Consider the following 72,089-nt stretch of genomic DNA (forward strand, 5'->3'; position numbering starts at 1 on the left):
TGTGGAAGAAATGTTATCTTTAGCTTGAATAAAATGCTGCATTCTTAAGAAAGATGTTCCTTTGAGGAAAATGGAAATTTATACACAACCCCGAAGTAGTTAGTTTAATTAATTCAACTTAATTCTGCCTGCTGGGAAAGAAATCTCATGACTAAGCTTTTGTGTTTTTATTTTGTGTGTGAGTGAATATAAGAGCCTTCAGGCATCATGACTCAAGCACCGTGATGCCTTAAAAGATGTAAGTTTCACACAGTGTGAAATGCCTTCCTGGAGTGTGTGTAATGTGTAAATAAATCAGTGAAGGTCAACATCTCCTCCAGCCTTTAACGACATTCAAAGCCAGTCTTGGTCTTTTGACTACTGGAGCTCCATGACTTGACCTCCACCCCCATGTTTCCCACAAGCATTATCTGCAGAGGTGTAGGCAGGCGGTATCTGAATAAGATGCATCTTCCAAAGAGTACATAACACTCTTTTCTCTCATTTCCATTTCAGAATCCAAGGGATTCTTTACTGCTGTTCAGGATTTCAATAAAAAAAACAAAGATTAAAAGAAAAACTTGTTCGTTGCCTTATACCTTTTGCCACAGGCTACGAAGTTATTAGATGTGGAACGCTTTTGATATTTATATTGTGCAACAGCAGGAAATAGGCCGATGCCAATTCCCAGTAAAGGGCTACCGGCAGCGTACAGGTTAAAATGTGAAAGGTACCATATCTACTGTTGTGGATGCACAGGCATGTCTGGAGCTTTCGGGGTAGCTTACGTTGTGACATAACTTCGAAATATTTGCTTCTAGCTCTGTCACACTTGTAAGCACACACTCACTCCGTCTCTTCACTCTTTTCTTTACAGTAGCTGCGTTTCCATTTCCATTAATAAAAACTGGTAATGGAAACACCTGAATTAAAAAAAAAAACTCAAATATCGCAAAAAAGCTTTCACGAGGAGGAATTTCAGATGATATTGAAATGTGTTGTAAAAGAGCTATGGAAACACTTTTTCTGCAAGAACTGGACGTGCATGGTCACCTGACATTAGGTACCTGGTCACATGATCTCTGCTTTCCGCGAAAACATGGTGCGGTACTTGTAGATAGAAGAGTAGACCGGGACATTTCTTAGCATTATACTTAAAAATCGCTTTAGATGTGAAACAATAAAGGAATACGGAGTGTTATAAGTGTCCGTCTTCAGCAGCGAAGTCTCGTGGGATGAGATTTTACGGGAGTTACGAGGCTCCTGCCCAAAATAACGTTCGATGGAAACATGTTCAAAGCTAGTATCCGAGCATTGCAATGTTTTTCCCCTTAATAGTCTCTCTACATGTTATTATTTTATTATCATACATCAATTTTATATCAATTGTTATATATATATTTTTAATCAAAATCGCTTTGCAATTAAGGGAGCAGTGTTGGGGTTCGGTGCCTTGCACAAGGGCACCTCAGTGGTGCTCGAGAAGTGCCCTGGCACCTCTCCTGCTACAAGAACAACTTCCATTTTTGTTTTTTTTTTGGTCCGCACCGGGATTTGAACCAGCGACCCTCTGATTCCCAACCCATGTCCCATCCTTCTTTGTTCTGTATTCCCTAACGCATTTACCCTCATACTTCCACCCTCACTCAGGTGTAACACTGCCCTCTCTTTATCTCTCTCCCTCTACTATCTCACCCCTACTTAGGGATGGCTAGAGATGGTCACAGCTAAGCAAAAATAATACATGTATTATTCATTTTTACTTTTAGCAAGAAAATATCATCGGAATTGTGAAACACTACATATTATGTTAATCTATGACCACATATGCAGACCTGGGGAAAAAAACAAACACAGACTCACGACAATCCAGGTTATGGTTCTTCCTCTTTGCTTTTCTGTAACGAAGCGAGTGTAACAATGATAAGTATGCTGCTAGTGTATATGAATACCTGGGTGAAGGTACTGATCTTATTTTGGGATTTTTTGTTTATATCTGGACCTTGCATGAGAATACCACAATCTGAATGTTGCCATTTTAATCTTCTTCCGATTTTTAATTTTTTGGTATTTCTTCAATTAACATTCTTTTTTTTTTTTTTTTTTTTTTAACAAACTGTGTAATTGTGTCTTTAGAATGAAATAATGATATGTGAGGGCAAAATACAAAGTTATCAGTTAAAAGGTTTTTTTTTTAAAAGAGCATGTCATTTGCAAGAAGTCAGGTCACTTAATCTCTTTAGGCACGGCAAATGTATTTGTATTGCGCATTTCATACACAAGGCAAATCAATGTGCTTTATGTGATCAAAAAGTGCAACAGAAAACCTTCAACAGCTTAAAATCTATAAAAACATTCAAGTTGGCAAAAAACAACAAAAAATCACCAGTAAAATCATTTAAAATCATCAATAAACACGTTACATCAACAACATCATGACCAATAATCTCTCTCTCAATCATACGCAGTAGAGAAAAAAGTGTCTTTAACTTTGATTTAAAAATGTTCATATGTGATGCTGACTTCAGCTCTGCTGGCAGTTTGTTCCACTTGTTTGCAGCATAACAACTAAAAGCAGCATCAGTATGTTTACTGTGAACGCTGGGCTCCACTATCTGACCTGTGTCCATAGATCTGAGAGACCTGCTGGGTTCATACCTGACTAACATCTCACTGATGTTACATCTCTTAACAACCCATGGATCTTAAATATATCTGCTAATTCATCATCCATAATAAACTGTTTTTCTTCTACAACACAAAGCCTAAAATCATAGTAATAATGTCCTGTGATGTATTGCATGTTTGAGATTGCCTTAATAAATTACTAATGTATATTCATAGATTTTCTATTTTCACGCACGTATTAAAAAGAGACTTCAAGATTTGTGCCGAGATGCTACTAGGCCTTTGTAAAATCAAAAACATTAATTAAGCGTTTAATAATTCACCTTGCTTTGGCATACATCATACATGGCTAAGTTGAGCAATGCCGAGGTGGAAAACATCAAATTTCAGCTAACGTGTCTTGATACACTTCAGGCATTTGCAATTAAAAAAGCTGTTTACCACAGCTCCTGGTCTTTGGAACAAAAACATGGCAATGAGCTTTTTAATCAGACTCAAACTGTGTAAAAAATGAAGCTATGCAAAATATCTTTTCTAATTTAGTTTTGTTTGATTTTGCTGCTGACTTGTTTTGGTTATCCTGGTTGGTGTTCAGGTTCAGCATGAACTTGTTTTATTTTTCATCTGTTTTTATTGTTTTAACATTGGTATTTTACACACGTCATTTAAAAAACTTGTTTGTGCAGTTTTTTTTTTTTACTTTATTTTTGTTTGGTGTTGATTTCAGAACCCATTTTTCAGTTCTTTTTTGTGGTAACTATAGTGAAAATGTGTTTTTTTCTCAAGTCAGTTCTTTATTTGAGAGTGACAGCTCACGCACATCAATCAACATTATAAAAATGTAAATGTGCCCGAGTTGGCCGTCCTTGTGTGTGTGTTCAAGACAGATTCACAAACATAAAGTGATTGCTCCAATTTAGTGTATGTATTTTTATTCAAAGATGCCTATATTTGGCATTGTAGCCTCACTCTCAGACAGCATCTCACTTCCCTTTTTCTCCCTTTTAACGCCTGCATACCTTTCTCTCCTAACCTGACACACACTTCCTCTATTGTCTTCCCAGAGTCTGGTTCACGCAGCATGAATTTAAATGCTTTATCAGCAATGACATGAATAAAAAGAGTTTACTTTGATTATTTTTGGTATACTTTTTTTTTTTTTTTTTTAGGCCTGTTGAAAATAGAATTTGTATTCAGCATCTTTACATCAAATTCACCCATCCGCTTACAATGCAAAGCTTTTCATGTACTGATCACAGGGGAACAGCTTTCTTATCTTTGGATATATATTTGGAAATTACTCCTCCCTCCCCACAAAAACTGTAAACTGCAATATAACAAAAATGAAAATACTTAATACTTCCGCGTCAGCGGGATTAAGTTCCATTAAATTTTGGAGATGATCCAGATTAATAAACTGATTCTGGATCAGTTTCAAAAAATAAAAAAATCCATGTCTCATCATTGACTGATCTTTATGAAATTTGAAAATGATCCAGATAACTGTGAAAATCTGACAAGAAGGATATCTATATCTTTATATTTTACTATATATTATATCTTGAGTCTTTTTGATTTGGCCATTTGTAATAACAAACAAAACAAAAACATAAAAGCAAAATATAAATAAGAAAATCAAAAGTATGCAAAGTATTATTTCAGATAGCATTGAACATGAGTGGTAAAACCACTTTATAAAATCTAAGACAAAACAAAAATGTAGGAATTATTCTTAATACGGGATTGTATGTGAGCATTGTCTGTAACTATGTCTGCTGGGTAAATGTACGTTAGCATCTGGTGTAATTTTTTACCAAATTCGACACGTCTTTAGCAAAATTAGAGTAACAAAAAAGCATTTCACAAAGGGAATTTTTTATTCTTTTTATTTATGAGTTTGACTATTTAGAGGCTGCATAAAAACACCCAGATTACATGCATGCACTGTTCCCAAAGCATTGAGAGCTATAGTGTGAGCAAAGTGTTATTCACAAATGAGGCTTAGGCTATACGTGATGACAAGTCAGCTGATGAATGAGGTAATTATATCCTTCAGTCGCTGTTCACTTGAGGACAGTTTCCATCCTAATTGGTGAGAGAGAACGTGACATCTTACTCCCACCCCGCCCCCCCACCCCCTGTTGGTTACTACTTCCCCACTTCACTAATCTTGTTTTATCCTCATGTCAACAGGCTCAGAACTCAGACTGTAGAATGGATTTCAGTACAGATAACTTGCATGGCAAGGCCAGAATAATTTACCTGGAACAGATGTCTCCTACGCTAGAGTGACAGCAGATTTTTCCCGAGTTCCCCGAAGGCAGAAGGTGTCACATAACATACGGTCATCAATGCGATAGTTTCTAGGTATAGATCAGAATCCACATGGTTTCAGTGTGTGATGGGCAAAGAAGCACAACCATCAAATGTGTGAAAAGTCCTTTGGCGAAAACCTTAAAGCGGTGGTTGGGTGTGGGAAAACCATACAACACAAGCAGTCAATATTAGTCTCTAATTAGTGTGTGTGTGTGTACATTATCTTATTTTGTGTAGGCAAGCATGTGTGAGTGATGGGTCAATTTCATCTCTCAGTAGGGAATTCTTCAGCATTGAGGCAGCATGCATTGATTATCTAGCACGTGTAGCGTAAGACAAACGAAGAGAACAAAGCAAACATCATCACTTGTGTGTGTTATCGGTTTAAATTGCGAAAAACCAAATTCTCCCTTTTTGTCATTCAACTAGAATGTCTTTGGTTTGTTAGTTGGCCAAATTTTGAGTGAGCAGAAGAAAAAAGGGCTTGTATTTTCCACTATTTCTTTAGTGAAATATGTTCATCATTAGTTGGAATAACAATATGTTCTTCTGCAGGTTTAAGTCAGTGATTACCTTCAGTCGTTATCGCTAAAAGCTAAAAACCAAGTCCGAAACCTTGGTGTTCTGATTTACTATAATCAGAAATTCAGCAGTCAGAATAAATCAATTACAAAAACAGAATTCTACCACCTAAAGAACATCTCCAGAGTGGAAGGTTTGATGACTCAAGGAGAATCTGCTCTATGCTTTTATCCCCAGCAGACTGGACTATTGTAGAGATGGAAAGAGTACCACTACTTGGATTGAAGTTTACTAAAGTACAAGTAAAATTACTGGTCTGAAGTTGTATTCAAGTAAACGTAAAAGAAGCTAGTTTGAAATATCAAAGACACTCTTTGAACAGGGTTGGGGTTTTTTTCTCCTGTCGTCTAAAATCAAATATTAAACTGACTGGTTTTATTTAAAGGCAGACCTTTAATCAACGTAAAACACATCAAATTAACGGCATCTATCAGCAATGTATGAAGACGTAATCATAACTAAATACCGCAGTGGCAGGTTTGCCTTTATGACAGTCAATATCAAATAGCGATTAAGTCTGTTTGACATTAGCATCAGAGTGCAACGCTAATGCAGACATGTAAGAACCCCGCTGGGTTTCACTTTCAGCTGTGACTTTCTGCTGGTGTCTGAATATGCACCAGGAATAGTGTACATATTCCTTTTTTTCCATGCATACACTTTGACTAACCAACCAATGGGATTTATTCACGCTAAGTACCACCACTAGTACGTAGCTTTTTTTTTGTTTCATTTTTTAAACCGGAATAGATGGCACACTCCAGTGCAGTAGGTGGCGATATGCACCGATTCAAGTTGGTTGCAAGACACAATTAACCAAAAATAACAGCAACTAACGAATGCAAATAAAAATGTAGCGAAGAGCAATACTTCTAACAAATATACTGGACTAAATGTACAAACACACAACAAATCTACTCAATTACAGTAACACAAGTTACTGTAATTTGCGATATTCCACCTCTGGGCTATTGTAATGGTCTTGTCATAGGAATCCCCTAAATGAGGATCAAACAGCTCCAGTTGGGGGGTATTTCATCAAACAGAGCTCAGGGTTGAGTCCAGGTTTAACCTGATAGTCTGGCTCCGTTAAGCCGGGTTCTAACTGGAATGGCCGTTTCATCAATGAGCAAACACCTTGGTTACCATAGTAACACAGTCCGTGGGTCAAACCTGCTCCCAACCAGGTTCAAGCAGCAGCTTGGCTTAAGCTGCCGACGGACTCTCATGAAACCACGTCATCATTATGAAGAAAGTCATTTAGTGATGGTTTAAAACACTCAAAGATCTATAAAAGGAAAAAGGAGTCAAAAATACTTCTGTTATACTTTAAAATACCGCTTTACTGTGGTATTTTAAAAGGAAATTAAACAGAATATCATGGTAAATGCTTGATTAAGATTTTAAATCGATACAAATGACGAGAGAATCATAGTCTTCTCACGTGTTTTATGTGCACTGTATTTTTAATGACTTTAATTCAATTTTCATCAGTAATAATAACATGCCTATAGGGATACGTGCGTATACATTGCCACCGTTTGCTGCACAGCATATGTCCAGAATAGACTTTAAAGTTCTGCTGCTGGTGTACATGTAAATGAGTTTGGGTATGGGTCAATACCCCCCCAGATCTTATCCAAATATTTTCAATTGTTGAGAAAATGGATAACATTTCTAAACAACTCTTCCATCCAACTCTTTTTTTTGTGTGTGTGTGTTTTGCAAAAGCTACTGGTTGATTTGCTTTTTTCCGTCGCCCTTTCCGGCATGCAAAAGGACAAAAAAAAACAAATGATGTGGTTTTGCTCTGAATGTCAAAGTGAATTTCTGACATTGCAACCATTTCGGAAATGAACTGAATAAATAAATAAATAAATTTAAAAAAAAATATTTTTTTTTTCTTTCTAATGATGGCATACTAAGCAGTGTAACTGCAAGGTGATTTATTTTTAAAAAAAACAACAACAATCTTTTGGCAATCATTCTCTCTGCTTCTATCTGCTAACACCCTGCAGAGAAGTGAAGCACAGTTATCATATAAACCACTAAACTAAAATACAGTATTTAAAACCAAAAAAAGGGTGTAAAAAGCTTTAATTTGTTTGTTAGTTTTTTAGTTCTCAAACCAACATTTGAATCACACCTCAAAAAAAAAAAATAAAGGTATATACTGTAAATAGTTTGGGGCACTTTTCTTTTATATTTAACAGTCACCGTTCTACTTAAAAATCCTAAACCAATGCTTTACTCCACTGATTTTAATGTTGCGATCAACATAATGCACAGTATGATATAGTAGGCTTCTGTTTATTCTAGCTAATCCATCACCCAACACAGCTGCTAGAATAAAAACATACAAAAAGGCACAAAGCTTCTAGAAATAATCATTCAAACCAGGTCTATACTGTAAATACCGCTAACAGGGATACACGTTGTTATACTTCATTACATCTGGGTCTTTGTAATTGGTCTCAGAGAAGTTACCATAACACATTAATGTATTCTTTGTTTTCCATCTTGCACCAAAAGACATTTGGCTGGTGGAATTAACTGCATTAATCCCAACAAAAGGACGTCACCCTTTATAATGTCATGTGGACAGGAAAAAAAAAATGCAGTTTCTCATCTGTATCCTTGTTTGTCTTGTACAGGCCTGCGGAGGTCTCCTTGTGCCTATCCCAGTTCACATCGGGTGGGATAAATCTAATTAGCAGTCCATCACACAGTGTTAACACGGTCAGCCACGGAGCCACACATAATAGCTCCTACAGTCGATTCAGAGACTTTAATTAGCCTAACAAACATCATTTTGGACTGTAAGATGAAACCAGAGCGTGCACACACACACACACACACACACACACAGAACATTCCTTGCGGCAAACTGCAAGTAAGACTAGATCACACAGCCTTGTAGCTTGAAGCGTCAATCAGTGACCATTAAATGGAACTAACCAGCTTAATATATTGACTTTTTTTTTAAATTCATTCAGTCAAATAACGTTATTTCTGAGTCTCATTTTGTAGCTAAATTGACACAATTGGCATTTTAACTCACTCAGGACTTGTTAGTTATTTCTTCGGAAATTATACAATTTATCGCTTAAACAAATTTCCTATTGTATTTCAGTCATTCTGTGATAAAGTGTTCACTGCAAAAATGGCTGCACTACTTCAGGCTGTCAGTTCTCATCAACCTCAGGGAGAAAACCATGGCTGTGTTTGAATTGTCCTATACACTACAAACTCAATGATTATTTACTGTCCTAAATACTATAAGTATGATTAGGATGGTTCCCGCTGAAGTATACTTCCAAGTTTCCCAAGATGGATTTCGAACCGACAACGACAAAAAGCGGAAGCACACTGAGACTAAATATCTCCGTATATTTGCAACTTTTGTAAGTTCTGAAAGCATTTTAAGCGAGAAAGTGACCAAGTAGAATATCAACATGTGGTCATTTGATCCATAAAACTCTCATTTATACACATTTCATTCAGACATTTTGGAGGTTTCAGATTGTCCGCCATTGTACTACTGACTAAAACAAACAAGAGTCATATTTTTACAAAAGTGTGAAAAAACTAATGGACGACAATAAGAGACGCTTTTGTTTTGAAAAGGTGATGTTTTACTTTTAACTTGAAGCTGTTCCCAGGATGATATTACATTCTGTTCGAAATGCATCATGGGGGACTGAGTATGACCAGTACTGTCCCAATACAGTATACATCTGGGTAATTCTTGCATACTCAATCTTATACTATCTGTGAACGAACTACATATTCATTTTGACATTTAGTTTTAAGTTCCTGTAATTGTTAACATGACCTTCCAAACTTCTGGCTCTGAACTTCCTAGGGCACTGAAGAGTTCTGAAAGTCTTTGTTGTTTTTTGACTGTGACATAGTGTAAAAGTTATTCATTAGTAAGAACTGTATAAAACTTGTGTTTGGGGTTAAAAAATACATTTAGAGCTGCTATCCGTAGTTTCTGAGAGGACGTCTTGGTGTCCCGCCCTCAACAGCTCCACTTCCTTTCCCTGCCTCTGCAATCTATCAGAAGCCACGCCTCTACTTTTCTGCATGCGCATCGTGGAACATAACAATGTCGCATCGGGTCGCATTGATATAGCTCTATGGGTCAGGTAAGAGCCAAAATCCTATTTATGTTTGCTGTTGTGACGCACGGCTTTGTTTCCGTGCACAGTTCCGCGTTCACTTTGATTGACAGTCTCAAAAACAGGAAGTCAAAGCCTATTGGCTGGGCTCAGTCGGCAATTGTTTCCATTTGTATAGGGGTCTATAGGACGAAGGAGGGACTTATATATATACATTAATGTATATGAATGACCACCAGCAGTAGACCATAGTAAAAGACTATTTAGGTATAAAAGAATCATACATAAACAAGGATCAGCTTTAAAGTTTTCTTTTTTCTCTATTTTGATATCTGTTGCAATATGTGCCACAACCAAAACGCCATGTGTCCTGTGATGCCGTGTAGAAGTCTTTTCCCTGCAGGCTGTTACCCAGATGGCCACTGTGTTAGTTAGTTTCGCAATTATATCTCCTCAATCAACCTGATGTCTGTATCAGGATGTTTTCACCTTTTCATCAGGTAAAACTTAATGTTGAGAAAGAATTAACTTTGTGCATAATCTGTATTCAAACCTAAAAGCTTTAAATGAAGTCTTGTAGGTAAAGATAAAGGTAAATAATAGAAGGCATGTCAGACCGAACCTTCGTCTTCATGGCTTGTATTTTTTCATTTATTTATTTTTTTCCCAAATCATAGTTCATTTGCACATTTGTGCACCAGATTTCACCACAAAGGTTAAGCTTGCCATTGCCTCAAAATCCCATTAACCATAAACTTGATAACTAGATGTTGAAGGCCCCTAATGGTGACGCGTGGTTGGAATTTTTCTCATTTTGAATACAGTAATAGAAGATTGTAGATAACATGGACCATAACAGATGGCCTATTCAATGCTCTCACTTAAACATGCATAATAAACGAATGCAAATATTCTCTGAAAACGGCGCATCGGAAAAACTGTAAACACACAACTACGCCTGGTATCGTCGGTGTCATCTATTCTCATCACCTACTAATACAGTTCATATCTCCTGAAGCCAAAAATGGATTTCATGTGCATATTTAATTAAATATTGAGATTACTGCTGGTGTCATGAAAGAAAAGCTGTCATATTTGTAATGGGATATGCCAAATAGAAAAGGTCACACCCGTCTATAGAGAACAAATGAGGCCAGTTATTGTATTTCCTGCAAGCATCCTACAGGCATTTAAAGGACCAGGTGCTTGTCTGAATCTTGATGATCCTCTTAGTGAAATCACTATCACACATTCAGCTCAATTAAGCAGTAACCACAGTGAGCACGGAAGGGCTACACTTAGTGGTAAGGAGTGAAAAAAATAGGCAATGTGTGTCATGGGGATGCTGAGTGTGATTGGCTGTAATGATGACTTTGGGATTGTAGAGTTTAAAGAACGCAACGGATCCTGTCATAAAACTATTCATTCAGCTATGAAAAACAGCGATTCTGACTGAAAGTATCCCTTAGTGACTGACAACCCAGGGAAGTGTTAAACTGACATGTACTGTTACACCTCAAGGTCACTTCTTGCAGTGAGAGGAGGGGATTACAGGGTCTAATGGATGGTGCTTGAGTTTAATGAAGATCCCTGATGAGGAAACAGATTGGCCCCCATCAACAGATCAGCTGCTGTCTTTTCCATTTCCATGGGTGCTGAGACGCTTCACTGGGGGGAATGTCACACAGCTGATTGCTGATCTCTGTGGACCAACTCTGTCTTTGTAGACACTGTACAGTATGTATGCGCAAAATCTAAATAGCGCAATAAAAACTGGTAATGGAAACACCTGAATTAAAAAAAAAACACTAAAAAATTGCTGAAAAGATTTTGCGCATTCATGAGGAGGAATTTTAGATATTTTGATATTGAAATTTATTTCAAAAGTGCTATGGAAACACTTTTTCAATTCAAATGAAGTTGATATATAGGGTTAGGGTTATATTATATAGCACAAATTACAAGAAAGTCATCTCAAAGCGCTTAACAAAAAAATAGAATCCATCGTAAGAAAGAAAAAAACCCAACAAGATCCACATGAACAAGTATCTGAACAGGATAGAAGGATAGACCATCCCAGTGTCCCAGACTAGTTGAGCTATGAACTAATGATCAGTCCATCCGAGTGTCCCAGACTAGTTGAGCTGCGAACCATTCATCAGTCCATCCAAGTGACACCTGAAACAGAAAAGAAAGCAAGGAGAAGACACAGACTGCAGGAAAAACTTGATACACTATGATACACTCGTTCCTAGTGGTTGGGTGTACGTCACAGAACGTGATGTACCTGGTCACATGACTACTTCTTTCTGAGAAAACAATGGCGTGGTACGAGTAATCAGATAGGGAGGCCGAGACATTTCTAAGCATTATTCTTTAAAATTATTACTGCCACATGAGTTGTGAAACAACAAAGAAAAAGATGAAGTGTTATAAGGAGGTTTGGATAGTCCATCTTCCAGCAGCGAAGTCTCGTGGGATGAGATTTCACGAGGGTTACGAGGCTCCTGCCCAAAACAACCTTCAGTGGAAACACGTTCAAAGCGCAATTATACTTTGTCGACATTGAGAAATATTGCTTTTATTTTTGCGAAAATCTGTAATGGAAACACAGCTTATGTCCAGACCGATCTATTTAAGATCCCGTGGCACCACAGACTGTTTCTTTGAGTTCTCATTTTATCCTGTAAAAGATTGACTTGGACATGAAAACAGCACAATATACTGTTTTCTAGCAGCCGAACACGCACATATGGTATGGGCTTTATACAGAGCAATCAAAAAGCTGTTAAAGGTCTGATGAAACTTTTTGTGTAGACTGGAGAGGAGCTGAGAGCATGAATTGGACTGTGATAAAGACCATGATACTTCATCAGTTTCCTATCTGTGGTTGCTGTCAGAGTCCTGCTAAGGAATGACCCTGATAGGAGGAGGACAAATTAGGGTCGCGGGGAACCATATGTTGGCTATGTAACACACTCACCCATTGACAATTGTGCTTTATCCCCCTCGTATTAACAACTCTATGAAGGTTAATGGGGGAGAAAGCGTTTAGTCATAAAGCTCCAGCACTAACTTCTTTCTTTTTCTCCTACACAGGTGTTGGAGCCCAGAGGCAGAACACCAAGAACAATTAATATCACGGCCAGCGGTCACTGGTGAGCAGCTTGTCATCCTGGCCTATTTCTTGACAAATATCAGTTAGTGCCAAACAGTGGCTTCTTTTCATGCAAGGGCACAGCTTAAGAGGTGTAATATGGGTTTGACATTAGCTGCAGATGGCTTTGCATTAGCATTAATGAATCAGATCCTTACACTTTAATAGAGGGAGGACAGAGAGGTTAGGAATGCTGCCTTGTTGGCAAAATATTTGCATATTGGTTTTTCTTGCTTTAAAGGACAGATTAAATTAACCAATGAGACAATACATACTTGTCTGTAGTCCAGAGATGGGCGACTTTGATCACAGCAGGGGAACAAAAATGTGATTGTTTGATCTGAGGACCACGTTATCAATATTCATGCCAGTATTTAGAATAATGACCAATCTGAGCATTACCACAGGAAGGAACAAAGGGTTTTTAATCAGTATTTCCCTTAGCAAAAAGTAGTTTATTCAAGTATACTTATTTTATACTAAAACTGAGGCAGTATACTTGAAGTGTACTTTTTATATACTATATTGGAAATACTTAAAAGTATAGTGAAGTATACTTAGCTTATACTGAAAAGTATAAAGAATAGTCTCAGACTAAATACATCAATACTTAGACTTACATTTATACTTTAACACTAAAGCTTATACTTATTTTGTACTAAAACTGAGCCAGTATACTTGAAAGTGTACTTTTGTAAACTTAAAATGACCTTATAAAGTATACTTTTATAAACTTCAAATGTTCCAATTTAGTCCGAAGAAGTGATAAATTTGTATACTTTCTAGTGCGCTACATGGTCCATTGTATACTTGCTATACTATTCTATGCTTGTGCATTCATATAACTTTTGTGTTATATTTTTCTGCATTTAGGTGTATTATTAAATTGAGTGTTTGTTGTTGTTGCACGGCCTTGCGGGTCTTTTACATTTACAGTGCACATTTGTATGAGCATGTGACAAATAAAAAATAAAATGAATCTCAGTGTTTGCTCTGTTTTTTTGTGTAGTTTTGTTGTTGTTTTTCTGAGGTTCCTTACCTAGAGCTGCTGCATGTCTTTGCTCTCCATCTTTGTGCCTATTTTATCTATTTATTGTGACAACACAAAGCACTGTGCCATATTTATTTATTTATCTGACCAAGAAGTCAGTTTATATTTTTATATTGTGGGTTATGGTAAAGTTTATAGTGTGCTGAGTGGTACTGAGAGCGTATCATACCTTATACAGTTATCAATCCATGGAAGCATGGCTTCCTGGGATGCATTAGGATACACAGCTGTGTACACTTGCTGCATAAGCCCAGTTAGGATGCAAATCATTTTGCTAAAGACATTCCTATCCATAGTGTTTGACTTAAAAAATTGTCTGTGACATGGAGGCATGAATCTTTTTCTTTCCAAAGCTTTTGTTAGTGGAAAGAAAGAAAGAGAATAAACATCCATTGAAGGACTCTGACATTTTTCATCATAAACTTGTAACTAGTAAGTTTTTAGACGATTTAAATAGGCCGCATGAACAAATAGAGTGTGACAGCGTTCTGTAAATGCTTACAGATGAAATTTATGCTTAAAATAATAGGAAAACAGCATTAGTTAAAGTACTGAGGCATTACATAAGCATTTAATAGAGACTGGATTGATGCTTTGTTTACAACAATTTGCTCTGTAAAATGAGGATTTCTGCAGAAATAACTAATAGCAGCTGATACACGCACACACACACACACACACACACACACACACACACAGAGCCACAGGATAACACCAGCAGAGCCCGACAGCTAGCCGTCTTGGGACGTTACTATAGTGTGGAACGAAAATAATTCAATTATATGATTCAGTAATTTGAGAGATGTGAACGGGTCAGTCCTGCATTCATTATTCATGAATCACCAAAGCTTTGCTCTGCTGCATTGCCAGAGATACTAATGCTAACGCTGAGTTTATGGAGCAACACTGCCACCAGCTGAGAGGCGACATGTGCTGCTGATGCTGTGAGTTCAATAGAGGTCATGTTTGAAAAGAAAAAAAACATTATAAATACACAGATTGTGCTCATTTTCCAATTATTCTAAAACAAAGCTTTAAAGAATAAATAATAAGGCGTTTTCATTTTTTCTTGAAATTAATACCATATTTTTTGTTTTATTTTTTCCCCTTTTTTAAGATTTTGCTTTAAGTAATATGAATTTATTAATTTAGTTATTATTTATCATTGACAACAGTTCATCTATGAAGCCAGTACGTTTCATGCATATAGCTAACCATAACAATAGAAATGTAATGGTATTCCTGACAGTATTCTTTTATAAGTGTCCTGTTAATAAAATGTAAAAAAAATAAACCTTTTTTTTTTTACTGGAGGCTACTATTTGTGTGATTTTATCCAATCATGTTAGAATTTGTGCTCGCTTCTAAAATTGCAGCATACACCCGAGCAAAAATACATACTTGCATCAAAACCCAGCCTAGTTTAGGCTCCAATTTTCTTAAATGTTTTTGTCACAGTTCAAACATTCTACGATTTGGAATAGAAATACAAATTTAAAAAAAATTGGCAAAAAAACAGAATACATCATTCGTTCACCTCAGCAGCATTTATTTCTTTTATCTTGTGTTTTTTTTTTTTTTTTAAATAACTTAGCATTCCTATATCTCCACAAGAGGTCAGTAAAATACTTTACCTTTACAAAACTTCTTGCTACAGCATGGTTGATTTTATGCTAGGCTGCAGCATGTCTTGACTAGTGAAGAAACCAGTAAGTTTGGACCTTTTTCAATTAAAAAATTAATAAATATATTTACCTTCTAGTATTTCCCTGGTACTCTGGATAAGCAGATTCTGAGAGTCAGTATAACCTATATAAGGATTATAGTCTTGGAAAGAATGTGTGCGTGCGTCTGACATCTGTCAGTGTGCGTAACCTAGTCATTGCTTTTCCAGGTTTTAATCCACCTTGTGTCTTGCAGCTTCTCGTTTTCTTGGTCTACCTCAACACCTACAGTATGTTTTCTTCCTGACTCACAAATCACGAGCAAATGAAACTTGCTGTGTTGTTTACCTTTTAATGAAATGAGTTCATGTTTTAACAGCACTAGAATGAAGACCTGTGATTGGATTCGGTCGCTAACAAAGCAACTTTTGCTTTCTTAATTTCAGTCTTTAGCAGGTGCAAGGTGACTTGTTTTCATCCGCTTTCTAAAATATCTTGGAACATCTTCTTTTACAGTGAGAAATCCACTGTTGACTTGGTTGACACAACATAGGATCGTAGCCCTATTTTGAAAACAAACCAGACGACTTGCAAAAAATACTTGGTAACAGAATATTATAGGTCATCGAAGAGTATTTGTATTTTAATCAGTGGAGTGAAATTATGAAATGAAACATATTTAAACAAAAATAACAAATTACTTTAAAAGCGCATACAAAAACATGAATTAATTAAGTGCAAGGAGGAAGACAGGTTGTATTATGAATATTGAACATCATACAATGTAAATCTTTGAAATATTTATATAGCTGTAATATATACAGTACCTCCATAACTATAACTACTATTAGTTAATAATTAATTATAAGTTAAATCACATATTGTAATGAAGGTGAATGACATATATATGTGTATATATATATATATATATAACTTTTATACTTTTGTATATTGTTTTATCAGATCCATTAAACTGTCATAATATACATGTGATAACATACTATATTGACTCTGGATCAGTGGTAGAGTGGGGTTGTCCAATAGCCGAAGGGTTGGGGGTTTGAATCCCGCTCCATCCAAGTTATTGTCGTTGTGTCCTAGGGCAAGGCACTTTTACCCTTTGCTTTGCCGAGTATTAATGGGTATGAATTGTGCATACCCCTATAGTCAGAGGGGATGTAGGCGTGGAATGACAGCTACGCTTCTGTCAGTATGCCACAGAGAATCTGTGGCTACAATGTAGCTTACCACCACCAGTATGACTGATGTGAGTGAGTGACTGGTTTGAATGAATAATAGTTTATGTACGTGCTTTGTCTCCTCGAAAAAAAGTGAAATACAAATCCAGGCCCTTGGATCAGCAGAGCTATTTCTGGATGCCGTAGTCCCCCTTAAATCTGCCCTTGCTTAAACTGCCAGCATATATACTGTGTGTGTATATATACAGTATATACATATATATTGGAGGACATGGTGGAATCTATTTTCTGGGACCAGTGGCTCCATTATTAGTAAGGACAGTCCGAGCATCACATGATCTTACCTACGTGACAACTCCCAGTTCCACAAAAGAAGTTATATCCAAACACAAACACCTGTATAGATAATGTTAATATCCAGTTAGCGTTTGTTCATAACTAACCTGTTTGAATAATTAAAAAAAAAAAAAAAAAATTATATATATATATATATATATATATAATGATGATAAGAAAATAGATAAAATAATGAAATGTTGTGGTACTTTATTGTGATAGGAGGTAATTCTTAAGCAGGTTGCTGGTCATCTAAAAACAAACATGCTTTTATTGTATGATTAATGGAATCTATTTGAATTCCCTCCTCACCTAAACAATATAGCATCCAATTAGATTAGATTAGATTATAAATATAAAATAGGTGTAGAGTGTTTAGGAAGCCTGTAAACTATATCTATATATAAAAACACAAACACATACTGTAGATCATGTGATTCCCCTAAGGAACGTGATATAAATGTTAAAGCTTGAAGCCGTTCTCATATATTGAACTATGTCGAAAATGTCAACCATGTAAAAAATATAATAATATCAGAAGGCGAGAAAAGACGGGAACATGGAAGCATCTCTACACACAGAATGCCCTTTACATGGACTGGGTAGAGATGCTGGAATGTGATGTGAAGGATGCTGAGGTCCACCTGATAATGCTGTGTGGTACCCGGGGGAGGGACTCCTGTCTGCGCTCTACGGCTGCCATAATAACACGGCTCAGGAGGAGGAAAAGGAAGGAGCATCTTCCTATGAGGTCTGCCACAGCAAAATGATCACCAGGGGAACCTGTGCGCATTATTAATGCGTTGCGTTCGACTCGATCGGTGTTTTTTATCCTGCTGCTGCTGCTGCTGCTGTGCGTGATGATGACATTGGAGGAACGTGTTCTCCACGATCCGACGGTATGCGACGTGTGAGGCGAGGTCACATCAGTGATGCGGTAAGATAAAGATGGGCTTTAGAAACAAAACACACACGGAAAGCGAGCGGGTCCATTACTCCATCCATCCATTTACGCACTAACACAAAATCTGTCCTATTATCCAGGCTGGGTTCCAAAGCGTTCCTCATTATCCTCGGTGTGTATCTGGCTGTGTGTGTGTGTGTGTGTGTGTGTTTAGCATTTGTATCACCGTCTGTGCCGCAAACATAGAAAACACCGCTGATACAAACAGCAGCTCCTGAGAGACACGCATGCTGGGGCCCCAGGGACCAACCATTAGAACCCATCCACGCCATAGCTGATCATTGATGGGGGGCTTCACTAAATATGGGTCAGTGGAGCAAAACAGCAGCGCTCTGCGACCACCATGTGATGACTGCTTCCTTTAACCTCCCACTGCTTTCATTTATTGTTATTCCATGTTGGAGATCTGATGGAGGACTGTGCACCACCATCATCATCATCATCACCATCCTCATCATCATCACCATCATCATCATCATCATCACCATCATAATCAGTGGTTTAACAATAACAGCATCGCATCAAGGCTGCTGCACACAGACAGGCCTGTCTGTACACTCTGTAGCTCCATATGAATGACGTGGAAACTCATGTAATTCTGATGAAATACATGTCATTTTAATTTATAGACCTGCTGAGAAAACAGGCGGATTGGTTGGTCCATAAATCCAACACAGCAGCAGACAGACCTGTAGTGGATTTGACATCCAGGCTGTGTGACTGCTATTGCAAATGACCACATGTAAATATGGTATAGGCAACATCAGGGTTAGGTTACTTCAGTGTTGTATGGTTGTTGGGGATGCTGGTCTAACTTTCTCAGAAACTACTATATTTGCAGGGCAGACATGGGCAACTTGTATTACAGCAGGGGCCACACAAATGTGTTTGTCTGATCTGAGGGCCACATTATCAACATTCATGTCAGCACTTAAAATAATAACCAATCTGAGCAATACTGCAGAGAAGAAACAAGGGTTGTGTGTGTGGTTTTTTTTGTTGTTGTTTTGTTCATTTTTTTGTTGACATGACTAGTATTGTATATTTTTCTATTTATTTGTATTTTAGTGGCCTGGTGTTTTTGAAATAATTGTGTATTTTTGTTGTACTTTTGTGTATTTTTCTGTATTTACCTCCACCAAGCGTGAAACGGAAGGTGATGTTTAACCCTGCGTTTATTTGTTTGTCTGTTAGCAAGATAACTTGAAAGGTTATAAACTGATTTGGATGAAATTCTCAGGAAAAGTTGATAATGGGACAAGGAACAGGTGATTAAATTGTGTTGATGTTCTGGATTATCAAAAATGAGAAAATACCAAAAAATAGGTAAATAGGAGTTGTGCCTGAGTCTGCACCTTTAAGCGCGGTGACTTATGGGTAATGTAGTAGTGGTAGGGATGTGCTTTGTGTGTATGTCCTGCCCGGTACTCATGCTGTACTTGGCGGAGGTCTGCGCTCTCCGAGTGCTCTAGTTCAGTATGTTATTTGAGTTATTTTGTGTATTGTTGTCCTTTTGTGTATTCTGTAAATTTAGAATGTTATTTGAGTTATTTTGTGTGTTTTTGTTGTCTTTTTGTGTTATTTTGTTGTCATTTTGTACATTGCTGTTGTTTTCATATGTTTCTGTTATTTTTGTTGTCCCTGTGTGTATATTTCCATCACCTTATATGATTTGAGTGTTTTTGTGCGTTGACTTTAAGGGCTACACAAAATTAAACCAAAGTCCACATGTGACTCCTGGGCTACCACTTGCTCATGTCTTCTCTAAGGTTTAGAAAGAATCGTCTTAAGAGGACAAACCACCCAGTGTGGTCCTTGTTGTTGCCAGAATCAGTAATATAAATATTACCAAAGCATTGAAGTATCAGTATTGAAGCTTACTGTATATCTAGTCACAAATGCAATGTACCTAACAATGTATGTTTTATGTTTGGAAATGCACAGTGTCAGAAACTTTCAAATCATCTCAAACTTCTTTCATGAACCTTAAGTAACTTTTTCCAATAGTCATCATCACAGTGACAAGGGCTTACTCAGTCCAATAGAAACAGGTATCTCATTCTTATCAGCGTGGAACATCATCCTAACAAAATGGTTGTTGTGTGCAGTGTTGGATAGTTATGTTAAAAAGCCTTTGTTTTAGACTAATCCTTCACTTCTCTGTCTGAACACATGAGCCTCCACCCCGCTGGATATTAGATAGGATAGCCCACATTTTCTTCAACAGGGGAATGAAGCTAACTATTCTTAGTTACATAACGCAGAAATAATCTCGAGAATGATCTTTCAATATCCTGCGGTGAGAATGACTGATGGACACACTAATCTTTTTAAAAGTAGGTTGGCACAATGGCCATAGGTGTTTTACATGAATAGTTAGTACATTGCAAGGTTGTGAGGTGTTTTTTTATGTTCTTATAGCTGCTCTGTGCAAGGATAGTCTAAAGCATATGTGTCAAAGTCATAGCCTAGGGGCCAAATATGGCCCTTTGGTCCTTTTTCTATAAGACCAAGTCATGTTTGAGCTCTGTGTTTTGCAAAGTAAATGTTTACTAAGGCAACCTGAAAAGTGAAAGTGCTGATGAAGTTGCCTGGGGCCCAAATCCGGCCCTTTGGAGCATCCAATTCAGCCTGCAGGAAAACTTAAAAATTACAGAGGAAACATTAATCATTGTGTAAATGAAACTTATCACTCCTGGTGCTTAGCTTGCAGTCATTTTTAGTGTTAAACTGTTGAAAAAAAACTCAAAATTCTTACAAAATACTTCAATTTTAATCAAACTATTACATAATATTTCCCTTATTAAAAGTGAAGATCCTATTTTGACATTCCTGTCTGTCACTTTTTGCTTGGATATGGTCGGTTTCTTACATACGCATTTTGTATTTTATGTATACGTAGAACTACACACGAGGGCACAATAATGTTGAAATGACTTGTTTTCCCGCATAAAATCTGTGGTCCACTTGAAATCAACCTGCTCCACATTTTGCCCCTGAGCTAAAACAAGTTTGACAGCCCGGTCTAAAGTCTTGCACTGGTTTTTCGCTATATAAATCAAGTCCAAGTCCATTTCCTGATGAATTTGGAAATATTGTCAATATAAAGGAACTAGGATAGAGAAGATGACTAAATTATTATTATTATTATTATTATTATTATTATTATTATTTATTTATTTTTACTTGTCTGCACATGCTGTCAAAGGTCAACACTACAAGAAGTGCCATCATTTTTAGACAGCAATGCATTTTTTGTTATTGCAATTAAATAAATTGCATTATTTTATTGCATAATTGTGACCATCACCAGCCCTCCCTAAGGAAGGGTAAGAAACACTTTATTAAAGGGAGAATATAAAAGAGAGGCAGTGTTACACCTGGGGGAGGGGGTGGGGGGAGGTGGAGGGGGAAGAGAGCAGGGAGGAGCGATTCAAGGTAGAGAAATGGGAGGGTGGGGAAGAGTTAATTACAGTAAAGTGAGAGTGAGATGTGACGTTGTAGGCGTGAGGCTTAACTATAATGGTGGTGGCTGTGGACAGAGAGAAGGAGTGAGTGGTAATACCTGAAACAGGTGTTTGGGGTCAACGTATCTAAAGTTAAGCCCACTACAAGTTTTACCCCACAGTCCAAGGCGTGCTAGTGCATCGTAGACCGATGTATGTGCAAGAAACTGCCACTGCAAACCCAAGCGCTGCCCCGGTCTCGAGGACGCAGACAGAATAGCAGAAAGAATGGGGGGCAGGGAGCCCAGGCAACCCTTGGATACAGTGAGTTAGGTTAAGTATCTGGTAATCCAAAACTTCCTAAGCATTTTGTACGATACGGGGCCAGGTATCTTGTGTTCTCTGTAGTGCAGCTGGTAAACCACAGTGTGCTGTGGTCCCGGTTATAAAGGCTGTGTCATACAGCTCCAGGTGGTCACACACAGCTTCTACTCCATGGTTGAATGGGTGAACAGACCAGTGCCCATGTTGACGGCCTGACGTCATCATCAACAAAGACTCTGATTGCGTTCGGCATGTGACTCTGAAGTGCTGTACGTTTGAAAACTGGTTTATGTTTTCAAATATACAAAGGTTTGAACTTTGAGAGTGTTTAAACAAGAGAAAAATGTTCATTCCTGTCTGAGAAAAGTGTATGAAGCGTGTGGTGAGGGGTTTTACAGCCTTAAGACATGTATAATAATTGTAAAAAAAAAAGCTGACTACTTCACGGATTTCGCCCATTGCGACGTAACCCCCGTGATAAATGAGGGACTACTGTATTTCGTTTTTTTTGTTTTTAGGGCAACTATGTAGGCGATAGTCATTAATGCCCTTTACCATCTTACGTTAGTGCACAGGCGTTATGGTGGTAGTTTTGAGGCATGTGGGGACTGCAGCTGTAAGGACAGGTTGAAAATGTTCGTCAACAAACCTGCAAGCTAGTCTGTACATGACTTCATTGTGAGACCTGGCAGCCCATCTGGTCCTGTTGCCGTGGTGATGTTATAATCTGTGTTTCAGTGTTGATCTCATCTGATGTTGTTGCTGGATGAGAGTGGACACCTGATTGGTTGGTGATTTCCATCAGTTCTATCAGTTTGTGAAGCGTTCACGGTTATCGCTGCTTATCCTGATCAGGGCTGTTGGTTGAAGAACTTTATCCATGCACCGCACACATCGGCATCATGGCAAGGTTCATGGATTAGTCACCTGTACGTCAAAGACCCAACGCACCAGAGATAGACAATTACATTCAGAAAGGCTGAGGCTTGGATTCTAAGGCGCGACCCTGTACCTCTCGTAATATACACTAGGGTGGTCCGAATTTCTTAGATTCTCTACATTAGAATACTGCATTTGGTTCCATATCTGGCCAAATTATTTGGGGCCAAATTTAATACAAATTAATTATTAATTAGATATTGCACAAGACATTTAAAAATTGCTCCATAGCAAGCAACATTTTAAAAAGGCATATTGGAATAATTTGTTTTTGTTTTGCTCTGCAAAAACGAACTGAAAGATGCATAAATATGTGACTTAGTCCAGCAAACACTGTGGCTTTGTTGACATCTGCTGGAGGAATTCTTCAGTATTTTTGTGGCAGATCCAGAGTTTGGTGGAATCTCTGAACCTTCATTTTCCATAATGTTAGATGTGTATAATGGAAACTTTGAGCAGCTGTGCAACCTCTAAAACATCTGGGTTTTTTTTCCAAATTTCTTCCTAAATCATCTTCTTGATACCAAAACCCAATGCAGGGTTCTAAATAAGGTTATCTGAACCTTTATTTATTTATTTATTTATTTTTTTACCATGCTTTGATGGACCACCCTAATATACATCTCAATATACTGTAGGTTTGTCTACAAGATGCTAAGACCCTTAAGTCTCCCCTTACAGTTGAGACCTTTTGTTCTGGACCCCAGAAAATCCAACCTCTTCCACTTGACTGAGCCGCAGTAGATTAATCGTGCTGCTATAATTGCAATGATTATTATCTGTTGTCCCTTGTTTCACCTTCACTTTGTCCCAGAAGTGTCATCTTCACTAATCTCAAACTGGATGCTTACAATTACTGCACTTATCGTCTGATATGGGAGTTCCAAAATAACAGTTCCCAGTGATCATATTCGAGCATGCGTTTAGAAGATAGGAAATACAAGATGGCAGCCATCACCGACGCATTAGGTGTTTAATGTGGTTTTAAAAAAGTGCTGACCATGCAAATTAATTACAACTCAAATAACTTCTTCAGCCTGATGGCTTTTATTTGACGATAGCTCTGCTTATAGCCGATGCTCTTAGTGCCTGTTTGGGAATGAATTAGTGATTGAAACGTTCAGCCCAGGCCGTTGACGACACTCTCATAAAACTTTAATGTCTTGCATGTTGCTTCTGTTAGTCAATGAGCAGAGTGGCCCAGAGAGGAGGTGCTTGTGCCTGTAATAATCGTGTCTGTTTAGCATGTCTTATTTCTCACAGAGCGTGCAGCACTAGAAAGAGTAAAATGGCTTTCCCTGTTTCGGAAATAAAAAGATGAATTTACAAATGTCTCCCAGAAGACTTCTTGACGATTGAATAGAATTGAGTTTATACATTTTTTATATCCATACGCTTTGTAGCACAGGCTTTTTAACGTTTCTAATGGTATAATAACTTCCCAGCAGTTCATCCAGCATGTTAATTCTTCACTGTAGCACAATACCTGTTTTATTTACTAGAGTATTTGTGACGCATGGCTAAACTTTTCCAATCCCTCTGAGCAACAACTTTGATGTTTTAAGAAACAGTCAGGATTTGTTTTTAGCTTGAAATATATCATTTACTCGGATACAAAGAAAAAAAGCCCAGATTTGAAATGTCAGCTATTTGCACCAGGCTTCATCTTTGATTGACAGATTCAGTGACAACATTGTTGTTTGTGTTTCATCTCAAAGGGCAGTGGAGCAACTTCTTATTTTTTGACCTACTTTTATAACATTTTCTCACTGCGTCTGGAATAAATAGTCCACGATATGCTTTGTTCTATTTTACCATCAGTTTTGTGTAGAGAACCCAGATCACACGCATGCGTCTCGCCGATGTCGGCCTCAGATCGTGCGTCGGTATTCTACTCCTAATGCGTCATTTTGTGTGTGTGTTTTTCCCCCCAAATCGGTGATAAAACTTATAAAACTGTAGAACTGTAAAATGTCACTTCCATGAAGCTGTTTTTGTGCTGGGGCTCTTTTGGCTATGCTGCTGAAAATGCATTTATGATCATGAACTGTGTCTCTCTTTATTTTATCCACACATAATAAGCTATTTAGTGGTAGTATATTGTTTTTGTTGGTGTTGTTGTTGTGATTTTGCCATATTTCTGAGATTTAAGTAAATATCCGACTATGGATATGGAGATATTTATACTCATTGAATGATACGAGCTAAATAAAGGTTAATATAAGCTGTAGAGAGGCAGCGCTGAGCATCTTTAATCCATCGCCCTATGAGCAAACACTCTCCGTAATACATCTCGCCGATGCAACTTTATTCATCGTGCCGACGTCGGCGAGATGTACGTGTGCTATCAGGGAAATGGGATCCAAACTGTGATTTTGTAGTTGCAGATTAAATTTGTTATTGTCTTTGTAAAGCAGTTGAAAATCAGTCAAATGTTTGTATGGAACACTAAACAAGCATCGTGCAAATAGATTTCTAGTCTTGCCTTCAATCCAATTTTCAGTTTTTCTTCAGTTTTATTATTTTTTAAAAAAACCTGTAAGCTTTAAATTGGGAAAATTATGAACGGACCCGTAGTGCCTCCTAATGGTTAAAACAATTGTGGTCTAGCTTACCTTTGGAAGAGATAACATACATCCAAAAGTCAAAGCAATATAGGGTGTTTTTGAAAATATTTGGATTCCCTTTATAGACTTAATGAAGAACTTGGATGTTTCTGACAACTCATTTTTGAATCTCTTGCAGTTACAGTATGTACAATATGTAGATATGTCTACCTCCTAAATTCTAATGTTCTTGAAAGGTCCTGTGCATCTTTTGTTTTTTGAGTTATTTTTGAGCTATTTTTAAATTTTTGTTATTGCTTACTGTTTTTATATATTTTTTCTATATTTGTATAAAACAAGTGATACTGAAATGCTTTGTAAGTATGAGTATAATTGAAAATTGTATCACTTTGAAAAAACTCATCATAAAATGATTTATGGAGAAAAAAACCCCCTGTAAAAGTTAAATTACATCTCATCACACTTTCCTCATTCGAGTTCGAAATAAACTATTAAACACCAAATGTTCACATTTAGGTACTTCCTAATACGTCCCTAATGCCTGTTTTGTTTTTTTTTATTGCCAGGATCTCCTGAGCCTCCATCTTTAACCCCAAGGACTTGACATCTGGAATCTGTGGCTGACCTCAGTCATCTCTGTCCGCTGCTGTTATTGATGCCTGAAACCACCCAATAATCCAACCAGAAAAGGAGCCAGGATTACACTTTGTCATGGACTGACGGGTCACTGATAGCAGATCACAGCGGCTTTGCTCGGAATTGTAAGTCTTCTGTTAATCCGTGTGACCACAGACTAGGTCCATTCCCTCCCAGGGAATGAAATTCAGTCTAATAATGGAAAGTAATCCAATACAGGCCGCGTCTCGTTTCTCAATGAGAGTAATTGGATTTAACCCTCCTATTGTCATCGGGTCAATTTGACCCGGTTTTTAAGTTTATATCATGTCATAACTTTAGTTTTCTTTTTCATGATTTCATTAAAACTTATTAAAATTTCAACCCCCCCTGGTATCTTCCATCGTCAGTGTGGCCCAGCTATTTTTCTTTTTGATCAATGAATAAACCTTGTGCACTTTTCAAAATGATTATTTGAACCCTAACAATGTAATATCATCTTTCTTTGTTAAATTCTACATACTTTTACATATGTTGACCACCTGCATTCTACAGAACTCTGCAGTGAGATCCTACATGAGCAAAACTATAGCGAACAGAAATAGAATAAAAAGGGAGTATGAAGAACTAAGCCCTTGTTAACCGCTACCATTGTTGAAAAATGTCAAACTTTAACAAGATACATTTAATTCTTATTTACTGCATTCATTTCCTAAACAAGGAAAGCACCCTCCTTTATTCTACTTGTGTGTCTTAGCTTTTATCTGATGACAGAATCTTCATCTCCTATACTTTTCTCATTCTAACCTCTTTCTTTGACTTCCTGCTTTTCCTCTCACTTTCTCGTTCTATTTTTGTCTCTTTCCAATTTTTTTTTCAACTTATTTTTATTGTTTCTCTTTGATATTGTCATTGTGCATCTTATCTTTCTGTGTCCCCCATCTTTTATCACTTTGTGTAAATTATAAGCCATTTATTTTGTGCCAAGTACAAAATTGAAAATCTTCATTGCAAAATGACTCTGCATGGACACGTGCATTTCAGTATTCTTGCCTGGTCCACTGATGTAGTATAAATCAAAGTGTATTCATTTAATATAGAGTTTCCCATCGTTCCTACGACTGTATAAAATATCCTTAATAAACATCAGGCATTGTTCTGCTTTATTCAAAATTAAAATAGTGGCATTGTTGTAGTATATAAGTATATAATGCTAACGTATGAATGCACATTTTAGCATTAGCTGTAGCCATGACCACAGCTGTTTAAATATGCACTATTAATATGCACCGACTGCTAAACCATCAGAGTTGGTTGTGGAGATGAAAACACCACAAGTCTGACACGAGAGTGTGTCTCCCCCTGTTGGACGAAGACAAACAAACAACCCTTATCACTGATAAACAAAAGTTTATTATTATAATAATAGTGTAATCTTTAATTCCTCTGATGATGGAGAGTTCTCCATTGAGATCATCTCCTTCCTATTGTATTAAACCAAGTGGACCACTGTTAAATAATGCACATCTGTGCCAAAACTTTAACACTCCAAGTAAAATGTGAGACATAATCCCATCTGATAAACCTGCCTTACGTTATGCATGGCTGAGCTTGTTTTTTTTCCCAGCGCTAGTGATGCAGCCTAATTTAATTTGCATGGAGCGCTGGTGTTAAGCAGGTGGTGAAGGTGGAATTAATCACTTCCGTGTTTCATAAGGAGAAAATTAAGCGAGGGGTCTGAAGTGAATGATGCAAGGCTTGCTTAGACAAGATGGGAGCAGGTTGTTTTTAAAATGGGCCAAATCCTCCATGTTAGGAGGGTCAGATGATGCCACATGCTGTTCAGAATGTATAATTAGTGTCTGGAATGATGCATGGGCTATAACAGGGGTGTCAAACATATCTGTCAAAAAGTGGAGCAGTTTGATCTCAAGTGGGCCGCAAATAATAGGCTGGAAAACAAGCAATTTCCACATTATTGAGTGATAAAAGCGTGGGGAAAATGTGCACCCTGGCAAATATTGTGGATTATAATGGAATTTATGTATTTGGAAGGGCTGAGATATTTACAACTGAATAACTTGGTTTTTTCTGTAATTTTGACTTTTTTCCTGTGGGCCGAATTTGATGCTCTAAATGTGGCCCGAGGGCCACACGCGGCCCTTGCTCTAATTTTGAGCGGCCTCAGAAGTAAATGCACAAAATGAGTTAAAAACACATACTGTACACTCTAGACAACATACATGAAATAACTCCAAAAACACACAATGGCAACAACAACAACAAAAATTCCTCATGAGAAAACAAATACACAAAAAATGTCACCAAAATCACAAAATGACAACAAAAATACACAAATGCGCTCATAACATACAAAACAACAAAAAACAAACTAAATAACTTCAAAATGACTTCAAAAATACACATGTAACAAAAATAAAATAAAACGAACACAAAAAATGAAACATAATATTTTACACCAAAAACACATTAAATGAGTAAAGCAAATGTATTGTTCCTCCTTGTATTAATACTCAGATTGGTAATTATTCTAAATGCTGACATGAATATTGATCATGTGGATATAAGTGGCCCACCCCTGCTCTAAAGGGCTGGATTTAGCCCCCCCGGGCCTTGATTTTGACACATTATTTAATATTATATAATATGTAATCAAGCATGATGATAATATTATTTATGAAGATAAATCATATTTTATCAGCTGCAGCTGTGTTTTAAAGGTTTTAAAGGTGTCAATTAAACATCTACTGATGCTCTTTGCTCACATACCCATATAATGTGCTGGTGCAGCACAGTCACTTAAGACTTTATATCTGCATTTACGGTACATTTTCTCATTTCAGTGATGCAGAAACGCATTTAATGATTAAATACGTTTTTTTTCCGTTTTTTTTCCAAATGACAGCATCTGACATATTTGTTCCAGTAGATTTCTTTCCACCTATTTCCTGGATATGTGTTTTAGATGCAGTTGAGTGCCAGGAGATGGCAGATATATACGGTATGCTGTGGCCTGTGCAGTGACCCGTTCACGCAGCGTGCCTCACAGCATAGAGCTGTAGTGGGACTGAGGCTATGTGTGAGTGAATGTGATGAACACTATGGAGGGAACAGGTGCCACTGTCCTGTCAGCTTGTTAACACTGGAGGGAGACTTGGCTCGACCAACGGAGAGCGGCACATATGCAACACATCGCCTCTGGCTGTGTGTGCAGGCATGCAGAGGGTGGGCCATATGGACAAAAATTCATATCTCGATACTTTTTCTCAAAATGAGAATATATACGATATAAATCTCAATATTTTTAACTCCATAAAGTCTGACCAGAATTACAATTCTTTATTTAATTTGTGCAAAATGCTACACAGGCACATTTATTAACAAGCAGCTGACAAATATGTGCCACTTTTGGCTTTTTTTCCTATAAGGCAGTTTTTCTCATAAGGGGGTACACAATGGCACTACAGGGGCTACTTCTCTCTACGTCACTTTCACTGTGAAAGAGCTGTTCCAAAACATCATTGATAGTAAATCTTTTCCTAGAGGGTTTTTGGAGAGAGAGAGAGAGAGATAAACTAAGTGTTGGTCCCATCCCAGGCGTGCAATTACTGGAAATGATAAAAACTGTAGAACACTATTTAGGAGCCACTAAATCAGTGATTTCAACCTGAATCTGAAATTTCTGAAAAATGTAAACAGATTTTTTTTTTTAAATCTAATTTTTTTTAATTATGTTTTTTTTTTCTTTCGTTTTTTAATTAAAACAACACACATATATGAGCAGAGCTTAATCAAAAACAAATTCTAGAAAACGAATATCTTTGGGGGCTGTCAGAAATCCGTGATATCAAAATGGGGTCACGTTTTTTTCCACTTATTTACAAAATGAGATTCTTTAAAATGTGTGTTACCATCACTCATTTATTCCGTCATTATGCTCCATCATTGTTTATGGTTTTCTAAGCAAAATGTTTGTGTCCGACAAAGGGGGTCCTAGAGCCAACAAAGATTGAGAACCACTGCTATAAGGGGCAGCACGTGTGAGTGAGTTCTGTAGTGTGGCTTGTCTAAGGGATAGAATGCACTCATCAATCCGTCTAACTGTGCTTTTCATGCTGTTCTGAGAAGTAGCGAAAGCAGCGACTCCTAAAATGAGTATTTTATTAAAAAATAAGCTATAAAATAAAGATATATCATTATAGGCGATATTGTAATTTTCTGTATCTCCAAAACAGAAATCTCGATATATCTTGACTCTCGATATTTTTCCCAGATTGACATTCTATGGCAAATATCAGTCGATATTATCGTCCATCTCTAGAGCATATTAATTAAAAATCTGTTAAAAGTACTTCTTTATTCTCCTTTAATGTTACTATTTTCTCTTCTGCTGCAGCCGTATCGTCTGTTTTGTGTCACATTTTCTAAGTGGTGCATGTCACATAGTGAAAGGAATACTTTCAGTTTATTTTATTTCTATAACAAGAAGCAAATCTTTAAAAAAATCATCATTTTAGTTTGTTATATTAGGGATGTTCGATATTAGCTGATAAGTAGGGAAAGTAGCGACTCTTAAAACAAGTATTTTAATACAAAATAAGCTATAAAATAAAGATATATCACATATCAATATTGTAATTTTCTATATCCCCCAAAACAGGAATGTCGATATATCTCGACTCTCGATATATTACCCAGAACTAATAGGACGTAAAACCAGGTTGCGTGTGTGTATTTTGTGATTGTTGATTATTTGCTATAATAATTGTATAAAAACCATTACAAAAATACAACTTCTAGAATATTTTCTTGTCCAATTATACTTTATAGGCTGTAAGACACAATTCATTGTGCGAACAATGATGTCAAAGTGTTAATATGTAGCTTTTCTTTTCGACAAAGTGTTTGGACATACAGTTTTATGAACACCCCCACCCCTGAGGGTTTGTGTGCAAATCTTTCAAACACAAATTAGGCCCCTAGATGACCCATTTCCACCAGAACTAAATTGACACAGTGAATTATTCCATTCAGACTTGTGGCCTCTATAACAAGAAAGGGACTCGGAACAGAGAATAAATTAGGCCACTCAACTCCAGCTTCTCTCATTTATTCTATCAAAGCCATTTAGTCAGATCTGCCTCGTTTGCCCAATTTATTCTGTGATTTCTTACCGTCTCATTTGGAGGAAAAAGGAGGAAAAAATAAGAAAGAAATGAAGTCAAGTTAGGAGATATTTGCTGCTACATTTTGGAGATGAAAAAAAAAAGACACGAGGATCAGAATTCATTTATATCTGGCATAGTTGTAACATGTTTTTTTTCTTCTTTTGACACTCATGGCGCTTTGCCCCAAATGCATCACTAATGGCTTCCAGCGATGTAAAGAAAAGAGTGGGACTCCAGCTAGATGACGTTTTAGTGCTGGAGAGAAAAAGCTTGAGTCTATAACGTAGGTTTGTTCATATGCATTGATTTAATGTCACTTGTTCTTATCATCTGGCTCGTGTTGTTTTTGTCATGTGTGACGTTAGATTGTTGAGTGTGATTGAACTTCAAAATGGGTCCGTATTTGTGTTGTCCAGCCATTCAAGCTTTGAAAAACCTGTGTTTTCCTGATTAGATTTTTGTGTTTTATTTGTATCTGTATTTTGTACTATTATTATTAAAAATTAAACACAAGCCCTCTCATATGAAATATTAATTTAAGAAAACACACAAATACCTTTTTTTTTCTTTTGGAATAATGTTTTAAGGCATGTGAAAGTTACGTTAAAAACATTATTCCTAACTCTCTTTTTTTAATCTCAGGGGCAACATTCAACCCAGTTTAGTATCAAATGGACCAAACCAGATCAATCCAAGCTTTTTTTTTAATAAACAAAATACCAAGAATTTCACCCCAAAAGTGCCTATTTTTACATTAATTGATGTAAATGGCTACCTACACATCAAAATGAATCTCCTTAAAAGCAAAGCAGTGCTGCACAAACATCTGAAACATTACTATAGGGCATTTGTGTCAAACTCAAGGCCCGGGGGCCAAATCTGGCCCTTTAGAGCATCCAATTCGGTCCACAGCAGAAAGCAAATTAAGCAAGAAACCATGAATTATTGTGTAAATGACCAACTAATTCAATTGTAGACATCTGCAAAATAATACACAAACTCAATATCACATGATGGCTGTTATTTTTTGTCTCAAAAGATCTATGAATTCCTTCAAAATCTTGCAATTTTCTTCAAACTATTTCACAAAATGTTTCCCAAATTACATAAACATGGGTCACAAAATCAAATAAACTGAAAGTAAATATCCTGCAAGGACTGATATTTGTCACTTATTGCTTTGACATCATCAATGCCGTACATATTTTATTCTGTACTGTATTTATACGTGGAAATGCAAATAAAAGCACAATAAATAAAAAAAGTTGCGGCCCACTTAAAATGAACTGCTGCATATTTGACCCCTGAACTAAAATGAGTTTGACATTAAAAAATCAACTTAAATGCGATGATGGGTCAAAAATGGATGGCAGGCCTTAGCTTTGACATGACACCTGCAATAGTGATTTGGTGAATTAGCACATAACTCAGTCCCAAATATGTAACTGCATGTATTAAACTAATGTATATACAAATATTTGCATGTGGAAATGTTAAAATAGGGCACAATAATACAGTAGTTCTATGGTTTTGCTCCACTTGAGACTAAACTAAATGAGTTGGACACCCCTATTTTAAGGGATCCTAATTTAGTTTGAATAACTGTTATTATGCTGCATTATGTGGCAACAAAACAACTACTGTATATAATATTGTTTTAGAAAGTGCAGATAGGAGGTTTGTGTGTGTTATGGTAAAGTTCTACCAGCAAACAGAGAAACATAGGAAACTATTTTGTCATCCAAAGTGAAATTCCCAAATCTGAAATTTCTTCTGAACTTTCTATGACTTCGGTCTGGTCACTAAAGCACAGGTTCTCCCTGTGCTGCACATCAAAGACTACACACAGCAAAATGAGATTGTGTCTAACAACATCACTTGTGCCAAATCCACCGGGTCCACAGGGTGTATAGTTACTGTCACCTGTGGCTTAAAGCCTCCTTTCTGGTTTGATGTCTGAATATTAGGTTATTCAACGCTGCCCTTTCAAGTCGGACTGACAGGACAAGACTGCGAGCAGATTTCCCATAAGGCCTTTAAACTGCTCAGCACTGATACACACAGACATCACTCTGGAGCCTCTTCAAAGCAGGAGCTGTCGTCTGCCTCTCTCAGTGCCAAATGTGCACGTATTTCATGTTGCTTTGTCTCCGTCTGGTGGCTTTGTGGGGGCATTACTTACATTGCATTACTTCATCTAATGAAGCTATTGATGAATTAATCTGTGTGTTTTTCTTCTCTATCTGCAGTGACAATGGTGGTGTTTCTGATTGGGATCTCCATTCCTGCCAATAATTCAGCTCATGAGAATCAAACTGCAGGTAAACAATTACTATCTGCCTATTTACTAGGGATGTGAAGAAAAAAAAAAACGATTTTCACGATACATTGCAATTTTTTGAGTGCCGATTTGAAATCTAAATGGTTTATTTTTTTCTTTTTCTCATATTTAATCAAAATTTTTCTTATTGTATTTTTCACATTTTCGTGGACGTGTGTTTTTACCACTTCCACACCTCCACTCCAGTAGATGACTCCGTAGATATAATAATAATAATGATAATAATAATAAATAGGATGTTTTGAAGCAAATAGTTTTGACTCAATTTGTCCTCTGAATGATCAATATCTTCTGATGAACATATACAGAAATTTGATTTTTCATCTCTACGTTTAATTTTGATATTATCTGGGTAGAATATTGCAACATATCATGATATTGTGGTAATACTGTATTGTGATACGTATTGTATTGTAACATCCTTGCCGATACTCACCCCTACTATTTACAATGTTAAATATGTTTTACTTCAAATCAAAAAAAAAAAATCAAATTATTTAGACATTTAAAAAATGTATTAATCAAAATGTGTTTTATGAAAAGATGAATGTAACAATCTTTTTTTTGTCAAAACATCTGATAAATAAGAAAGTCCTTTTTTACACTGCTTCATCATTTAGACTTATTTAAATCTATTAACTAAAATACAAAAGCACGGACATACAAAAATATAACACTTAATATTTTTTCCTTATGAATAATGGTGTCTGTTGTGTTTTTACTTAATCACAAATTCTTCTATGTCCCATAATTTTATTTTTGGGAAAAGTCGCACACGATATTATGCTGAATTGCTACAGATTGTTTCAAAGACAAGTCATTTTAAAACATTCATTGCTTTTGAAAAATGTTTTGAAGGCAAACAATGAGTAATTGTTGCCCAAAATAAACAAAGAACAATACAGTTCTACAAAGAAGAACAATTGTACTTTTTTAGGCCAATATATTTAGAGTAAATGCATATTATCAATCACCTGAAAACTGAACCTGAGAGCAAGACTGTGTTAATACTTCATCTTCCACATTAATTTATTTTCAAATGTTGAAAGCCTTTATATAATGGCTTTATTATAATTATGTTTTAATTTGATAAAATTTCCAACCAAGCAACGACGACGTAGTCATGAGCCTGATTTACTACAGGTTCTTCCGTCTTTCTTTTTTTTTTAAGATGCGCTGCTTTAAATGAAGTCTGTTTTATGTTCTATACATTACTATTGTATTTGCTTGCGGTGTGTCTCTGATCCAGGAAGCCCCACCCACCAGGGTGCTCATGTGCTTCCCTCAACACTCATCATATCTCTGCTCCTCATCGTCGTCGTCCTGCTGACGATCTACTGTCTAAGGTCAGCCTTCGTCACGCGACCTCACCTGCATTTTACCACAGTGTGTGATCAGAATCCCAATCAGAAATGATTTATGTCACAGACGCTTGAGAAATATCACAAGAGAAAAGAATAAACACTAAAGAAAGAAAGAAAAAAGAAAACATACATATTTAGGTAATAGATTACATACAAGTGCACACACTACAGTAGGAAAAATGAAATAAAATAAAACTAAAAAGCCCTGAGCTCAAGGGTAAAGGCTGTATCAGGGCGGGGGGATGTTTAGTGAACAGAGAGAGCAGTGGATTTTGGGTAAACAGCTGCTCTTTAAATAAGAGGGTAAACAAACTGAGGAGGTCAGAACAAGTCTAGGATCTTCATTAACAGCGACATGAGGAGGAGCTGCTTTTCTTCTTTGAGATGGTTGATAACTGGTTTGGTGTTTGATGTTTACTGGCCTCCATTTGGACGCTTAATCTTCTTTATTTCCCTTTCTCTGTAGGTTCAAAAACCACAGGAAAGCTCTGGTTACCTCTGTGGATAAAAAACTCCCAAATGGATTCCTGGATGAACAAGGTATTTTCAATTTAAACCCACAGGTGATAGAAAATATGTTTCTTGTTTGTTATTATATGACGGACAAGTCTCACAATCTAAAGGCCAAAGTATCTGCAAATGTTCAGAAATGGTATTTGCTCTTTCAGCTCACAGGGAATCGTATAAACTTCCACTCCAAGGGAAGTAAAAGTGAAAGGCCAAATCCTGAGCTGGTAGAGTTTAGTGCAGCGTGTTTATGATGGAAGAAATCATTCTTGTCATGTCGCCACAGAAGTAGGAAATCTTAATAGGCATGTGGCGTGTTTTTGCAGGTGCAGTGAGAGCTAGTAATGTTCCCCTCTGGGAGACGTTAGGGGTCTGACCACCATATATTCCTTTTAAAAATAGGGGAGCAGACAGTGGTCCTCCTCCCCAGATCTCCCTCACGCTCCAAGCGGTACTTCCCCATCCCCCTGGACTCGTTGGAGGAGGAGTACCGCATACGTTCGGCAGATGACGGCAAGCTTTTCAGAGAAGAATTCAACGTGAGCATGTCTTCATTTGGCAATTTAAACCACAATCACCAAGATATAAATTAAAATTAAACCTTATATTAACCCTCCTATTATCCTCAAATATTACCAAAATATTTATGGCCCAACTCAATTTTAGAGTTAGTGTATCTTGAAAATGTATTTATTTACTTATTTCCATCTCTTTTTTGCAATATATTTGGGCTTTTTCCACTATAAAGTATAAAGACACGTCACTTTCACTGTGAAAGAGCTGTTCCAAAACATCAGAGAGAGAAAGAGCTAGAGAGTATTTGGGGTTATTCTTTATAAAGTCTTCTGTCTCAGACACATCCTTCTCTGTGTCACTTTCACGTTGAAGGTGTAGACACAGACAAGTTTTACACAGGTAAAACACATTGGGGGTCAAATTGACCCCCAGAGAAACACCAATGCGTGCAATGTACTCAGCACGTTGAAAAACAATCATCTTGATATTTTTTTGCCAAATCAAATGCACCCATCAAATTAGGAAAAGTCATGAAATATGAAGTCAACTATTATTTTTTTGAATGATCAGCATTAAATGGGGTCAAATTGGATAGGAGGAGGGTTAAACAGCTTTTTTACCTGCTATGGCTTTGGTTCTGTCTTTATAGTCACTGCCGTGTTACTACCACCATGGATCCTTTGAGGAGGCGAGCAGAGAGCTCAACAGAGAGAAAAACAGATACCCTAATATTTTACCCTGTGAGTAAAAACATGCGTTTGACTAAAGGAACACAGCAGTCAGATTTACAGCCTCACTGATATATTCTATTTCCTCCCTTTGTCATACACAGACGATCATTCGAGGGTGGCTTTGGGCTACCTCGATGGACATTTGTGCTCAGACTACATAAACGCTTCTTATATAGACGTAAGCCGTACAGTAGAAGTAATTCTTACTATGAAGTTGTCTATGTAAAAAACTTGGTGTAACAATTGTTTTCTTTTTAATCAGGGCTATAAAGAGAAGAACAAATTCATCGCAGCTCAAGGTACAAACAGTGCAATTTGTGCAAAAGTCAATGTTTGCACTTTGTAATTGTTCTTCTTGTTGATTCTCCGCTTCAGGCCCAAAGCCTGAGACGGTGGCTGACTTCTGGCGGATGATTTGGGAACAGAAAACATCAACTATAGTAATGCTGACAAATCTGAAAGAAAGGAAGGAGGTACGCCCCCTTTTCTGCTTATGCTCATTTCAAATAGAGCCAGCACGGGCAATCCATACCGCGCCGATGCACAATTAGCAAAAACCGTTTCGTGTTCTCATGACCCAAAGTCACAGGCATAATTTCTTTGACCCCCTTTTCTCGACCGAGAATCCATACGGAGTTGCCCTGCAGATTACTTAGCATTGCATTAAACTTCAGCCTCAAAGGGATGATCAATTGAGTGCTCAACGGAATATTTGATGGGGCAGAATAGAGGCAATGGAGATCAATGACAAAATAATTGTTGATAAGATCCTTAGAGGCTTCAGGATAATTAGTCTGAGATTCTACTTAATGAGTTGAAACGTCACTGTGAAGATCTTATTGACTGGCGGAGTCGCACAAAGTCACTTTAAATGCCTTTGACTCAGGTTGATACAAGATTTAGATCTGATATGGGCAACTGGGTGCCCGGGGGCCACATGCGGCCCTCAGTTTATGTTTGCACGGGCCCCAAAGTAAACACAACAAAATCACTTCAAACAGCCAAAACACAATGAAATCTACAAAGTTACTCCAAAAAAAAGACAAAAAAAGACACAAAATGACAACAAAATACACAAAATAACAAAACATTGGACAAAAGGACAATGAAAATAAACAAAATTACTAAATATTTCTCAAAAGGACAACAAAAATACATGAATGTCCTCCAAAAAGAAATAAAATGACTACAAATATACAGAAAATTATCTGGATATAAACAAAACAAGAGAAAAAATGACTCCAAAACACAATATAACAAAATAAAAACAAACAAATTGACTCATACTGTAACTTACAAAACAGCAACAAAAACGGACAGAATGACATAATAAATATCTAAAGCGATAAGACAACACACACAAAATAACTTCAAAAATGCACAAAATGACCAAAAAATGCACATGACTTCAATAACACAAACAATAAACACAAAAACACACAAAATTAGAGAAAAATATACAAAATTTCAATAAAAATACAGAAAAAACAACAAAATACTGTATATAGCATGACAACAAAAACATACTAAACCCTTTATTGTTCACTGAATTAATCTTCAAATTAGTCGATATTCTAAAAACAAAGATTATATTATGATATTGTGGCCTTCAGATCATCATCTTTTTGTGGCCTCCACTCTGATCAAAGTTGCCCATTGCTGATTTATATCTTTACAGCCGTAGTAATAACCAGTTGTATATTTTCCTACAGTGTAACAGCTTCTCTCCTATTGTGACTTTTAATTCAGGACAAATGTTGTCAGTACTGGCCAGAAAAAGGTTGCTGGATGTACGGCAATGTCAGAGTGGCGATGGAGGACTTCACAGTGCTGGTGGACTACACCATTAGAAAGTTTTACATTCAATATGTAAGTATACAACACACACAGTATCTAAAAACATATGGTGAAATACTGAACCAATCATCAAACTATGTCTCAGTTGGCACAACAAACACCCAGTGACTCCTTTAAAGCTGCTAAACAAAGCATTATGTGCATTGGAAGTTTGTACTTTTCATCTTTGCTTCCTGCCTTCCTTCCTCACATCCTCACATCCTGTCTTCCTCCTCTTCTTCCCACCTTGCCGTCCTTCTTCAATTCTTTCCTTCCTTCCTTTCTTCCTCCCTTCCTCCTTTAATTATGTATTTCCTTCCTGCCTTCCTTTCTTCTTTCCTTACTTCCTTCCTTCTTATTTCCTTCCTTCCTCCCTTCCTTCCTCATTCCGTTACTTTTTCAATTCTTTCCTTCCTGCCTTCCTTTCTTCCTCCATTCCTTCCTTCCTTCCTCATTCTCTTCCTTCATTAGTTTTTTCCTTCCTTCCTTCCTTCCTTCCTTCCTTCCCCCTTCTTTTCCTTCTTTAATGATTTCCTTCCTTCCTCTATAGATAGATGTTTAATTGAAACACTATCCCTACATTAAGATTCATTTCTTGTTTGTATCATGATGTATTTTTGTGCGTATAGTTCTTTTTATCCCTAAGAAAGATAAAAAGTTGCTCACATACCGTAATTGGAAAATTCTCATTAAAAATGTAATATTGGTGATAAAGAAGCTACTGTGGATGGTGTGAAAAGTAATGTTCCTCATGGGGAAATTAGTTCATTTATTGAACTGTAACAGGAAACAGAATATAAAAACATCCAGGATATAAAAAAAAAAGTGCATGGAAACACATTAAAGAGTATTAGGAGCTATAGATATCAGGCGCGGCGTTGATGATAAATATGTAAGCGTAGTTATAAAGTGTTCAGTGTGTTTCAAAGTGCATTGTTGGTTTTTGTCTTTCTAAAGTCGTGCACACACACTCTGCCTGTGTTTCTTCTCTCATCTGTTCCACTGCCAACTTGGATGGCGGCTTCGTGTACGGCAAAGCTTTCAGTTGCAAAAAAAATTCCCTTTGTTCCGTCTCCATCTGAAGCCAGACGCGCGCACACACACACACACACACACACACACACACACACACCCTCTCCGACTGGTAAAGCTGTGCCTGTGCTTCCCAGTACGAGCTGACAGACTGGGTGCTTTTTTACACATAGCTCTCTGAACACAGAGGAGTGTTCAAGAGAATGAAATGCAGCTCTCCTGTGTATTGATACGATGTAAGAGCGAGGCAAAGCACAGCCAGTGTTTGATAATTACAATATGTCCCGAAAAGAAAAAGGATGGGAAAAAAAAAAAGTCAGTGGATCTTTTCTATGGAAGTTTGTAGTTGTTTGACCTCATGGAAACGACACATGTCAAGTCAGCTGAGTGATTTGTGTTTCTACCACAGCGCTGATCACGCCCAGGTATAAATTTTCCTTGTGTCTATCACTTCCCAGCAAGGAATTGACGGCCCCCGAGCTCCCAGACTGGTCACTCAACTTCACTTTACCAGCTGGCCAGACTTCGGGGTGCCGTTCACTCCCATCGGCATGTTGAAGTTCCTCAAGAAGGTCAAAGCTGTCAATCCATCGTACGCTGGCCCGGTTGTCGTGCACTGCAGGTGAGATGGAGTCAGACAGTGTCACTGCATATCCTCCTTTATGGTTTAGGCTCTTTAGACCTAAAAATAGATCAAAATTTTATCCTAAAGTGTTTTTTATTTATTTATTAATGTAATTTATCAAAGCTTATGCTCTGGTCTTCCATCCATGGTTACTCCTCTGCTGCTGCTTCTACTGCTGCTGCTGCTGCTCTGGTTCTGCAGACATATAACGCTGCCGCACGGTGCACACTCTGACTCACAATCACAAAAGCCGCTTAAATAGCCATGTGTTTTACTGTAATGTGCAGTTTCTTGGCTGAAAAAAAATGACAAGTGTGTGTGCATCGCATCTACAGACACGCCTACTCATGAATATGCATAAGTAGGCCGCAAATCAGCCCGTTTTTAGAATTGCTCAGGAAGTGACTTTTCAGAGGTCTAAAACTCTATAAAACAGGCGAGTTTGGGAAAATAAACCTCAAATACAATGATGTTGGAGTTCTTAGAACAAATAGAGATGGGTGAAAAATAGCAAAATATGGGACCTTTAAGTACAAGTAAGTCCTACAGAAAATAAAGTTAAAGTAAAAGTTACTAGTTACGTTCACCCCCCACGTTTATTTTTGGTAATAAATCTTGCCACGGTTCCCTTGTGTACAGTAAACATCTCATGTATGAACTTAAAAAGAAACAGACCAAATCTTGCTCTATTGAAACTTAATTTATCTTCCACAAATACAAAGGTTTGTAACAAATTACTGATTGTAGAATTATACTCACAGTACCCATAAAATCACCTCAATTACAGTAACGTGAGTACTTGTAATCCATTACTTTCACCTCTGTTATTAAATAAATGGATGCAATTTTAAGTAAAGTAATAAAATTCATAAAATACAAACAGACCTGACAAGCATCATTATTTACTTCATCAGGGCCCGAGAAGCTCAGAGGATTGTGATAGCAAATTTAAATCAAATTCTTACAAAAAAAAGAATAAAAAAAGTTCATAGAAAATGTTTATTTGTAAAAAAAAATTGTTACTCTCAGCTTAAAATAGTCAACTACTCTAACTTCCTCTTCCCTGTTCCCTTCCCCCTCACCAAGGTGTAACACTGCCTTCTCTGTTTATATTCTCCCTTTGATAAATGCATTGCTGTAGAAAGAAAACAACATCGAAAATGATTAATGTGATGTTGGTCATACAAGAATAAATCTTCCCTCTCAATGCTCAAAAATTAAGATTCTTATTAAACATGAAACCAAAAGCTGATGTTGTTGTAAAATTGCATGATGTGTGCTAATGTTTGGCTGACCCATCAACTAAAGACGTCACTGATCAAAATGTCGGCGACAAATGCTGCAACAGGTGCTGTGGGAGAGAGACTGCTCTGTGTTCCCTGAGGTGCCGTCTGCTGAACTGACCTTTGTAAATCTATTAAGAGTTCATGAAGGTTTCAGCGCTAAAGCACTTCTGCATATGCTCCTTCCTGGCCTTTTTTAACTGACATCTTTGTTAAAGCCACATTCTGAAACCATATGCTTACATCCAGAGGTGAAAGTAACAGATTACAAGTACTCACGTTACTGTTTTATTTATCATTTATTATTTTGACAAACCTTTTATTTTATACAGATGCTTTTGTGAAAATTAAATTTAGTTCCCGTGGCAAGATTTATTACCAAAAATAAACGTAAGGGGTGAAAGTAACTAGTAATTTTGGTAACACTTTACATGAAGTTTTTTTACATAAAGGCTGACATTACGCTGTCATTATTATGATATGGCACCTGTCATTAGCATGAATAAGGTGTAATGAAGGCTAAGCCTAACCCTACGCCTACCTAACCCTAACCCTAACCCTAACTCTACCTAACCCCACTACATCCCTCCACCAAACCCAAACAATGCCAACATAGCTCCAAAGGTGTCAGAAGTTAGCGAACAACACTTGATGACAGCCTTCATGACTGACACCTTGTTCATGATAATGCCAGGTGTCATGTCATAATTATGACAATGTACTGTAATGTCAGTCTTATGTATACTCCTTCAAATAAAATGTGACCGTAACTTTTACTTTGAGTACCAATCAAGTAACAGTACTTCGCCTTGAGTAGGCTATATCAGCAATCTTTACACCTCTGTTTACGTCACAGTAAACTTCCCCTTTTTGTCATGTTTTGTGTTGTTGCTACACTTGTTCCAGAGAAGAAGACCTTATGCCTTGTTGTTGTTTGTGTCTTCCTCAGCGCTGGGGTTGGTAGAACTGGGACGTTCATTGTCATTGACAGCATGATCGACATGATGCACATGGAGCAGAGGCTGGATGTCTTTGGCTTCGTGAGCAGAATACGAGAGCAGCGCTGTCAGCTCATTCAGACAGATGTACGTATTGACCCTTCCCGACCTGCTGCTCCTTTTCTCTGACAGCTCGACTCACGGCTCGAGTCGTGGGCATAAACAATCAAGATCGCAGAGGATACTTTTGGAAAAAAAACTAAAACAATGTATGTTTGTTCTTCCTGTCGTTTTCCATCTACTTTCCCCTCAGATGCAGTACTCCTTCATCTACCAGGCTCTGTTGGAGTACTATCTGTATGGAGACACAGAGCTGGATGTGTGCTCTCTGGAGGGCCATCTGCAGAGGCTTCACAACACCAGGGCTCCACACGACAGGCAGGGCCTGGAGGAGGAGTTCAGGGTACGAAAAACAGAAGCTCCCTCTTAAACATTTCAGTCGGTGATGAATCGTCCCATACACCCTGTGCCCTGCATGGGTGTATTTTCATGGAAAACTTGCCCAGGGTGCTGCTCTTGGCAGTAGTAACATAAATAACAATGCTTTGGATCAACTAAAACTTTATAAGGCGCAACCATCTGCCACAGAATTTACTATTGCTCTGTGAAATTTTTTTTTTTTTTTGCTGCAACGAGCCCTCCTCCGCCGTAAGAGCAATTATTCCCCAATGGATCTTCTTCTCCTTCTAATCTCCTCCACCTCTAACAAATGTTTTTCGCCCGACATCTGCGCCTTTTGTTTCACTTTGAAGCCAATTTCCCTGGTTTAGCATCAGTAGATTAACAATAAAAACCAAACTTTATCGCTAATGTTCTGCTTCGGTTTCAGAAGGTGACCACCGTTCGCATCATGAAGGAGAACATGAGAACTGGGAACCTTCCTGCCAACATGAAGAAGAACCGTGTGCTTCAGATCATCCCATGTAAAGACTACACAGATAACCTTTCATATAAAACGTTGATTAGCATCAAAGTGGGGGTTTTGCCGATGCTGTACACAGAGCCACATCTAATTACAACACATCTGTGTGATCAGTGATCTTTTAACGCGCTACCAAGTTGAAAGTGGCTAAAAAAAACTTTTGTACTAAAAACTGGGAAAGACTGGGGTGTATTTGGCTTAAAAAAAAAACACATCTGAAGTTTTCCTTGGCTCTCTTTTCATCAGCCCTTTTCAAGTTTTGTTTCATTAGGACTCACTTTTTCAAAAGTTTCATTTCCCCCTTTTTTTTTTACTCTTTGCAGATGATTTCAACCGAGTGATACTCTCTGTGAAAAGAGGACAGGAGTTCACCGACTACATTAACGCGTCCTTTATTGATGTAAGAACATTTTTCACAACCTGCTGTATAGATTTCCCATAGATGTTTGGGGAACACTTCACTTGAAGTTTTATACGAAAGGCTGACATCACGCTGTCATTAACTGTCATTAGCATGAATAAGGTGTCATGAAGGCTTTCATTAAGTGTCGTTTGCTAAATTATGACACCTTTGGGGCTATGTTGGCATTTGGAGGGATCTAGTGGGTTAGGTAGGTTTAGAGGGTTAGCTACGGTTAGGGCTAGGTAGGGTAGGGTTAGGATTAGCTAAGGTTAGGTAGGGTTATTTTTATTTATTATTTTTTGTCTATATATATATATATATATATTTTTTTTTTTTAGGTTTTAAATGTTTGCCCTATTTAGTGTGGTGCGTTAAAAAGCCAGGGTGAAAAGTGGCCTGTTGAGAGTGGCAAGCGCCCCCAATCAAAAAACCCCTTCCTGGCTTCCCTTTTTGGTGGAGTTAAGAGTTAGAGTTATTTATCTTTGGGAGTTTGAATCCTGGAAAGACTAGAGCTACTGAAGGCACCTTGCAAGGTCCATGCGGGCTACTTGGTGCCAGCGGACACCGTGTGGGTGACCCCTGCCCTAACCCTAACCCTAACCCTACCTATATATAGACAAAAAATAATAAATAAAAATAAAAACACCTTACACACAAACTAATAATATACTGCGGCGGAGATGGTAATGACAACGGTGGAGTATCAAGATCACAGAATACCAATTAATGTGCATATTTGTGACTAGTGACTATCGGTAAGGAGTGGCATTGGTAACTGTCTTACTGCTTCTTATAACACATTTCAGAAACAAGACGATTGATATAGTTGTGCTGTTTTTTTTTCGGTTTAGGATCTAATCTGTACATTTCACCAGTCCAGAGTGGACTTTGTAGTTGTACGTTTGTTGTGAAATGTAGCTACAGGCTCTTTCCTTAGCAATGCTGATAAGTGTAAGGTTAAAGTTGCTAACCGTATGGTTGAGAATGTATTTGCAATATTATAAAAGATCATTCATGGACAGGTACAGGCAACTAGCGGTGTGTGTGTGTGTGTCTGTCTATGGAAAATTAACTTCATATCCTCCTATTGCTGCGTAAACAGGCGCATGATGCAGAGGCTGTGCATGCGCCTGGTTATGGATATTATTACGTTGCTTGATCATAGAAGGTGATCACGAGTTTTTTTTTGTTTGTTTTAAATGGGAAATTGATGATGACATTTTGTCTGTCTATGTAATGCCAAACTCAAAGAGGATTAGTAGTAGTAGTAATCCATATGTAAAATGTGTTGTCCTTGATCCTGTTTTGATGCTTTTCTTCAGAATCGGACAGAGGTGGGTAGAGTAGCCAGGATATTTATTAAGGTAGGAGTAATGTTGCTTTGTAGTCATTTGATTCGAATGGAACTGGAAGGTGGTGACCTGGACAGCGACTCGAGTGGAATTGAAAAAAGGAATACTTGAAGAAAATCCTACTTGAGTACTGAGTAACTGTTAGAGCGTAAAAAGTCTGATTATTTTCAATGATGTCATAAATTGTGTGAAACAAAACATAAAGATAATTGTGATATTCATTGTGATACTTGAGTGGGTGTGGCTGCGTACTACCCACCTCAGGAATCGAATATGCTGTTCTGATTTCTTATCTTGGCTACAGACCGTATTGTGCTGTATCACCAGGAAATGTAAATGTTTATTACATTTATTACGGGGTAGGCGTATATAAGCTTTCTAGCTTCAGCATACTCCTTTTTAAAGCTATGACTGAATCATGTGAATGTTGTTAAAAAAAAAAGTGAAGAATGTAAACTACTCAAAAATAAACTTAAATAACTAAATACAGATGTAGTTAGCGCGTGATGAAGTTTCAGTATTAAATTATCTATCTTGAAATGTTTATTTCCACTGAAACATTGTGACAAATGTTTTTACGTCCTGCAGATTTGATGTATGATCAGTGGTATGTTATATATAATATGATATATATGATATATTTTAACATTTTACATATGTTAAAAGTTGTTTGTTAGTAGCTAGTAAACTAGGAAGATGATCATTTTCAATGAAATGTAATGACAATGAAACAATTGCATAAATTGGGATAAAAAAAAAAAGTATTTCATATTGAAACCTCAACATTTCCTACCTTTTTATGTCATCTTAGCCTCTAATAAGGTGAAACTGTGAACATTTAGTGTTTAAAAAGTGCTTTTTAAACTGGTAGCCCTTTAAATTATTCGGCACCTTTAAAGTAGCTCACAGTTAAACGACAGCCTTCATGACACCTTATTCATGCCAATGACAGGTGTCATGCCATCGTAATGTCAGGTTTATGTATAAAACTTCAAGTAATGTGTTACCGATGTTTATATAAAGCTCATTGTTTCCTATAAAAATAAAAAAAAAAAACGGTGTAAAAAATGATGTTTTCCACTCGTTATGTGTTGCTTACTGGATGATCTGCCCTCCAGGGCTACAGGCGGAAGGACTATTTTATTGCAACCCAGGGCCCTTTGTCTCATACGGTGGAGGATTTCTGGAGAATGGTGTGGGAGTGGAGGTGTCATTCAATCGTTATGCTCACTGAACTCAAAGAGAGGGAGCAGGTACAGTACAAAAAGACAGATAATGTGTTTGTGTTTAAAAATGTTTTCTCTAGTTTGACATAAAAAAAACAAATGTAAAATGCGTTATAAATCATTTTCCTGCAGACGTGGACTGGGACAAAAACTCAGCCCTGGCATTTCGTGTCCAGATCAGCCCACTACATTATCAGAGGATTTGACAGCTATAGCAATCAATCAATCTTTATTGATTCTAGTGTCAGGTCACAACAGAAGTTATGTCATAACTAGGGAAGAGACGAGACCAACAGGCAGGGCCGTTTCTTGCTTTGTGGGGGCCCAATGAAAGATGCTGTTTGGGGGCCCCTATTATCCTTCAGATCCAAACCTGGGGTCCGGAACCTCCCAGGGGGAGCCAAAGATCTTAATGGGGGTGCTAGGCTTTGTCTGCTTTGAGGCTACCAAAATTAGATTCGCAAATACAGTTTTTACTGAAACCATGATGAAGCCATTAAGTCAGTCATGCTCAACATTTTATGTCTTAATTTTAATTATGAATCCCACAGAAAACTTTAAAAGGGGAACCATTTTTAACCTCTTTTTACCAATTTATTTTGGGCATTTTTTCCAATTGTCTTTGTCCCATTTTAGCCCCTTTTTATAATTTGTTGACACATTTTTCAGATTTTAGCTACCTTTTGCCAATAAGTGCCCCTTTTTCCTATTTTTTGTCCATTTTTGCAATTTTTGTCCTTTCGTTAGCCATTTTTTGACACTTTTCATCCAAATAAGCTCAATAAATACCACGTGTATCCTTTTCTCTATACATTGAGCCTCTTTTTGTTTCACATGTATGCCCTTTTTCACTATTGTTTGCCACTGTACCGACCCACCCGGACGATGCCCGGTATGCCAGATGGCCAGTCCACCCCTGGTTTCCTGTATTTGTGATTTAATTATTATTTGTCATCTTCCCTTTTGCATTAGGAAAAGTGTTTCCAGTATTGGCCATCAGAGGGCAGTGTAACATTTGGAGATTACACCGTGGAGCTGACTGGAGACTCACGATGTGAAACCTTCACCCTCAAAGATATGGTTCTCACCCACAAACCAGTATGTGCTCATAAAAAAGAGATACCTTATAAAGTATTGAAAATCATGGAAAACACCAATGTAAAGGTTTTTATTTATTTAAAAATAATAATAAATAAATAAGTAAAAAAACAGCTTTGTCCATCTTGACCAGGAAAAACAGTCACAACACATACGACACTTCCACTTCCACGGATGGCCTGAGATCGGAATTCCAGCGGAGGGAAGAGGGATGATTGACATCATTGCCGCTGTGCAGAGGCAGCAACAGCAGTCTGGAAACCATCCCATAATTGTGCACTGCAGGTGAGCAAAGCAGCTCAACATCGGATACAAATCCCACTGTGGTGAAATATGCATCTCACCACTATTTAACCCGTTTTGTCACCTGAATGGTACAAAAAAGGAATTAACATTTTTAAAGACAATATTTTAGCCACTACCTACAAATGTCTGGAGTAATAAATTGTACCATTTTCTTGGTGGGACTGTTGTTGTCTGCCTAAACCATTTATGTGATCCGTTATAAAGTCTTTAGCTGTGAAAGCTTTGATCAGAACCTAGCTTCAGGTGAAGTGATTCTAAAGCAGCGTGGCCCCTGTGGGATTGATCCAATCCACTGATTCACAGTCAATTAAAACCTCTCAAAGTGAAATCTCCTCTGACTCCAACTATGATTAATCTGATAAGATGAGCTAACGACAGGAAATGGTGTCATCACTCCTTTCTATTCCTTCATCACCGCTTGTCTAAGAGGGGCTTTTTAAAGCTTTTTTCCGGGTCTCGTGGGAATGGGGCTAACACATTGCAATCCCCAACGTCTCTTTCTGCACTTCTCCTCCGAACGCATATCACTCTCAGCACTGGTTCCTGCTCTCTCTCTGTCTTTCTCTCTCCATCCCACCATCACAGTAAACATTGACTCAGTCAAACACTGAGCTTCCAAACTGATTAGTGTTAGCGTTCGGATTAGCCTTTCTTTAAGTGAGGATAATCATTAGCACCATTACAAAAAGGTCACCTTTTTGCTTGTTAACTTTTTAGTTAAATAGAATCAATTGTGGTGCAATGATGAGCAAAGTTTCAATGAAGTTAGATAATGACAAAAATGCATTAACCCTCCTATTATCCTTGGGGTCAATTTGACACCATTCAATAGTTGACTTTATTTTTTTTGCTTCATATTTCATGACTTTTCCTAATTTGATGGGTACATTTGACTAAGCGTAAAACTATCATAACATTTTTTCAATGTGCTGAACACATATTGCACGCATTGGTGTAAATTTGACCCCAAGCTGTTTTAGCTGTGTAAAAATGTCTGTCTTTGTGTGACCCATGTGTGACCTTACATCCCCACACCTGCAGAGTTGGTATTTTTGAGTGGATACATGACATTTGGAAAGGTTTACTGTCAATGAGGTTTTGGAACAGCTCTTTCACAGTGAAAGTGACGTAGAGGAGGATGTGTCTGAGATAGAGGATTGTGTTGAGGAGGACCCGTTGCAAAAAAACGACATAAATATAAGTAAATAAACATGTTCATGAGAGGATCAATAAATATGGTTCATTATGTGAGAGTCACGAATGTGCACCCTAATGGCACGTTCACACCAAATCTGTCGAAAGCGTCAAAAGCATCAGGTGTACATACACAGTATATGGTGGACGCGCCTCTAGGAATGTCGAGAGTTCCCGCGCCTCCTGTACGGTGAGTTTTGAAGCTTTAACGCAGCGTCCGCCGCGCGTTTTGAAATTTCAAGCTTTTGACGTGCGTCCGGTGCCTCCAATGCGGTCGACGCCAGAGTTAGAGATTGTTGAACTTTTGGGGCATATTGCAGCGCTTCGACCAATCAGGAGCTTTCCCCAACCGTGACCAATTCAGAAACATCGTCTTCTCAGCACAATAAAGTTCCCCACCCCGTCACAGTCACTGGGTGAATTATGAACGTAACTGATCGCCACAATATCATTCATTGTAGGAACACAAGAGGCAACAGAGAAGCCCCTCCCCTAAACGCGCTCAATGTGCCCAAACAACTTTTGACGCTGGTGACAAACGTCTGATTCAATGAGCACAAGCGTCCAACTAAAGGCATGAGGCGCAATTTTGACGCCCAAAACGCATTTAGTGTGAACGCGCCATCCATCAGAAAAAATTTGAATGAAAGATTTTCAAGATGACTTTGTTGTAAATTGCGCTATACAAATAAATAAAGTTGAATTGATACACTTACGCTAAAACTGAAAGTTTGACCTGATGGTGGCACTGCAGGAAAGGTCATATCATCACCACAACCAATAGGGTTCATACTCTTGTGGTTATTAATGTCTTCGGTAAATTTGAGAAGATTTGAATGAAAACTGTACAAGATAAATGAATTCTAATGTAAAAGTTTGGCCTGATGGTGGCGCTACAGAACAGGTCAAGGTTTCATTATCAAGGGGTTATTTATGTATTCAACAAATAAACAAAGTGCCTGACACAAAAACTTATAATAGGAGGTTAAGGTGCATTTCTTTTGCAGGTATATTTTTATTCTATGAGTGGCGATGACAGCTCCATCCTCTGTGTCTGTATTCAGTGCCGGTGCGGGTCGGACGGGTACTTTCATCGCCCTCAGTAACATTCTGGAGAGAGTGAAGGCTGAAGGTCTCCTCGATGTGTTTCAGACTGTCAAGAGTTTGCGTATGCAGAGGCCTCACATGGTTCAGACTGTGGTAGGTGGAAAACACAACCAAGCTGTCAGCCACGTACACCTTTGTGATGTTTGGAGTCTTTCCTGCATCAATACGCTCAGTGACACTTTTCCTTTTTGCTTTTTGCCTTTCAGGAGCAGTATGATTTCTGCTACCGAGTGGTTCAAGATTTTGTTGACATTTTCTCAGACTACGCCAATTTTAAATAACGCAGGTCCCCAAAAGTGCTTTGCATACTGTTTAATAATAAAGAATGCAAGCGTTTTCCTGAATGTTGTTTTGTTTTTAAAGCAAGCTCTTTTTCACATTTTGCACTTATGACAGATTTTAAGAAACATTGTTGTATGTTGTTAAATGTGAAAACATTAGAGAATTCTGTCTCCTACAAGAATGTTTGCCCTTTAGTTGTCTCTGTTTATTACACAGCAAAGAAAGTGGCTAATTACCAGTATTAGGTTAGGTTAGGGTTTCCTCAAATGTAGATACAAGTTTATTGTAGTATTTTCCACCATAGAAATCCTCAATTGTGGGATTTGAAATATTGTAATCCTGTCTTACAAATATGTATTAACATTAGAGGTGGGACGACACAGTGAGTTCACGATATGATACGATAAACGATATTGGCGTACGATGAGGTAATTTTATGTATTTATTACAAGCAAATTTCTTTTAAATTAAAATGTATTTGACTATGAACTCTGTATAAGCTTTTCAAAATAAGACATTTTTTTTTAGTGTGAAAACTTAAAGCGCCACTGTTAGACTGAAACTTCACACCATAGACCTGTGGATGCTTCATCTAGTAGACCAACAACAGCAACAACAGAGGGTAGAGCGAGTCAGCATGTTGGAATCTATGGGGAAAAACATGGCAATATGACGATACATATACAACTTGGATCTTCCAACATGACATCTTAATCTTGACATTTTAATATCACAAGATCTCGTCGCGTGAAATATCGTCCCACCTCTATTAAACATACATGTGTACTGTATACAGATTTTGTGTGTGCAAACGATCAATGACTATTCGCATTGTTTCTCTCGCGTTGCCGACTACATTGCCTTTGGCGCAGGCTAGGATTTGATCAATAGGGTGTTGGATAATTGTGATAAAATACTTTTGCTATCTATCTGAGCTATTTAGGTAAATACTTTGTCCTCTCAGACAATGCAAATGACCTCACTTGTGTCTGTGAGTAGCTTAACAGCTGCTGCCTGTTGCAATTTCATGGAGCTGTACCATTTCTTCTTCTCTTTCTGTGGCAATATGACTTTGTAGAATGGCGCCTGGCTCTGCAAAAATATAGTTCGCCCACAGTAGAACAGAAAGAAAGAAAAAAACAACACCAACTTAACACTTCACATTCAAATAACAGTGCCATATTGATTAGGATAATATCTAATCATGACAACTTTGTCACAAAGTGACACCGTCTTAAAAACATCTTTTCAAATGCATACAATTTTCTAAAAAAAAAAACCAAAAAAAAAACTTTTATGAATGGATTGTGTGTTTAATCTCTGCTGAACATGATTCTTTACATTGCATTACATGATTATATGTCCGTCAATTTTCTGTAAAGAAAGAGAATAATGTAGAGCACAGCAACGACAAGAAATAATTGTAATTTAAAACAGTTTCTAAGTTATAAAGTTGTTGTTTTTATTCATAGAAATTTATGTCGTGATTTTTGAATCACGAATAAATATTATTTGTGCTAAACATGCATTCTGATTAAAAGTAGCAGGTACTTATGTTTCAAACATAAAATAGCTGCGAAAGCATAAACAATACTTCTGGTTCTTCCTTTGTGAAGCTGTTTGTACATGTTGCTACTCCAATTGTATGAATGTTTGATCTCTACATGGCACATTTATCTTTATTTATTGCATATAAACTATTGTACTCCACTCGTTGTTGGCCTTTTGTAGATTTCTTCTTTGTTCATCTCTGATTTACTGCAGCAATGAGACGAACCATAAATGTTACGACGGCGAAATCCTTGCACAAGTGTCATGTTTCGATACAGACTTGAACTGCTATTTGTTTGCTAAAAGCAGAAGCCAATAAATTATAGATGGAAAAGACATGTCAGATCTCATCTTAATGTTTTCTTTTTCCGTCCACCCCACACAGATGGTTTTGATACCATCATAAAGATGTTTTTTTGATGTATATTTCATGCAGTTTGAACCCTCACCGTGATGTCAGCGTATGTGAGCACTTAGCCCACTCCATTAGCAGTGTTTTGTGTCCCATTAGTGAGTAAATGTGTCACACCTGCAAAGAGGGGATTATGATCTTGACAGCAGCCTTGTACGACACCTATAAAATCCCCCTCTGGCTAATGCACAGTATGCTAACAAGGCAAATACAGAGGTGAGTTGGGTCTCCAATGCAGTTTGTTCCATACATATGAAGTTCTATTACCCATCGTGTTACTTATTGTCAGATTTTTTTCTTCGTGCAATTCTCTACAGCCTCTTATCTGTGAGCCGTGCAGCTGTGAGAGTGAGCGGGAACTGTAGCATTTTTGTTTTATGACAAATCTGGCCTCTGCAGCTCTAATGGAAGCAAGCAGCAGAGTAATGGTGCAGATGCTGTTGTTGGCGCTGGTGGTTCAGGTCACTCTATCCCAGCACTGGTCCTACGGATGGCTACCAGGTGGAAAGAGAAGTGTGGGGGAGCTTGAGGCCACCATCAGGGTGAGTGACTACTTCATGAGGAGGGAGTCTACGGTTTCAGGAAATGTGGTAACTTCGTTAAATGCGAGGGGACATTTTCGAAGGAATACGTTCATAAATTTGGACGCTTAGTTTTATTAAAAAAAATAAAATTCCAAAACTGTAAATTTTGTTTTTGGATTGGATTTCACTTCGTCCTCTAAACAAGTGTTTCTCAAATGGGGGTACGCAATGGCACTACAGGGGGTACTTGAGCGAGAAAGAGTGAAAACTTAACAAATGAAAGCATGAAAAACATGGGGTTTTATAATGTTTATTTTTTTAGTAAAAAATTATTATTTTAATGTAGACAATAAATATTATGTCTACAGTTCCAGTAAATTTGGTAACTTCGTTAAATGCGAAGAGACATTTTTGCAGGTATACATTCATAAATTTGGATGCTTAGTTTTATAGAAAAAAAACATTCTTTTTTAATTTCAAAGCTGTAAATTTTGTTTTTAAATCAGATTTCACTTCATCCTCTAAACCTGTGTTTCTCAAATGGGGCTACGTGTACCCCTAGGGGTACGCAATGGCACTACAGAGGGTACTTGAGAGAGAGAGAGTGAAAAATTTGCTAATGAAAACATTAAAAACATAGGGTTTTATAATGCTTCATTTTAGTTAAAAAATGTTATAATATAAAAAATGATGGAAAGGATTTGGATTAGAATATTAACTGAACTTACAAGGGATGTGGCAGGAGTCCATCTGAAATTATTAAAAAATATAGAAATAGTAATTAGTAATGCACTGAAAGTGAGCCAGAAGGACATTGAAGCATTAATATGAATTGATACAATTGCAATGCTTTTGATTATAGTGAGATTAGTACACACTCAGCCATAAATGCAATGGTACTAATCATTTTCTTTCAGTGTTTCAGTTTTCTCATTTTTGGTTTTGGCCAAGATTGGTGCATCCTTAGAAATAATCATATTTATGAGGCACTAAATACTGTTTCATTCCACTTCTTCACAAAATGACATTCTTTAAGATCAATTATGCAGTTGTTTTTCATAGTATTCTGATCAAAATGTTGTAGTCGGGGGGTCTTTGGATTCAGAAATAAGAGGAAAAAGTTGCTCTAAACCCTATTTTATTGTGCTTATAGATGATGGGCACAGGAGGAGTGTCTCTTCCAGAGGAGGCGAGCGCCCAAACCCAGGAGAGGCTTAGACCATACAGTGTAGTAAGTGCTTATTATACATAATTTATCACCGATGTCTACTTCAATTGTACAATATTAATGTTCTTTATACACCACTGTGTGCCGTCATGTTACAAACCAGCAAAGATGATATACAACTACTCAATGACACAATTTATTTTAGCTTTTTTTTAATTTTTTATTATTGATTAAATACATGTAGGACTCATTTCTCTTTGCAGATATGAGGTGGAAGAATACACATAGCATTTGTCATTATTATTAGATTAGAAAAAAAAAGATTACAACAAGTTTATTTCCAGAGGTGAAAGTAATGCATCACAAGTACTCATGTGACTGTTACTTTTATGGATACTTTTTTTTTGTTTTGTTTATTTTTAAGTTTTACTTGTGCTTAAGTATGTTTTAAAAGAAGTAAAGTCATTCATTACATTTCTACATGCAACCGACACTATTATTATTATTATTATTATTATTATTATTATTATTATTATTATTATTATTATTATTATTATTATTATTTTGTTTGATCAACAGACATTGTGAAACTACAGAAAAAATTAAATAACCAGACAACAATCCAACGGTTATTTTCTTGGGTTATTTTCTCCTGAGCCTGAGAATTTATTTTATTCATTTTTTAAATTGAATTAATTTGAGTGATTTGATTTAAAAAAAAAAAAAAAAATTAAATAATAATAATAATAATAATAATTGTACATTTTGGCAATTTTTTTTATTTTATACAGATAACTGAAGATAATAAATTAAGATTTGGTCTCTTCCTTTTTAAGTTTACACATGAGATGTTTACTGTATGCAACTGAACCGTGGGAAGATTTATTACCAACAATAAACATGGAGGGTGAAAGTAACTCGTAACTTTTGCTTTGATTACTATTTAATTGAGCTACTTTTCACTTGTATTTGACTATTTAATGCATGACTCACTTGTACTTGTGTACAATCTCAACCAAGTAACAGTCCTCCTAAGTAGGATGTATCAGTGCGCTTTACACCTATGCTTATTTCAATGGTTCATAATTTTGATTATTTTTCTCATTCTCTTTAGAGCGATGAGGATTCTGGTCACTTTGGTCGGAAGAAGATATTCCCTGATAACTGAAGAGGAACCTTCTTTATTTCCACACCTTTAAATCACCCTTTATTTAAAATGATATTCCATTTTTGAATCTGGATGTTTTATTCAAACTGGCTTTTAAATGTCTATCTTGTATTTTCATTTGTTGAAATAAATTGGTGACTGATTTGGGTTTAGATTTCTTCTTCTTTTTTTTTTTTTTTTTAATGGATGGACTTGCCTTTGTAAAGCAGCCATGACCGACAAGCATGACTAACTTGTGACACAACAATCATAGCATGACAACAGCTGGTGATTAGGCCAATTTATTAGAAATCAATGAGTAAATTGAATTTGTTACAGTTTGGGTAATTTAATTTGCTGCCACGCGAGTCAAATGCTTGTGTGATGTGGAGAATTACCCCAGCTGAATCCCCTGCTCTTGTGATGAAATATTTTCCACTTGTAATCTTCCTCGACTGTTTTTTTTTTTTTTTTTTTTTGCTTAATTTAGGGTAACCACAGGCATCCAAAAAACCAGACCATGTGTGTTGCTTTTCCTTTTCTTTATAGGAAATCAGTGTTCATTGAAGAAATTGGAATTTCATATCAGGAATGGAGAAAAAAAAAAAAAGAATCAGCAGGGGGCATATGTTTTAAAGAGAACTCATTTTCTAGCAAAGCCCCACAGACAGAGTACCATACTAATCGCCTGGTGCATAAGGGGCCAGGATTCATGAACTGTGCTGACACCGGGGAGGCCCTGCATTGTTAGAGCGTGGTTGTAATGCACACCAATGAACCCAAACTCACTGGCACAACTGGGAAAAGGTGAACACTATAAAAGCACATAGAATTAAAAGAGAAATTAAACCACATTTCCACTCCACTAGCAGAACAATGCTTGGTCATTTGTGATACTTCACGTTATTGGTTTAATATTCATGGTTGTAATTTGCACAGCGCATTCATTTTTCTTTGAAGAAGGATGAACTTTCTTTCTTTTTTTTTTTTTAAGGTTGGGTGAAAGTGCTGCGTTAAAGTTTACCGTCTTTGACAAAGTTGCAGGTTGAAAGTCACTATAACCCTTCATCTTATCATCCTCATGCAAAATAACAACATGGTTATTGCATTTTTTTTTAAAAAATATGGTTTTAATTTAATTATGTTTACTATTGTAAGAACAAAAAAAATAAGGTTTAAAGATGAAGTAGAAAAATCTCGTAAATTGGCTTAAAACAATCCCAAATCTTCCTCCCAGTGTCCTCATCAAAGACCTGCCTAATTGCACGTATATCAGGACAACAAAACCTGCTGGTATCTACGTTTCCAAATTTGATTTAACCTCACTTTCTCCTTCCCAGACCCCCTGGTGAATATTCACTTTGTTTACCTCAAATTAAACTTCACATTGTTTACAGCCTCCAGGTCCCTGAACATTTTATAGCATTTTAGAATTACTTATTTATTTATTTATTTTTGGGTAATGATTGTAGAGTTGGGATTCATTTGAATGTTTCCCTCATCTGCATGAAAATTATATAATTAACTTTTGATTAACCAGCTCAGTTGAGTCGGTTCCCTCATGCACACTGGCGAATAGTACCCACTGCATTTTAATGACTGTTTTCCAATTGAGTGGCGACCTTTTCTTCAAAGAGCCACAACAGGGGCTAAACAACGAATGGAAAATAATCACGGTAAAAAGACAATAGCAGAGGCCGACAGGGGTAGGATGTCACCCTTAAATATAACAACATGGATGAAAGCAGCCTTGTTGCATAGTGTGAAGAGAAGCCAAGTGGTTGGTTGGTCCATTCTCCACTTCCTGTCCTCTCTCCCTCCTTTATGCCAATGGATGTGACCTCCACTGCTAAAACAATGGGACATTGTTACATGTCCTTGCTCTGAGGGAATAGTATTATGAAGGGTAATACATTTTTGATTCTTTGATTTTTGTGCCATTCATTTGTTTGAAAAAACAGAACATATTTGGATAATGGCTTCAGGAAATATGGGGGTCTCAACGCACCTCCACCCAAGCACCAACACGCTTACCAATCAAGCACATTCACAGCCCTGATGTGTCCTACTTCAATCAGTACAAGTACACAATTGAAATTGTACTCAAGTACAAGTAAGTCATACATACAATAATCAAGTACAAGTGAAAAGTAGCTCAGTTAAATAATAATCAAAGTAAAAGTTACTTTCACCCCCCATGTTTATTTTTGGTAATAAATCTTGCCACGGTTCCCTTGCATACAGTAAACATCTCATGTATAAACTTAAAAAGGAAGATACCAAATCTTAATTTATTTTCTTCAAAGGTACAATTATTATTATTATTTTTAAATCAAGTCACACAAATGAATACAATTTAAAAAAAAATAAATAAAATAAATCCTCAGGCTCAGGAGAAAATAACCTAAGAAAATTATCGATGGATTGTTGTCTGGTTATTTAATTTGTCTGTAGTTTCACGATGTAAGTTGATCATTTTAAAACAAAATAATAATAATAAGTTACTCAGTGTCGGTTGTGAGTAGAAATGTAATGAATGACTTTACTTCTTTTAAAACATACTTAAGTACAAGTAAAATGACTGATTTAAAAAAAAACTAAAAAAAAAAGTATAAGTAACATGAGTACTTGTAATCCATTACTTTCACCTCAGGAAATAAACTTGTCGTAATCTTTCATTTCTTTCGTTTCTTAAAAATTCAGAAACCAAATCTTGCACAGTTGCAACTAAATTTATTTTCCACAAAGGCATATGTAAAAAAAATTTAAAGGTTTCTCAAAATGTACAATTGTTTTTAAAATAAAATAACACCATTTAATTAAATTCAAAATACAAAAACAACTCTAAAACTGAGAAAGTAATCTTCATTTAATGCTGTTTTTGGTGTGGTTGCTTGGCTTTGATGAGATACATTTGGTTGTCTGGTCATTTAATTTCTTGTAGTTTCACAATGTCTGTCGATCATTTTAAAACTTAAAATAATAATTTACTCAGCAACGAGTGAATGTAGAGATGTAACAAATTACTTTGCTTCTTTTAAAACATACTTTAAAAAAAACAATCCTGTAACCTGCATTATATTTTTACTGTACTTGTGTGTACTTTCTTTCTTTCTCATTTATTCCTTTTGTATTATGTTGATATCGCACTATATTTCAGTTAATATTTCTTTCCTTCTTCTTTTCTTGTATGCTGCTGATCCCGAGAAACAAATTTGGTTTTTTATGTTAACATAAAAATGACAATTAAAAACCTTGAACCTTGAGGTACTAGTTAAATTACTGATTCAGAAATATACTCAAACAAAAAAGTACAAGTACCCATAAAAGCAACTCAATTACAGTAACGTCAGTTGTAGTTGTAATCCATTACTATCACCTCTGTTCCTATCATATGCATAATACAAATCTCATTTCATCACTATTAGCTCCTCGTGCCAAGTGTGTGTGTATCCAGTGGGTCACGGGGAAACTTTTATTGAAGTGCAGTGTATAATAAAGTCATTTTCCAGGTGCTTGTTGTGGCTCTTATTACGAACAGAATGATAATTTCCCCTGGAGGAATCTGGCACTGCATATCAATTGAAGTTTAGTGTGGGTCTTACAATGTTCCCGCAGGCTATAGTAGAAGGCAAAGTCATCTTCAGAGAGAGTCTAAATGTCAGGGAGGTCTTCAAACACTTTTCTCCCTGAGCCTTACAGGAAAAAAAAAAAAAAAAAAAAAAAGTCTTTGGGAGTGATGAGATGTGCCTGGGAACTGATGTGATGTAAATAAGTCGAAGGACTTTATTATGGAAGGAATTAAGGATATTTTTTTTATTATTATTATTATTTTTGAAAGAAAATTTCATTCTAATGTCAACACAGGATGAGGAGAGCACATGCCTTATTTCTTCCAAAGGTTTGTTAAGAGTGTACTTCACATATGAAGCTGCTCAGTTGCGTTTCAGTCGTATCCAAGCGTCTCCACATGGTGACACTCTTGAGCTGCATGTTTTTGATGAATCTGTTGTGGCTCCTCTTCCTGCAATTCCATCACTTAAGTTGCAGAGACCTATAAATTCAAGACAGACTTCAATCAATCATCTCAAACCCTGTAATTGCTTTATTTTCTGCACATTTAATGACAGTGTTTTCTAACTTGAATTACTTTGTATCTTTTTTTTTTTTTTTTTTTTAATTTAGAATTGCTCACAGAAGGAGTTTTGCTCTAAACTGAAAAATTATCCCATTTATCATACGAGAGGGGAGGGAAATGCATTTTAAATTATTTGTGAATTTGCAAAAGTCCCAGTTTACTACATTTTATCTTATTTCTTCTCCTTTTTTTGAGTGAAGCGTTGAAGTACAGCCGTCTATATGCTAACGTGTACAGTTGCGTATTGGCCTTCCATCTCCTTTCTTGGCTGGCAGGGAACCTTCCTGTTGTGATCCGACTTCTCCGCTTTGATCAAAGAACAGTGTTAAAGCACTGGGAAAAGCAGGAGGTATGAAATATGAATGAATACAGCTGTGTTTTGATGGATATGTCTCAAAGTATCCCAGTAAGAGACTGCTAAAGGCCAGGAAATCTGTTTGTGTTGTGGAAATAAGGCTCTTCCTCACTTGCCTCTGCACCAGCTTTATCTCTGCTAGCTTTTCACTTCATATTTTAGAAGATCCTTTGTTAGGAAAGAGATCAGCCCCTTATCCGTGTGTTTGTCAGAAACTAAGAGGCAGTGGTTCGTCATATATATATATATATATCATTAATGAAACCGTTTCCTTTGCTTCGTCTTGAAAACACCTTTTGAACCAAACGAGCCACGAGAAAAAGGATATTTATTATTTTTCTAGGCTAGACCCAAAGTTCCCACAGATGGAATGAGATCTTATATGAGGTGATGGAGGCTTTGTCACTAGTTATGTCTGTGATTCCATTTCCTTCTCTAAAACCCCACTGGGGAGCTGTGACTCATTTTGAAGTTGGAAGTTGATACTGTGCTGTAAAACTAACATTCCCATCTGAATTAAGAAACTATCAGAGCTCGCGCATATCTCCGATTTTCATAGTTAGATGAACTCATCTTTTTAAATTACGCTTCTTTAATAAACAAAAGATAATAAAAAAAGATGTGCTCGTAAAAACACAATTATTAGGGAAGGACTGTAAAATAGAAATGGGCGCCTATAGATGTGGTTTAACATCGTAACCCTTCCTGACTATCTCATTAACAATCATTTAAAGACTCTCTTTAGTCATCCTGGACTAAATTAACTAAGATCCATTCTTTGGGTGTGTGTGTGGCAGGTCAGTGCCGCAGGGGCTGCCAGAGGTTTGAAACTTTTCTGCATGGCCTTTTATTCGCTTTCACTAATAGCTTGCTTTCCCCAAATGCCGGCGTCCACCTCTGCTGTGAGCAAAGGCTCAGATCCTGTCAGGGAGGGGGGCCACACCAACCAACTGTAATCTTTAGGGTACTCCACTCCTGCTGACCAACATCTAACACCGGTTCCATCCCCTCTGCTTACCCCCAACCACTAACCCCTTCCCTCCCCGATCTGCCGTACCCATCCCATGTTAGATTTTTGCTTCCCCTCGGCTCTCCCTCCCACATCTTCCCATCCTTGTAGCATCCCTCCACCCACCACGCTCATTCCAGCCTTGTCCGGCTGGCCGCAGCGAGGAAGCACGCCTTTTCCTCTGGTAACGGCAATTAGTAGAGTAAAGCAAGCTGTGGAGATGACTGGATCCCAGACCATGTTTCAACCCCAGATCACGAGTCTCCAACCCGACTTCAAGGCAAACCGTGCAATTAGCTACAATAATGATAATGTGTTGTGGGGGAACAAAGAGAGGGTAAAACAGACTGCTGGTGTGAGGACGAGTGGGGTGCTGATAGTAGGGGGTTATTCAAATGCCCTGGTGCTAATAGGAGACCAAAATCAGACTGATTATCAAACGTATGATGAATTACATTTTGCCTCTAATTATCCATGTCTTTTATGTGCAGACCAACTGAGTTTTGCATTCTACTTTGGTCACTGGACTTTTGGGCATCACACTGGGGTTACATCTTTTATATCCTGCAGGAAACATGGAAAAAAAAGGGTGGAATGTGCTGACAATTTACTAAGTCGACTTAATTAGATACTTTCATAAATGTTTGACAGTAGTTCATGATTGGGGGGGGAAAAAGGGAAGTATAGGCTGTGGTTTTGATGTTTGACTATTGCAGACGCGTTGACACAAAGTCAAAACACACTGGAAACAAACCACAAAAAACCCAGACCACAAATAACAGCATTACAAGTCAAGGTTGTGAGTAGCTACAGTTGCGAAACAGACTCTCCACATTGGTTGAAAGACAAAAAAAAAGTGCAGCGCCTATTCTCTCCGCTGTGAGCAGAGACCATTCCTACAGTCTCACATCCAGAGGTTTATAGAGGATATTTTGCTGGGTGTTGTGCAAAACGAACCGTGTCCCCAGAGCAGCAGCAACTTCACCTTGGCGGAGTAATGCTGTGATATTCTGTTTATTCTTCACTCACTTCATTTTACTCAGAGGAAATCCTCTGGAGATGGCTTATCTTGGAGCTGGAACAGGTGCACTCTAATTTACTCCTATTGCTTGGGGAGCCCAGGGGCCCCTGTAGAGAAGAAAGTAGCGATGTAGCACACTCCACTGTAAAGCACAAACAGCCAGAGAAAGAGCATTTAATCGAAAGAGAAGAAAACTGTGAGCTTTGAGTGCAGCCGTATCATTTGGATGCAGAAAATCTTTCTTCCCCCTTTTATTTAAGGCTTTCTTTAGGAAAACAGCCTGTCAATTCATTTAACTCACATTTGTTCAGCACTGTTTACTTTGCTCGAAACTGTCATTCTGCACTTGGCAAAGCACCAGGTGATGTAGGGGACCTGTTGTATCTCTCTTTGCATAACAGTACAGCCGCCTAATCCGTCATTTCTATAATATCTACACTACGGCATTTGTGGGTTTTAAAAGCATTGTAAAGCCTCTCTGATAGGTGCCACTTAAGTCAAAGTCAGCCTAAATGTGAACGCTATGGCCTATTTGTTTTAAGTAATGCCGCACGTTGTCAGCTTGAAAAAAGTTAGTTTCATCTTTCACCCTATATTCTCTGCAAAAGAGCAACGCTTTCAACTTTGAATTTGCTCTCCAATTCCTTTTCTTTAGAGAACTCTGGTTTTTGAAGAGTTGAGCTGGTATGTTATTTGTTCGGTATATTATAAGTCTGAATTCAGTCAGTATTTTTGTTTTGTGTTGTTCATCTTTTGGGAATTATGCAATCAAAGCAGATGCCTCAAGCAGTCTAGAAAGCGCCCCTTGTGAATAAGAGAAAATCTTGTACACAGCATTTTTGTATGTGTGTATTAGGAAGGGGGGCATGACAACAAAGCAAATATATGGCATTGTTCTACGTGAATAGATACTATAGCCTACTGCATCCCTTTCAAAAATAGAAAACAACCATCAGACCTGTATTTATATCTCCTCTTTTTAAAACGTCAGATTATTTGACTTTGCTCAAACCTCCGATACTGATTAAATGAGCAACTGCACTGTGTGCTTCGCTTTGACTGATGCAACAGAGGTTCAACCCTCTCTGTGTTATATATCTCTGATGGAAAATAAGGTCTGGAGGCTGCATTTCACAATATCTAAACAGACGTTTCTCACTCAGGAAAACATATACAAATGTCAGAAAGAGACAAAGGCTTCAGCAGAAAAAAAAAAAAGGAAAAAGTAGGAGAGAGCAGCACAAGGACAACAAGAGAAAAATATCATATACACTTTTAATGAGTGAGCATGCCCCGAGCCTCGGTTTTTAATCACCTTTTCGTGTGACATAATTTGCTCCAAGATTGTATATGCTTGAGGGACTTTCAGTTCTTGTCAACTCAAGAGCATTTGAACCGATCAATACCTGTCTGTCCTGTGGCACACTCATAGTTGGCCATTAGGAAAGAGCTGCTTAAAGTAAGCTCAGCCAATACCATTAGCCCTAGCCTAAGGGCAGTTCCATGCCTTAGTCAGGGTAGGCACCTGCCCCCTTCACCCCCACCTCACCCCTTTAACCCCCCTACACCCCTCCCCCTACCATTAAGAACCTCCCCCGAGACATCATTTGGACACATCGGCCAAAGAGCACTTCTTTATTCCCTCTCTTTTCTTTCCCTGGCTCTACCAAAAATCAATACATCTCCCCTTTTTCTTATTTTCACAATTTTGCCTCAATATTATTCTGTCCTTGGCCATAAACCAGTGGGCTATCCTCTTTTTTCTCTCTCTCTCTTTTGGTTTTTTCTTTTCATCTACAATTTCCTGTGAGTAATGTCTTCTCACCTCATGTTTCAAAAAAGAGAAATTGGAAAATAATTAGATTAACTTGTCATGGTGATATCAAACATGGGGCATGTGGTGTGACCAATCTGTTTTAGATGCTCTTTTTTGACCTCAGCTGCATTTTCCTCATTTGGAAATTTATGAAAACACACAGTGTGTGAAAGTTTCTTAGCTTGCACTCTGCAACGCATGGCCAAATCATTTCCTTTGGACACTCAATAACGGAGACATAATGAGTGAACTTTTTCGATGTCAGTGTTTTTCTGCTTCAACCATGTCATGATATCGAACCCTAGAGAGACAAGCTTGCGTACAGGGTGATTTTATCCGCACAGCACAAGATTTCACAGGGAGTGATGAGGCCTTCATTTACTGTTCTGAATGGGCAGGAACACCAAAAAAGTGGGATGTTACCCAAAAATCCTGCTGGCACTGTTTACAATAATAACCCTGAAGGGTGATAGCCGGTTCCACTGCCCCGGCGATTTCCGTGGCCGCCCATATCGATCGAGGGGCCTAATGAGCAGCAGCCGAGCTACGGCTAATGGTGTTGTGTCTGGTGTCCGTGGTAAACGCCTATGTTGAGATTATCATTCCCAGGGGGGGACAAAGAAAGGTTTTGCCAGCTCAAGCCCTCAGGGTGTGAGCGACACACTTCAGGGGTCAAGGTAGAATCAAATGAACAACTCTGCCATCACCTCCCTCTCTTCCAGTACTGTAGCATCCAGCACGACCCCTTTGATGCATAAACAAATCCAATACTTTTAAATAATTTTCATACGCATTAATGAGAGAACACTTTTACCACTGTCTAGAAAGTACACTTTATTACTTTGGTTCTTTCTCAACAGTAGGTGGAAAAAGCAATTACCGCTGCATTGATAGAGACTTTTCCAAACAGCCTAACTGTTAATAAGAGACCTCAAATGAGACCTGGCATGACAGACTGATAATGGCTTATTTGACTTCAGAGATTGCCCTGGCACCAACACTCTAGTCACTTCACATACCCATGGCAGCCATTGTCCTTTGCTATGCATGGCCATTCTGGCAGTCTTGAGTGACATCCAACAAGTTCAGCAGATTCAGGATGTAAGTGCACACCAGACAATATGTAAGTGGCGTCAAAGAAGAAGCTGAATCAAAGCCATTGTGATAGAGGGAGTTGTTGCTCCCTTCCTGGGAAACCTTCATTCAACTCACATGTGGGAAGAAAAAAAAAAAAAACTCTTCGAGCTACGTGGACAATTAGGTTTGGATAAAAGCACAGCAAAAATCTGCATCTGTCTCTGTGATTCAACAGACGTGGCCTCCATGGATTATGCCTGACGGTATTCAGCTCAGGGTGCGTGCAGAGCATTAACGGGGCACATTCTAATGAAGTCTAACCAACGCACAGCACCTCTTAGAGTCATGCCCTGTTTGGAGTCACACTTCCATGTCCTGGCAAATGCTGAGCATGTAAAACAGAACTGTCAATTATTCAACATGAACAGGAGGATGTATGGAGTGACATGGGGGTGGACAGGGGCCGACTAAGCCTCGGGCAGATAGGGGGTACCACTTTGATGTGAGTGTGTGGGCCTGCAGATTTGAGCAAGGTGCAGTGGGTATTCTGCTTGGATGCCCCCACCTCAACTCCTGCAGCCCCACCACTACTTCATTTTCCTTGTACTCCCTCCCTACACTCAGCATCCCCTGCACCCTCTAATTCCTGCTTCATTTTTTGCCCTGACACACGCACTTCATGTCTGCTTCACACATACATAAACAGGCAGACATAAACATAATCACACACACAGAGAGACACACACACACACACAATCACTATGTACGATGTATATCCACAGCCACATCAAAGCAGGCTTCCTTTGTCCATTAACCAAACACAATTAGGCAGCACTTGTTACAGATAATAAAGTTGTGAATGGCTGATATTGGAAAAATTGCGTTGTTGCAGTGTCACAGGAATGACATTACTCATTTATACAGTGAATACTCGAAGTTCCTCTCTCTAGAGTCTCCTCTCGTAGTCATACAATAGCAAGCTTAATTACATTAAGTTTTGAGAAGAGAGAAGTTAATGGATGACATTTTGCTACACCATGAGTGCTCCTTCCAATAACAATAGAAACCCAAATAAGACCTGATTAATATGCATAGCAGAGCCAATGAACTTAATTGTCAAGTTGCTTTTATCAACCTGTCAAAGGATTGACAATTAAAACAGCCTCCGTTAAAACTTTAATGAGAAGCAAGTAGGATAGAGGGATGATGAGGGAACAAAAAGACGCAAGCTTCATCCGTCATGAAAGACGCCACAAGACAACCACCCATTATTATTTTCTATCAGGATAAAACTATGCAAATCATATTATGCATTTTTAAATAATGAGTCAATGAGTGATATTTAATTTATTGCCTATACTCTTAGAATAAATATTTAATGCTGTTTTTAAGTTGATGAATTCATTAGATAATTTAGTGTCAGGCTTCAACGTGAACTTCTTTTGTGGTTCAAAATGTCCTTCACTTTTTTGTACTTGGATGGGAACAACTGAGTGTTTGACAAGTAAGCTTGGTGAAGCATTCACATTCTTAGCATTGTCCAAGCTGTGCATGGACTGATGGAGAAACAGCGTTTTGACTTGAGCTTTTATTCCAACATTGACACCAGCATGTCGATGTTCCAGCGGGGAGTTGGAATTGCTGACTCATTCCCAGTGCGCTGGTTGTTGTTCTCCCTTACAGATGTGACCGTTAATAGGCCTGCATCCATAATCATTAGTGTGTCTCAGTGCACAGGTACCCGATGGGCCCCGTGCGTCTGCCATTTGGTCTCGGTTCACTGTGCTTGCCTGCAGATGTGAGCGAGACACACACCTGCTCAGGGGCTCTCAAACAGACCGGCGCCATCCGTCACAACTCACGCTACACTCGCTCTGTCGGAACAAGGCCTTGGTTCCGGTCCAACAGCCCTCAGACTGTAGGTCAGCGGCCGTCTCTCGTGATGAACCTGCCCTACCATGAATCATATCCTCCCGTCCCTTCATACCCCCTCTGTTCTGTCCAACCCAAACCTCCCACTCATGGTTCCCCCATTTCCCTCAAACAAGCACTCAAGTGCACTGAGGTAACTGAGGTGAGCCAGATGAAGACAGCACCTTAAAGAGAGACATAAACTGATGATCATGTATTTCCACATTGTACACCCCCTTCGCCCATATGCCACGCGGTACTCAATGAAAATGAAGGAAGTGAAAAACTTTTGCGTCGTTCTTTCACGGGCATCAGGCCACGCTTCACACTACATTTGTTGATGTGTGCATGCATGTGCACGTCTCATGCCAGCCCGCCTCCCATCAAGCCCTAATGAGGCCAGCTGGCTCTCTACTCGGACCAAACCAAACTAGAGGCAGCACAGTCCTGGCTCTCTACGCCTTGTACACCCCTCCTCCCCCCCACCCGCCCTCACTCTCCTCCAGATATCTTGGAGAACCGTGGACGGCTGAGCACACAAGGAAGACTTGGAAAGAAGCAACGTGTTTGTTTCAAATCTACATTGTTTCTGAGATCTCTCGGCCAGGGCCTGGATTAGAAAGTCCTCGGCTGCAGCTCAGGACTTGCCTTCTTGGTTGCTTACCACTACAGTGTTTCCTACAACCTACAAAAGCAGAACAGTGGAAAAGAGGAGATACCCCGAGGCGCAGTCAAGGGAATATTGTACCTGGCTATGAAGAGAGACATTCAGCCAATGTTACATATACCTACAGTACCTGCAGCAAAAAAACTCAAACAGACAAAGCTGATCCAAGACAACAAAATGCCAAAATGTATATTCCACTACAGCCAACAAACTCCAGCATTAACTGACATAATTTCAGCTTCATTTTCCATAACCTCTGATGTCTTTTAACTTTTTTTTTTATTATCAAGAAGATAATTTCTTATTGCACCCTAGCAATTAATTTAGCTGCATACTAATTAGTGTCATTTCACATTATTAACAAGCATTATTGTTGATAAGGGCCAAATAGGTCTGCAGAGAGACTTGTATTGTCCTTGCAATTTCTTGGCATGCACTTATGTCCATGTGGGTGAATAATTTCGAGCTCCCCTGCAATGTTTCCTTGACAACTAACAATTACACACCTCCTCTAAGCAGCACAAGAAAATCAAACTGCATTTGTGTTAGCACATCTAGAGATTATATGTAGAAATACAATATAAGATACTGTAAGGGGTAGTGCACACACATACAGACACTGACCTCTATGGTGTTTATCAATTTGCTAAATTATAGATACAAAACATCACTTTTCTTTCATGTGATTCAAATCTATTGCCTTGTATTGTGGAAAAAGCTGACTGTGTGTGAGGTTTTTTTTTGCCCAGGAATAGAGACTGGACCGGGGGGAACACCTTAACAGGTAGCCCTGGGGTGCTTACCAGAGTTCGGGCAGCCATGGGGAGCGAGTGCTCTGGGAAGCTGTACCACCAGTATCCTCTCTGTCCACTGATTATGAAGCAGGTCCCAGATGGGTGCCTTTAGGAACCCCCCAGGCTACTCACAGCCTCCCTCTCCTCTGTTACAGGATCTGTCGCTGGGGGATTCGACTGAAGTGTGAAGAAGGGTGTATGAGGTAGACATGCTGTGAATTCTAAACAGGTATGTGTGGATTTGATTTATTGTGTTTCTCTTAAGTTTTCCTCACAATACAGAGTGGATTTAAAAAAATTGCCATGTACTTTATTGTGAATTACTCTCATTTCATTTCCGTCTGACGTCTGAATTCCCTAGATATTAGAGTATGTGTCAATTTTGGAAAAAATCTAAACACCAAACCCAAAATGTACTTCTTTGTATGGACAACAAGAGCTGAGTGATAAAGGTCCTATGTACTTGGGGTCAACTATAACCCTGTCTTGAGTTATGAAGGCATCCCAAGTTTGCAAAAGCCCTCTGGCTTCAACTATCCCTGACATGGTGTGAGTGTATGTGTCGGTTGTTGTGTGTGTGTATGGCTGTGAAACTTCTCAAAGTCCAAAAAACTGAAAGAAAAAAAATCATAACTAATGAGCCCATTTAGCACCCAGCACCTGACTTTGGCCTGTGATCTCCTGGAGACATTAGAGGCAATTTGCCATCGACTTCAGGGCTCTTGTCCCAAATGTTATCAATGAGCTTGTCAGGTAGAAACCTAACCTCCCTTTGTTTCCTCTTGCACCCCCCTCCCCCCCTCCCCTTTCTGCTCCAGTCCCTCACCCTGCTCCCCGGGCCCCTGAAGAGGAACCAGCGGCATGATGTCACACACCTGTTTGGCTGGAGGCTGCGGCCCGGCGATGCTCACAGCCGTGGGTGTCACGTTGGCACCCCTCGCTCCCCCTTGTCTCTGCCTGCTACACCCCATGGATGTGTCAAAATGGCAGATGATGGTTGGGGTGTGTGCAGCTGCTTGGGAAGTGGAGTGCCAAGGGCGCTCATTTCCTGCGGTGAGTTTTAATTTGCTCTACCCGCATCTTCTAAACTACCCTACCCCCAGCACACACATTCATCTATTCTTATAAACTTACCTCACACACACACACACACACACACACACACACACACACACACACACACACACACACACACACACACACACACACAATACACATTCATATTGTATACAAATTTTCCGCCACCCAAGGGGGCAAATGTCCTGCATGCCTAACAAGAGGTGAGTGTTGTGGGAGGAAGCAGGTGGGGTAACAGGATGGTGCCAGACTTTAGTTTTGAAAGAATTTATTTTCTTCAAAACTTGCTCGAAACGATCTCAAACAGTTCGTGTTTGGCTCAATTCTCCGAGGCGTTCAGCTTACTCAAAAAGATACAAGTCACAAAAACCTGCTGATAGGATATGCAGCTAGCTTTGCCATGTTTTGAACGGGGTCCATGTCTCTTGACATCTGCTTTTCAGTTGTCACCGGTAACTTAAATCCCCATTGATCAGACAGCTAGAGTGAATTTGTGTTGCTGTTTTTTTCTTAACTCCCACTTTGCGAACAAACCCATTTTCACACGGGGCGCACGCATATACCTGACAGTTACACCCAAACAAGCCTTGCTGTTTACTTGAGAACAAACACATAGACGCCAACCAGCAAATCTATTCTCAATACACACATCACCCTAGACGTAAAGAGATTCAATTTTCGCCTACCGGGAGTGTTTCCATTTTTTTTTACTCAACAATTTTTTTTTTACCCTCCTGTGTCAAGACAGCTGCCTTTGATGTTAGCATCTAATATACACGGCAAAAAAAACTATAGTTTGCTGTGAGTTGACAGATAAAACAGTGCAAGACGCCATTACCCCACAAAGCGGAATAATGAGGAGACCTGAACACACAGAAGACAGGAGCCCAGTTGAATTACCGTGGTCTCTCATCCAAGGTGGGAGCTTTTTGACAGCTTTCCAGGCAGCACAACACATTACCATACTGACGCTGCTCTGTAGTGCCAAAGAAAAGCTTTGATGAAAACATAACTGGGAAACTGGGAAATCTTTACGTGTGTGCGAGTGAATATGCGTGTGTGTGAAAGCGGATGCATGCACATTTACGTCTTTACACGGCTTTTTGTGCACACATGCATGGCATGCCGGTGCTTTGGTGTGAGTGTGCGTGCACGTTTTGGTTTCGCTGAGCGTATTTGTTATGTCACAACAAAGGCAGGACAACAGTGAGAAACTAAGCAGTGTTAAGCTGCAACTTTACGCTCTCTAATTACATAGTGGTAGCTGTGTCTTTTGCGCGCTCCCATTGGCTGATATACAAGGGCGTTGTTTTTTGATTTAAATTCACGTTGATGACTCACTTAAACTATCAAAGTATCACACCAATCTGACAATATGTCTAAAGGAAATTCTTCAAGTGGAGAGCGACGCTGCCAAAATGTATTCTGCCATTTTCATTAATGTGGTTAGTTATCCATATTCTAACAGAGCAGGCTTGATGTCGGATCTTTGGCAAGGACACCCAGTAAGGAGTTTTGGCACGCTACTGTGCCGCAGTATGCTGCTGACTCTGGGTCTTAACGACAGGCTAAACGAAGCGGGCGTTACGGCCCCCTGGATAGGTCATTACTCGTCCGTGGCCAAGAGCTAAACTGGAGCAGGGCTTTTAAAGAGGGGAGCAGGTGTGTTTCACCATAGGGGCTGGAGCCGGCCCAAGACCAAACAGCCTTAACGGTCTTTATCTCCTTCATAATGAGGCCACGCTCTCCTCACACCCTACCTCTGCCCACATGGACTAATGCTGGAGGTATGGAGACTCAACCCTTTCCCTTGTTAAATGGTGACACTTTAAAAATGACCCATGCTCTGAGCAATATAAAGGAACACTGACATGCCGTAAAATGTCTGTGAAAATGCAAAAAGAAATCAGAGCATAAGGCCATTTAATTTGAGCTTCTTAGGAATTTAACCATGTTAATTAGCAAAACGCGCCTTGATTGTGAAAAAGATCCCTTCGAGCATATACAAGCAATGCACTGACCTTTTTTTTTGTGTGTAGAAAAATAAAATGGTTAAATAACTGTTTGCTGTTCTGGGCGAGTGTGTGAGAGTTCCTGGGAGTGTGTCTATGTGTGTGAGTAGTTGTGTACATCAGTATGTCTGAGTGGTATTGTCCCTCTCCACTTTCACCTGTCTGAGTAGGTTCTCTGGTACGGTCCCTGTGCTCCCTATAGTCTTCTCAGCCCTGTCAGCCTAGTTGAACTTGATCAACATCAAACGGCATAGCATTCAAAAGTATTAGTGTTCTCTGTTGATGGGCTCTCTTGCTATCACAAATCAGTCCCTGAGCTACTTCATTATTTATGTCTAATTCATCAGTGTTGTCTCCTTGCACACGGGCAGTAATGCACACACATATACTGGCTGTGAACACACACAAAGGACAGATTGCACACCAACATATTAATCTCTGCTTACCTTCAAGAGAGCTTTTGTTTTGAGTCCAGCTCGTTCATCACAGTTTAGGCCAAAACATCGGTTTTCGTAATGCTTTTTTCTGACCTTTGCCTCCTGGCAAGCGTAAAATATTCCTGAGGAATGATTAGGCTCATGCTTGTACTTTCAAAACACTTAGTATTGCAGGGACCCCGGCAGGCCCTCGTGTTTTTTTTCTCTCTGAGCATTCTGGGGATGTGAGTCCGAATGCAGCCCCATGGGTGCAGTGACCTTTGACCTTGCGTGGGCGATCCACCAGATGTGGAGTGTGTGCTGGGACAGTGGCAAGGGCCAGCTCGGTCTCACGCGGGGAGGCCCTGTCTCCCCAAACTGCCACAGAGAGCATGGCCAGAGGGGTTCTGTCAGCAACCGTTATCAATCATACTCCCTCCCTGTCTCTCTCTCTCTACTTCTCTGCCACTTTTTCCTCTCTCTCACTCTCTCATTCACACTGTTTCTTTTGCACTGTCTCTCACTTTTATCCCATTCTCCGTCCTTCCCTGATCCGCTCACTGCTTTTGTTTTCCTCTCACTTTTTTCTTTTCTTTTTGCTTTCAGATATCCTTTTCTTTTCACTTTGCAATACCAGTTTTTAAGTTTTTCAGTCACATACAATACATGCCATCAGTTTCCTTCCCTCTTTACAAAGGCACTTTAACCTTCCTGGTGGGACTTTTTCTTGCATGCTTTGTTCTCCAACATGTTCTGCTGCTGCTTTCGCTGAGTCCTATCGCACACTTTTA

General features: G+C 38.2%; 2 protein-coding genes across 2 annotated transcripts; both read left to right on the forward strand.

Moving 5' to 3' along the window:
• Positions 1 to 17,730: 17,730 nt before the first annotated feature.
• On the forward strand, positions 17,731 to 51,598 carry LOC114476740 (receptor-type tyrosine-protein phosphatase epsilon-like). The gene is made up of 21 exons (XM_028468607.1): positions 17,731 to 17,973; positions 25,843 to 26,037; positions 33,330 to 33,401; positions 34,671 to 34,767; positions 35,252 to 35,325; positions 35,695 to 35,831; positions 36,458 to 36,548; positions 36,641 to 36,717; positions 36,802 to 36,838; positions 36,915 to 37,012; positions 38,289 to 38,408; positions 39,866 to 40,029; positions 42,265 to 42,400; positions 42,567 to 42,716; positions 43,143 to 43,236; positions 43,559 to 43,635; positions 46,109 to 46,243; positions 47,189 to 47,314; positions 47,448 to 47,599; positions 49,879 to 50,014; positions 50,128 to 51,598. The coding sequence occupies exons 3-21, from the start codon at positions 33,335 to 33,337 to the stop codon at positions 50,200 to 50,202; spliced, it is 2,043 nt and encodes a 680-aa protein (XP_028324408.1). The 5' UTR covers positions 17,731 to 17,973; positions 25,843 to 26,037; positions 33,330 to 33,334; the 3' UTR covers positions 50,203 to 51,598.
• Positions 51,597 to 55,111, forward strand: gnrh3 (gonadotropin-releasing hormone 3). Its single transcript, XM_028468608.1, has 4 exons — positions 51,597 to 52,382; positions 52,484 to 52,708; positions 53,844 to 53,921; positions 54,973 to 55,111. The coding sequence occupies exons 2-4, from the start codon at positions 52,544 to 52,546 to the stop codon at positions 55,024 to 55,026; spliced, it is 297 nt and encodes a 98-aa protein (XP_028324409.1). The 5' UTR covers positions 51,597 to 52,382; positions 52,484 to 52,543; the 3' UTR covers positions 55,027 to 55,111.
• The last annotated feature ends 16,978 nt before the right edge of the window (positions 55,112 to 72,089 follow it).

Source organism: Gouania willdenowi, chromosome 15 (assembly GCF_900634775.1).
Source record: "Gouania willdenowi chromosome 15, fGouWil2.1, whole genome shotgun sequence".
Classification (NCBI taxonomy): domain Eukaryota; kingdom Metazoa; phylum Chordata; class Actinopteri; order Blenniiformes; family Gobiesocidae; genus Gouania; species Gouania willdenowi.

Coding starts and splice junctions, on each gene's coding strand:
- gnrh3 (XM_028468608.1), top strand. CDS start 52,544: ATGACAAATCTGGCCTCTGCAGCTCTAATGGAAGCAAGCAGCAGAGTA. Junction 52,709..53,843: donor AGCTTGAGGCCACCATCAGG/GTGAGTGACTAC, acceptor TTGTGCTTATAG/ATGATGGGCACAGGAGGAGT. Junction 53,922..54,972: donor GGCTTAGACCATACAGTGTA/GTAAGTGCTTAT, acceptor CATTCTCTTTAG/AGCGATGAGGATTCTGGTCA.
- LOC114476740 (XM_028468607.1), top strand. CDS start 33,335: ATGGTGGTGTTTCTGATTGGGATCTCCATTCCTGCCAATAATTCAGCT. Junction 36,549..36,640: donor ATACCCTAATATTTTACCCT/GTGAGTAAAAAC, acceptor TGTCATACACAG/ACGATCATTCGAGGGTGGCT. Junction 42,401..42,566: donor GTCAGCTCATTCAGACAGAT/GTACGTATTGAC, acceptor CTTTCCCCTCAG/ATGCAGTACTCCTTCATCTA.